The 71,617-nt window shown below is 42.3% G+C and overlaps 2 protein-coding genes across 4 annotated transcripts; both read right to left on the reverse strand.

Moving 5' to 3' along the window:
• Positions 1 to 3,674: 3,674 nt before the first annotated feature.
• Positions 3,675 to 35,166, reverse strand: ZNF777 (zinc finger protein 777). Of its 3 annotated transcripts, none has more exons than XM_007504543.3 (7): positions 34,585 to 35,165; positions 33,308 to 33,387; positions 29,456 to 30,307; positions 26,294 to 26,420; positions 14,966 to 15,079; positions 5,855 to 6,103; positions 3,675 to 5,322 (listed from the first exon to the last, which is right to left on the reverse strand). In XM_007504543.3, exons 3-7 carry the CDS (start codon positions 30,290 to 30,292, stop codon positions 4,151 to 4,153), a joined length of 2,499 nt encoding a protein of 832 aa, XP_007504605.1. In that variant the 5' UTR covers positions 30,293 to 30,307; positions 33,308 to 33,387; positions 34,585 to 35,165; the 3' UTR covers positions 3,675 to 4,150. The 3 variants fall into 3 exon arrangements, with proteins under 3 accessions (XP_007504605.1, XP_056655840.1, XP_007504604.1); XM_056799862.1 differs by lacking the exon at positions 34,585 to 35,165 and adding an exon at positions 34,186 to 34,358; XM_007504542.3 differs by lacking the exon at positions 33,308 to 33,387 and having other exon boundaries at positions 34,585 to 35,166.
• Positions 35,167 to 48,797: 13,631 nt separating this feature from the next.
• Positions 48,798 to 61,461, reverse strand: ZNF746 (zinc finger protein 746). Its single transcript, XM_007504544.3, has 7 exons — positions 61,006 to 61,461; positions 57,853 to 58,152; positions 57,597 to 57,723; positions 54,934 to 55,047; positions 52,223 to 52,408; positions 51,579 to 51,704; positions 48,798 to 50,184 (listed from the first exon to the last, which is right to left on the reverse strand). The coding sequence occupies exons 1-7, from the start codon at positions 61,027 to 61,029 to the stop codon at positions 49,124 to 49,126; spliced, it is 1,938 nt and encodes a 645-aa protein (XP_007504606.2). The 5' UTR covers positions 61,030 to 61,461; the 3' UTR covers positions 48,798 to 49,123.
• Between the last annotated feature and the right edge of the window lie 10,156 nt (positions 61,462 to 71,617).

A 71,617-nucleotide genomic window follows, 5' to 3' on the forward strand; every position in this document is an offset into this window, starting at 1 on the left:
CTTACCCCTCCGCCATTGCCCCATGTCTGATGCGAGGAGTGGCGCCGGCTGTGACTCCAGGAGGCCCTGGAGGTGGGGTACCGGGTTAAGGCCGGTGTCACGTCAGAGGCCAGACGCCTGCTGGGGTAGATGCCCAGGCTGAACTGGGCATGGGATTCTCTCATTGGAAGGACCCTAGAAAGTGCAGTGGTTAAGGCCAGGCCCTGACACAGGAATGTGGGACACCCTCAGGGAAGAGCGGCCCCTTTAGCAGACCCCTTGCCCCAATCCAAGAATCAAGGGCGATGCTGTTCCTCCAAGGTCTCCAGGTAGGTCTGAGGCTTTGCTTGAGGGAGGCCATCGGAGGTGAAGAGCCTGGCGGCCCACCCTGACCTGCTTGGACACAGGAGCATGAGAAGGAGCTCCCTCTCTAGGATCAAATGTAGGTTCCTCTCTTTGGCCTCCAAATTCTCGTTTGACGGCTCCCTCTCCCTTTTCCATCTTGGACGCTCTATTCTCCCCCAGCACTCTCCAATGCAGCGACCCTTGAAGTCAGATTTATATCCTGTAATATTAGTCTGACTTCTAAGCTATAACTCCAACTAGAGACCAGGCTGCCATTTGACCTGAACAGAAATAGGCTATCTCCCTGATCTCTTTGCCATGCCGAGGGACGATTTTTATTTCACATTATTATCCCGATAATAACTTAAGAGGTCATCACTATGGTTTATATAATTTTTTTTCACAATTGCCCTTTGAGATAGAAAAGTCCAAGTTTTATTCATCTTAAAAAACAAAAAACACAAAAAAACCACAAAAAACCTTACCTTACATCTTAGAATCTGTATTGTGTATTAGGTCCAAAGCATGAGAGGGAAGGGCTAGGCAGTGGGGGTTAAGTGACTTGCCCAGGGTCACAAAGCTAGATGAATTTCTTAAAAAAAAAAAAAAGGAAGGGGGGGGCAGCTGGGTGGTTCAGTGGATTGAGAGTCAGACCTCCAGATGGGAAGGTCCTGGGTTCAAATGTGGTCTCAGACACTTTCTAGTTGTATGACGGTGGGCAAGTCAACCCCCACTTCCTAGCCCTTAGTGCTCTTCTGCCTTGAAACCAATACTTTGTGTTGATTCTAAGGTAAATGTTTTTGTTGGTTTTTTAAATGAAGTCTTCCTTAGAGAAGTAGCTCAGAAATAACTTCCAAAACAGAAATGAGCTCATACTAATGTCACAATTAGATGATGTCCTCCTTGTGGGCACAGAATGAATAGGACGTTGCATGGGGTCAGGGCAGGGAGAAAAAGATAGAAAATGTGGGAAGTTTGAGGAATGGAATCTTTGGGTTGAAGAACATCAAAAGAGGAGACTGTCCAAGAGGATGAAGTGGGGGGGGGGGGAGACAAAATTAACTCCAATTTCACGATTGAACTGCCAGCACCAGCCTTGCAGGTGATGCTCATCTTTTATGAACACTTTGATTTCTAAATCTGGGTTTCCTAGGAAAAGACAGACTCTGGAAGCCCTCACTTATTTCTGGGTATCATGACCAGGTGGGGTTGTCATAGCAATGTTAGGTATCAGATTCAGGTGTTCTTAGGGTCCACTCAGTACTGGAGAGAAGGCTGTGTCTGGAGCCAGAAAACCTCAATTTAATCTTGATCTCAGATGCTGTGTGACCCTGGGCAAGTCATTTAAACTTTGGCTACGTGTTTCCTTGTCTGTAAAATGGGGCTAGTAATAGAACCTATCTCATTCAGTGTTGTGAGGATTAAATGAAATATTTGAAAAGCCTGTAACCCAACGTCTAGCATTTTGTCATTCATTTGTACACTACTGTGACCCCATTTGGAGTTTTCTTGGCCTCAATACTGAAATGTCATTTCCTTCTCCAGCTCATTTTATAGATGAGAAAACTGAGGCAAACAGAGTTAAGTGACTTGCCCAGGGTGACATAGTAAGGAAGTGTCTGAGGCCAAGTTTGAATGTAGGTCTTCTTGACTCCAGACCTGGTATTCTAACCATTGTGCGACCTCACTACTTATCTAGTAGATACTTAACAAATGCCTGTTCCTGTCTTCTTTCCTATAAAATGAGGGAGTTTTAATTTTTGTGAGCGTGTTAGACCACTTTGGCAGTCTAGAAAAACCTATAAAACTCTTCTTCAAATGATTTTTTAAAAAGTCCTTACCTTGTATCTTAGAATTGAGACTAAATACTGTTTCCAGCACAGAAGAGCAGTCAGGCTTAGGCAATGGGGGAGGGTTAAGTCACTTGTCCCGGATCATGACAGCTACAAAGGGTCCCCCTAATTGCTGTTGGTAAATAATTGTGGCAAGTTCCAAATTTTAGTCAGAGGTTAATGAAAATAAAGATGTATTCCCTCCCAATCCCACAACCCAGGTTCACAAAGGCTCTGAAATCTGTGCACAGACCTTGAGTTAACACCAAACTAGGGGATGATCTTCAAGTCGAGCTCTAACATTCTGAGATTCCGTGTCTCTATAGACTATCTACCCTTATCAGCGTGGACTCTGCCAGCAAAACTGGCATCAGTTAACTGGCTGCCAGCTCTATCTAGCTCTCACCTCGGCCTCCATCAACGGCCATGGACATGAGAGGGTTTTGAACAGCTTGACCTTCTAGCTTCTCCAAAATCTGTCCTACTCTGCCTTCATTCTGTTCATTTGTGCATAATTTCAAACTCATGAAGGGCAGGGGCTTATTCTGTACCTAATCAGCAAAGGACTGGGTATATATTTATCTGCTTGATGGAGTCAAGCTACCCAGTTGCCTCTTTAGCTCATCCCTTCATTCTCTTCTCTGTTTAAGTCATTTTGAATGGCCATCATGTCCTCCTTCACTTTTAACATCCTGCCACTCTCTTGATGCTCTATTGTGTCCTTTGGCAAGCCATCTCACGTCCTTGGGTCAGTGGTTGGACCCGACAGCTGAGGTGCTTTCCAGCTCTAACATTCTTTTCTTTGTCTTCTCCCTTACACCAGTCAGAGCATCCTCTCCTCTGCCCCTAAGAACTCCAGGTGGATCAGAGGGTATCCAGATTACCCTACCTGCTACATGCTGACAATCCTTTGTTTGCTCATCATTTCCTTCCATTTTCACCGAACCTGTTCAATGGTAAGTGGTGAGATAAGGCAAGAGAGCCTCGGTGCTCTCCTTCGTACATATTTACACTACTTTGTAATGGCGGGAACTTTGCTATCCCAGAGAGGGCTCCTTTGCAGACCCACCAAGGAGTCTTCAGATCTAAAGGAAGTGTATTCATTCCGTGACAATCTGTAGTCCACAGTGAAGCTTTCCCATATAACTCCAGTTGCCAGCAATGTTTCCCCTTCTTGAGAGCCCAAGGACTCCACACCTGGCACTCTGGCACTTCATTATCCTAGTTTAGTCCTTGAATGGACCGCTGTCTTGACCCTGTTTTCTGATCTTCTCCTTGGTTCTGTCTCCTGATGAAACTACAAACCTCTAGAAGGCAGTGAAGTCTTCAATCCCCGGCTGACTTCACCGGGCAAAGGGCCGAGCATGGTGGGTGTCCTGAAAAGGTCATCAGATCCAGCAGAAATAAACAAGATGGACTGGGCAGGCGGTTGCCCATACCACCACACTCCAGCCAGCCCCACGCCAACCCCCAAAACAAAATAAAGCAAAAACAAAAACAGCAAACAAGAAACACTCGTCTTTTAAAAATTACTCTATTATTATCAAATAGAACCACAGTATCCAAAAGGTAATTATAAAGTTCTATCCCCGACTAAATCAACCTGCACCACCCCCAGGAGAACCCCAGAGGCCGGCAGCCAAATCACTCCCCCCGTGCTGATTGGTTTCATCCATTTTATTGTCAAGGAAATTCACAACCCAAGGGGGTTCCCCAGGCCCTCATGTTCCCCTTGGGGCAAAGGATGAGGGAAGAGGGGCAGAGTGCAACCTGGTCTCACTACCCCCATTTTCCTGGGGGCACAGGGTGGGATAGGAGATTACAGAAAGGGGGGGGCTTCCCCTTGGCCCCCTGCCCCCAATCTCTGGGGTCCACTCTCCTCTGGGGGGGCAAGGAGGCTGGGCAGGTACGGATGAGGGGTCATTCCTAGTTCCCCCTGCCCCTGAGTGCCCCCCAGCGAGAAGCAGGGCCCAGGAACAGGGGGCAAGCCTGGCTCACTCTCCGGTGTGAGTTCTAAGATGGTACTTGAGCGACTGTTTGTAGCGGAAGCACTTAGCACAGTGGGTGCAGGGGTAGGGCCGCTCGCCGGTGTGTGCCCGCTGGTGCTCCAGCAGGTGGTGTTTCTGTGTGAAGCGCTTGCCACACTCGGTGCAATGGTAGGGCCGCTCGCCAGTGTGGATGCGCCTGTGCTCCAGCAGGTGGTGCTTGCGGATGAAGCTCTTGCCACACTCGGGGCAAGCGTGCGGCCTCTCCCTCGAGTGAACGCGGCAGTGGTTGGTGAGCTTGGACTTCTCGCTGAAGCTCTTCTCGCACTCGGGGCACTTGAAGGGCCGCTCGCCCGTGTGAGTCCTCTGATGGCGCAGCAGGTGCGAGGGGCGGCTGAAGCTCTTGCCACACAGGCTGCAGATGAAGGAGACCTCGTGCTTGCCGGCGTGCACGCGCTGGTGGATCACCAAGCTGATCTGCAGCCGGAAGCTCTTCTTGCACTCCGGGCAGGTGTACGGGCGCTCCCCGGTGTGTGTGATCTGATGCTTGGTCAGGCTGGACTTGTGGCTGAAACTGCTGTCACACTCGGAGCACTGGTAGGGCTTGGCCCCCGCCCCCGCTCCCGCCCCCAGGCCGGGAGACTTGGGCCGGGGCTTGAGCGAGTGCTTGGGGTTGTAGGCGGTCCCCCGGTCCGGGGAGGCGTAGCCACCACGCACGCGGTGGATGCGCTGGTGCAGAGTGAGCTGCTGCTTATGGCGGAAGCTGATATCGCAGTCGGTGCACTCGTAAGAGCCCTCCTTGATGTGGTTGCGCTGGTGGATGATGAGGTTGATCTTGAGGCGGAAGCTCTTGCCGCACTCCATGCACGTGAAGGGCCGCTCACCCCTCCGGTTCCGCTGCTGGTTGGCAGCCGCTGCTGCTGATGCCCGGGGCTCGCTCAGGGAGGGTGGCGCCAGGCGCTTGACAGAGGTGCGGCCTCCCAAGTGCAGGTGTGGGCGGCCCTCAGAGCCCTCGGAGGGCGTGGCCACGGGCAGAGGCGCCGGGAACAGGCCGCCATCGTATCTGTCGGACAGTGGCCGGAGGGCCTGCAGCTGCTGCGCCTCCTCCTCATCCTCGTCCTCCTCGTCCTCTTCCTCGTCCTCCTCGTCCTGCTCCTCTGTTTTGATCACGATTCCCTCGGCTGCAGGGGACAAAGCGCAAGAGAGGCCCCATTAGAGGCGAGGCAGCTCCAGCCCGCTTCAACTGGGCCCCCCAGTTCTCCGGCAGGCAGCATGTCGCCCTACATGCTGCTTCCTCTAGGGTTGAGCCCCATCTCTACATCATTGGCCAACGTAAGTACCCCACACACACACCTGGGCTCTGGCTGGACTCCCCACTTGGGAAATAGAGCAGGAAGAACATATAGATACCCCAAGGTTGAGCACCCCCACTTTACAGAGGAGCCAAAGGGAGATGGCCCGGGTCACAGGTACAGCCCCAGCGATGCTGGTCTAGATGGCAGGTCTGACTGCAGGAGAGCCAAAATGGAACCCCATTTTATTCCTTTTTGTTCAGTTTAATAAACACTTCAGCAGGACACCCTCAGTGGCTGCGAGGGCTGGTCTGGGATCCTCCAAGCCCTCACCTAAGGGAAGCCTGGATTTTCCCCATAGGAGGAGATCCGGGGACCCCCAGTCACACAAGGGACAGTCAGCCCTCACTTCCCATCTTACCTGTACAGTTTCTCTGCTGCACCAGCATCTGCTTCAATTCACTGAAATCCCTGGTGTCTTCGGGGGATTCCCTAAGCCTGGTCTCCTGCTGGGTGTCTGAATCAAGCTGTTCCCCACAGGCTTCCCCTAGCTCGGACTCTTGAAAGCCATGTTCTTCCACTTGTCCTGCCAGTGGCTCTGGTGTTTCCAGGCTTTCTGAGCCTTCATCATTTGTCTGTACTTCAATTTTTATCACAATTCCATCATGTGCTGGAAGAAAAGGAGAAAAAGGGAACTCAGGAAATATTCACACATCACTTTCACAGATCAGCCTGTCCTGTTTTGTTTTAAGGCTTACTTGTGCCCCTCTCCTATCACCATGTAAGACTCACATCTGTGGTATGGGCTGGATACTATGGACTCTCCTGTTGGGGGCTATGTTTGAGCCCTCATGGGAGTGGAGGATGGATCAGGTGACCTTTGGAGACCCTTGGGTCAAAGGGCCTTGACTGGACTATACTGTTCCTGCCTTCCCCACCATGCTGTGCTCAGGCCCTTATAGAGAAAGTCACTAATAGGAGATGTTTCTACCGCTTTCAGAACAGAACTCTCTGGGATAGGGTGTAAGGTGGGCCTGCCTTAGAGCAAAGTCACCCTGCAGGGAAAATGTGTAGTTTATTAACACCTCGACCATAGCTGCTTCCAGAAAGGCCAAAACAAACGGCTCTAGCAACAGAAGAAATTCATATGGAAGGCTATGGAGTCCAAAGGCACATAGAAATCAACTTTCAAGATATCTTAAAAATGGGGAGAGGGAGGCATTCCAAAAGAATGAAAAAGATTGTAGACTACTATTTAAAAATAAAAGGTGACCTAGAAGACATCAGCAAATATGTTTCATCACAAAAAAAAAACCCGAAATAATCATGCAATACATTCAAACTTTTAAAACTTACTCATTATGCCAATTTTTTTTTGTCTTTAAAAATATAATTTACTATGTGGGGTGTCTATGGAAGGGGAGGAGAATGGGTTACTGGGGGAAATTATAGTGATGTAAAAAAAACAAAAGGTAGCAATAAAAAAGTTATTTTTTAAAAAGTATCATGAAGAGGCATCTAGGTAGCTTAATGACTAGTGAGCTAGACCTGGAGATGGGAGGTCCTGGGTTCAAATACAGCCTCAGATACTTCCTAGCTATGACCTAGCTTGACCCTAGCCAAGTCACTTAACCTCAGCTGCTTAGCCCTTACCACTCTTCTGCCCTGGAACTCAATAGTTAATATTGATTCTAAGCCAGAAGGTAAGGGTTATTTAAAAAGTAACCTGTGCATGTATTGAAGGAATCCAACACATAAAGGAAAAAGGAAGCCTTTCACCTGTGGTACTTTTTATGTGTTTCCATCCCTCAAATGATTTGAGAGATCAAGTATAAAAGCATATTAAAATAACAAGAAAGCATTCTGGACATTGAGTAGACTTTTTGTGGGTGCCTCATGGAAAGATATGGATAAGAATCATTCAGGATGAGATTTTCCAAAGTGGATGAAGGACCCACATCATTAGTCATCCACTGAAACCTGAATTATTGTCATGAGTACCAGAATCTCATAAGCCAACCACTTTCTTTTCATCTAGGATCAGCCTTATGCCTAGGCAGAGTAGGTGGACATCTATACAATGTGACCTGAGGAGTATAAGGAAGGCCTCAATCTTCAAAGATATTTCCTGATCAAGATGCCACTATCAAGACTGACTCCTCAGGCTTAGTTAAACAAGCATGTATCAAGCACCTACTATGTGCAAATTGCTATACAAAGTGGAAGATAACAATGTAGGGAAAAAACCACATCTGAACCAAACCAGCCCTTCAAGGCTTCCTAGTTGGGTCGTCTCCATAAATGCAGATTCCTAATGTGAAAGGAAATTCTCGGTTCTCTTTGTCTATTCTGAGTTTACACCTGTAAAAAGAGAATCCTTTATTCTCTTTGCCTAGTTGGAGTTAACACTTTGGTTAACAATAACCCCTACTCAGTACCTCACTAGATTTTGAAGACAGAATTAAGTCTCCTTTGTCCACCTTCTGATTGAATCAATACAAGCTTGAACTAGATGGAGGAGCTGCAAAACAAGAATTCACACCCTGAGAAGCTCAATCAGCCAAGAAACTTGTGAACCCTTTTGACGATAATTCACACATCCAGAAGGTAAGAAGTGGATCCCACAGACACTGCCCCCCTGGGCAGTGCTAAGCAATTTGGAAGCTGTGATTGGCCCCTGTAAAGAGGGGAAGAGGCAAGAAGCCACTATAAAAGGCCCTGAATTTCAAAGAAGGAAGTCAGCTTAAGGAAGAAAGTCTGCCTCAGGAGTCACCTTCAATTCGAGTCATCATCTTGACCTGCCTCTTGTAGGGAACTTGGGTGAGTGAATAGCTGACTTTCCCTTCCTGTCTTCTGGAGAGAGTTTAAACCCGGTTGAAGGTCAACAAGTCCTAGCTGAGTCCAGCTCCAAAGCAATATTTAGTTGGATAGGCTAATGTCATCTCTACCCTTTTGTATTTCTCTACTTTCACTCTTTCCACCTCTTTTGTAGATAAAAGCTATTAAAGGTCATTTCAACTTTGAGTAATAAAACCTTGAATCAGTGACCACCATTAGTATTTGTAATTTTCATATATTTTAGTCAAACCATTAATTTTTAATTCCTACACTAAGATGATGAATTCTTCCAACTACTAACACTGCTGATGTCTTCCTCTTAGATTGAAGGGCTTTGAAGACCTTGGAAAGAGGAGTAGGTACAAATAATGGAGATGAAAGAGAACTGTATATAACAAAGACAAACAGAGTTGCTTTGCCAGAGGTTGAACCGGAAGAGCACACACAGATCATCCAATAGTGGTAAGGCCTGAGTGCTTCAAGGATCACAGAAGAATACTGTCTAGAAAGGAAGCGTTCATGAATCACAAAGGTACAAGTTCAGGGAATGCCTTTGTGGAGATGTATCCTATAGTGTACTCCAACCTCAGACCTTGGTTAGGGGACAAAGTACATTACAAAAACCAAGCCAAAACAAAACATTTCTGAGATTTCTGCTTCCCTGTGGAAGTTCTGGCCCTGACACAAATCTCAGGGGGTATTATAAGGGCTGGTCTCATTTATTTGTCAAATCCATGTCAGTAGAGGGAAAGGTGCTTTAGAGATCAAGTGCTCTGGCCAGGGGAATGAAAGAACTTAGGAACACACATTATTAAAGATGGAAAGGGCCTTTAAGATCAGCCACTCCAACTATTCCCTTTACAAATGAGGAAACTGAGTTGGAGAGGTTGAAGAGACTTGTCCCAGGATCCCAGTAGCCAATTAATGCCATTGCCAGGATCTAAACTGGCATCTCTAAACTAACAGCCTGAATTGTGCCATGCTGTCTACCCCATCTAGTTTTTTCCCAATAAATTTTTGTTGATCTCTTAATTTTTTACATCACCAAAATGCAGAATCCTTCCCCTTCTAAGATAACGATCCCATATAACAAATATTCTTAAAGGGAAAAAAATTAGTAAAACCAATCAATACATTGAAAAAATCTGGAAATATGAGCAATTTACCACGGCCTTACACCTCTGCAAATAAGTGAAACGGGAATGTCTTCTTGTAATTCTTCTTTGGGACCAGACTTATTCTTTATAATTTTGCAACACACTTTTTTGACTACTTTGTGGCTATTTCCATTGTAATCATCATTGTATCTCTTGATTTTTTAGTTGTTTTTCTGTTTTCTGTTTTCCCAGACATGGGATTATTCTGTCATCTCTTTATTCATCATATTAATTTCTTATTGCACAATAATAATCTGTTACACTCACATATCACAATTTTCTTATGGCTATTCCTCCAGTTGATGGAATATAATCCCATGTCTGGGATGCTCTTCCTCCTCCACTCCAACTACTGATCTCCTTGGCTTTCTTTAAGTCCCAACTAAAATCCAATCTTTTACCCTCTAAATTTTAATGCCTTCCCTCTCATTTATTTCCTGTTTATCCTGTATATAACTTGCTTGTTTACTTTTTGCTTATCTGTTTGCTTGTTATCTCCTTCACTCTTCTATGAACTCCTGGAGGGCAGAGACTGTCTTTTGACTTTTGGTATCCCCACTACTTAGCACAGTACTCATCACATTGCAGGAGGAACTTAATAAATGTTTATCAAGTAACTGCTGGATATCCAATCTGATTCTAGTTATTTACTACCACAAAAGGTGCTTCTATAAATATTTTGTGGTATATGGGGACTTCTAATCAATGGCCTCACTGGGGTATAAGCTTAGTAGTGGAATCTCTGAATTGAATCAAAGGGTATGGACATTTTAGTCACTTTACATAATTCCAAATTGCTTTTCAAAATGGTTGTACTGATTCAGAGCTCTATGAACAATGAACTAGTGTTCACATCTTCTTACCACCCCTCTAACATGGATTATTCCAATCTTGTCATCTTTACCAATTTTCATGACATGAGGTAAAACTTCATTTTGATTGACATTTTTCATTATTGGTGCATTCTTTCCTGTGGTTGTTAATAGTTAGCAATTCTTTTGAGAACTGTTCATATCTTTTTGACCTTTAACCATTTATCTATTGAGAAATGACTTTTAGTTTTACATCTGTTAGTTATCTTGGTTTGGAAATTCTGAAAGCATATAGCTAATTAGTAGCCTTGAATGTCTTCTAGGCTTGTCTAACTAAATATGTCCAAAAGTAAACTCATTATCTTTCTCCCCAAACCTATCTCTCTTCCTTACTTCCCTATTTCTGTCAAGGGTACCACCATCTAATCACTTGGATTTGCAATCTCTTTGTTATCCTACAGTCCTCATTTCCACATTCAATATATTCATCACAAAATCAATTGCCCAGTTTACTAACTCCTATCTTCACACAATGTCTCCCATACATCTACTTCTCTCCACCTTAGCTCAGGTTCTCATCAATTTTGACCTAAACTATTGAAATGACTTCCAAATTGTTTTCACTTCTAAAATCAGATATAAATTCCTGCATTTGGCTTCAAAGTCTTCATCACTTGGCTCAAACTTATTACATACTTGATTTAGGTTAAAGGTTCTCATTAGCTCTAATATTCTAAAATCTTATGATTCTGTGATGTGCGATGACAACATTGCTTCCTTTTTTTTAAGTTTTAAAATAAATTTTATTGATTCCTATTATTTTGGCTCATATTGATTCCCACATATACTTCCCTCTACTCTTATTTTTAAAAGAATTAGATTTTAAAAGGAAAAGGCAACACATCATTTGGTTCACTGAGAGATGCATTTTCTAAAATCTTCTCTAGGGCAAAACTTGTTCATTTTAATTACACAGTCTTCATTTTATTGTTCTTTCCATTTTCACTGTTTTAGTTACTAAGTATGTTGTTTTTCCTGGTTTTGCTTACCTCACTCTGCATCAGTTAATAAGTCTTCCCATGTTTCTGTGATTTGTGTGACTTTTATTAGTGAGGAATGTTCCCTTCAGTTCACATGCCACAACTTATTTAGCCATTCCCTGGGTTAATATGCATTCATTCTTTTCTAATTCATTATGACCACAAAAGTGGATGCAATGATACTTTGGCATATGTGTGACTTTTTTGTCTTTGACTTCTTTGGTGTATATGCCCAGTAATGGAAGCTTAGGGCATAAGGATATGGACAGTTTTTTGTTTTGTTTTGAATTGGTTCCAAGGCAAAAGAGTGGTAAGGGGTAGGCAATTGGGGTTAAATGACTTGCTCAGAGTCACACAACTAGGAAATGTCTAAGGCTAGATTTGACCTCAGGATCTCCTGTGTCTAGACTTGGCCCTCAATTCACTGAGCAACACAGCTGTCCCGATATGGACATTTTAGTTACTTCCAGGGAGGTAGAATTCCAAATTGCTTTCCAGAATAGTTAGACCAATTTGTACTTCCACCAGCAGCCTCTTCCAGTCTTCCCACAGCTTGTCCAACTTTAAAAAACTTCCATCTTTTGTCATCTGTCCTAATTTGCTGGGTGTAAAGCAAACCTTCACAGCACTTCTTTCCCTTGGCAACCTTCAGTTCTCATTGGTACACCTATCATCTTCACACCAGTGATACTCAGTTCCATATATCTAGCCCTCATATCTCCTCTGAGCTTCAGTCTCTCCTCTTGAGCTTCCTATAAAGCATTATTTTATTAATAATTATATTTTTATTCTGAATTTAAAGACTAAATAAAATTAGGATTTCTATATGCAACGTAGAACCAAGAAGGCTGTATGTGAATCTGATTTTCTTAAATACAGCTTGTATTTCTTTTAAGTGTATGATAATTTGAACACACAACTTTGTTAGCTCACTTCCTTTTCTTCTGACTTTTTTGTTCTTTTGTGCATTTAAAAAAATACTTCAATGATCATTTTTTAATTTTTCCTTTGTTGTTGGTTGTCTCTCGAACCAAGGATGACGATTGTCTTTGTGCGTTTTTCCTTTAATATTTTGGAAATCTATCACTAGGCTCCCACTTTGCCACTTCCCAATCCTTACTCCTACCAATGGGGAAAAAGGAAAAAAACCACAACTTAGAACAAACATGCATTGTCAAGTAAAACAAATTCCCACATTGGCCATGTCTTATTCTGCACTCTGAGTCCATCACTTCTCAGTAGGTAAGTACAGTCTTCATCATTAGACCTCTAGAACTGTGGTTAGTCACTGAGGGAAGTCTTTCAGAGTTGTTTTTCTTACAATGCTATTATATAAACTGTTCTCCTGGTTCTGCTAACTTCTTTGCACCAGTTCATATAAGTCCTTCTAGATTTCTCTGGTTGCCATTTCACACTATTAACTCATATTGTGTTTATAGCCTGCTGAAATCACCAGTTAACTTTTTAGCAAACAAATATACATAGTCAAGCAAAGCAATTTACCTCAATGGCTGTATATAAAATTATTGTCTCATTGTGAACCCCAAATCCATCACCTCTCTATAACAGATAGCATATTTCATCATTGATCCTCTGGAATCCTGAATGGTCATTGTATTGATTATCATTCTTACAGCTTTCAAAGGTTTGTTTTTACAGTATTGTTATTGTATAAATTGTTCTCTTGGCTAATCTAGAGGCATAAATTTTCTTCTTCTGACTAAATGTATAAGAAAGGCTTTGATATGTTATCTCATTGTCACTTTCTTTGATGAAATTACCTCTTGTTTTTTATTTGTTCTTTGATTCACCTGTTTAGGGTTAAATTATTTCATTTCCAGCTAGTTTTTAGTCTTGTTGAATATAAATTTTACTTGCATTTTGGCTAGTAAAGGACATTTAATTTTTTTGCATTTGTGAGATTTTATGCCTAATACACAGTCAGTTTTTGTAAAGGTGCTATATATACATTGAACTGAAAATTATTGATATTCCTTTTTTGTTCCATTCAGTAATTTCCAGGGATCTATCATATCTAACTTATAAAATTCTATTTGGTGGGGGGCAGCTAGGTGGCTCAGTGGATTTAGAGTCAGGCCTATAGGCAGGAGGTCCAGGGTTCAAATCTGGCCTCAGATACTATGTGACCCTGGGCAAGTCACTGAAACTCAATTGCCTAGTCTAAGAGCTTTCTTTCAAATGTGATTTGGGGAAAAGAGGGCAAAAATCTTCTTTTGAGAAATTTTTGCTTATTTTTGACTACTTATCTATTAGGGAATAGCTCTTGTTCTTATATATTTGTATTAATTCCTTACACATTTTGGATATCAGATCTCTGTCAGAGATATTTGATGCAGAGTTTTTCTCAAACTGACATTTTTACTTTTTGTTCTAGCTTCAATAATTTTGCTGTACAAAAGTGTTTCAATTTTATGTGTACAAAATTGTCCATTTAGTTTTAGTTCACTATCCTCTTTTTTTTTTAAATAAAAAAACCTTACCTTCCATCTTAAAATCAATACTGTGTATTGGTTCCAAGGCAATGGGGGTCTAGTGACTTGCCCAGGGTCACACAACTAGGAAGTGTCTGAGGCCAGATTTGAACCTGGGAAATCCCATCTCTGGGCCTGGCTCACAATCCACTGAGCCACCCAGCTGCCCCCTCACCATCCTCTTTTGATGGAGAAAAACGAAGGCCCAGATATAGACATGAATATACCTGATGATGGGTAGTTAGCATTCACAGGCTTTAAAGTTCTCCAGGATGAGCCAAATCACTTGAACCCTACTGCTTTTCAGAGCAAAGTAAGGTGGTACATAAGAACCATAGCAGCAAAGAACAAGACCCAAATCAGAGCCATTTAGAAATTCATCAAAATTCTTACTTTAAAAAACAATTTATATCATTTCACTTGGCAATCCACTACTGGGCAATACTCTCAAGGGAAGCAAAGATAAAAGGAAAGGGCCCAGGTGTCAAGTGAATATGTTAATATTCATAGCAGCACATTTGGAAATAGAGTGGGCACCCACTGCTTGGGGAATGGCTAAACACATTTATATGTGAATATAATTTAATATTATTACATATCAATGATGAATATGAAAAATTCAGAGAAACAAGATTATATTTGGATGAACTAATAGAGCAAGAGCCCAAAGCACAATACAAACAATAACATAATATGGTAAATAGTAAAAAGAAATAAAAACAACATTTAAAAAACAACAAAATTCAGAATAAATGGAAGTGCCCAGTGTTGAATCCAGAGGTGTGATGACTATGAATGCTAAATGAAGCAGATGAGGACAATCACAGTTCCCATTAATTGGTTGGTTTTACTTTATTCTTTGTTTCAAGGGAGGGTTATATGTGTGCATGTACATATGCGAGAAGAGGGAAAAGTACATAGGGAAATGAATTGTGGTATAAAAAATATTAAAACACTAATAAAATTTGTTCAGTTATTTCAACATTTGGTAAACATGAAAAGGGTTAGAAATCCTCAAGCAGGTCTCATATTCACCTTCAGATATATTTTATTTACAATTTGTTGCATTAGGTTCTCTAACATATAATCTTTTTCTAATTTATCTTAGGAGAGATAAAACCCAATAAAGGAAAATTGTAGTTACTTAGAGTTCTAGGAAAAAATACTCTGTATTAATCCTACCAGCCACTTACCAGCACTAGGGTCAGTTGGTGTTTCACCTTCCTCAGAATCTTCCTGTTCCTGCATGGTTGGCCTCTCTCCTCTTTCCATCTGTGACATAAGGTCTGGTTTGGAAATTGCATAGTCTGGCCAGGAAAAAAAAGAAACAAGAAAGATCATGGGACAGTGTTAAGCCAGGTTCTATTAAGATGCTGAATGTGCTTATGTGTTATACTAGCAGTTAGCCTTTGACAAGGTGTATACTCAGCATATAGTAGTGTTCTAGACATATTTTCTTCTGTATGTTGTGTATGTAATCTGTTCTACTGATTGACCTATTTCTTAGCTAATACCAAATTGTTTTGAATAATTACTGCTTTATAGTATAGTTTGAGATATGAGACTCCTAGGTCCCCATTGTTTCCATTTTAATTTTTTTCTTGAAATCACTGAACATTTTTTTCTCAAATTTGTTTTTTAAAATAATTCTGTAAATTGATCCTTTGGTAGTTTGATTGGTATGGCCTGGAATAAGCAATTTACGTAATATTGTCAATTTTATTATATTGGTTCCTGCTCCTCATGAGCAGATTATTATTTTTCCATTTTTTTAGGTGAAGAGTTGTTTATAGTTGTGTTTGTTTTTGTATGTACATAGTTCTTATGTATGTCCTAGAAGCTAGATTCCCAAGTATTTTATATATTTTATAGTAATTTTAAATGGAATTTCACTTTCTATTGCCTCTTATTGCCTGTAAGATTTATGAATAGTAGAAAAGCTCATGACCAAACAAGAAACATAGTATCATGCAAATAAAATGGATTTTTGATTACACAAAATTTAAAAGTTTTTGTACAACCTAATCTAATAAAAGTAAGATTAAAAGGGAAACAAGAGAAGAAAATATTTGTATAAGTTTCTCTAATAAAGGTCTCTAAAATAAGGAACTAATTCAAATTTATAAGCAAAAACACCATGGCCTAATTGATAAGTGGTCTAAGAATATGAAGAGATGGTTCTCAGAGGAAAGCTATCTATAGTTATATATAGGAAGAAAAAAAATCTTCCTAATTAAAGAGATCACAATTGAATAGATTTTGAGATTCCACCTCATGTCCACAGAAAAATGTTGGAGTGACTATAGTAAAACAGGCACTGCTGGTGGACCTGTGAATAGATAGACCATTCTGTAAAACAATTTGGAATAATAATATACAGAAAGTTACTAAACAGAATTTGGCCTTTAACCCAGCTAGGCCTATACCCTAAACAGATTTTTAAAAAAAGGAAGGTTATGTACAAAAATAATTATAGCAGCTCTTTTTGTGGAGGCAAAAAACTTGAAAACTAAGAGGATGTCCATCAGTGGAATATGGATGAATGAATTGTAGTATATTAATGTGATGCTGCAAAAAAATGAGAAAATAAATGATTACAAAAAGGCATGGGAAGGTTTATATGAAATGATGTAGAATGGAGTAAATAAAACCAAAAGAAAAACTTATGCAAGACATTATGTAAAAAATGATAAAATTCAAGATAAACTGATGAGAATGAAATGAATAGAACTAGGAGAACAATTTATACAATAACATCAACACTAAAAACAAACAGAGGAATTAAGATTTTTCTCTTTGACCTTGGTGGGCAAAACTAGGTATAAAGTTTTTTGATTCCTTGATTGACTGTAGCAGATTTAGGGTTGCTTTAAGGAAAAATATTTGAGCTAATCAAAAGCAGACTGAATTATGTCAGGAGGTGATGGATTCCTTGTCCTTAAAGTTTGTCTTCAAGCAAAGACAGGATAACCACTTGTCAGGGATCCTGTAGAGCAAATGTGTCAAACAGATAGCTCCCTGGCAGCCACAGGCCCTGATATTTCCCAGTGTCCCTGAACCAGAATAAAATGTAATTGGTAAATGTCTTAACAAAAATAAATCAACATACAATAGTACATAAATAGTGTTGTTTCTGTTTGACATACTACTCTAAAGGAAATTCTTTTTGTTGTTCATCCATTTTCCAAGAGGACCAATGACAACATGGGTTTAAATGAGGAAGAATTGCACAAAGTTGTCAGCCTCTGTAAACCTTAAAATTTCTTAGACTTATAAATGTTGGAAATTTCACCATTGGGAAATTTCATACTTGAAAAATTTCCTATTGATAATGGGAACTCTATTGGAATGTGAACCCCATTGGCATGGGAGGTTCCTCCTCCTCCCTTCTTAAGATTACTTTAGGACAGAAACCTTTTGCTGAACAATGGAAAGGGCTTTGACCTATGCTTAAGCATAGAACAGGAATTTCTTTGAGTCATGATTGATTTTAGAATTGATACAATGGAGATACTTGGAATGACAGAACCAGGTCTTGGAAATTGCAATCTCCACCCTACTCAGTCCTAACAGGATTTAGGAAGGGCTGCAGCATAGATCAAAATTTAATTATTCCAATCTCTACCCTACTCAGGGTAACAGGATTTAGGAAGGGCTGTAGCAAAGGATCAAGATTTAATTATTGAGAATATGACCTTCAACAGACATGTGCAAAGCCACAGACCTCTGGGTGGTCCTGGGTTAAGCTAGAGCCACCATTGGCACAGGGAAGACATGGACAGTGATTGGTAGATGTGAGAACTGAGGGGAGGGAACTGGGATGGTGTCCTTAAAGATAGCAGGGTCTGAGGACTGGGGGTGGTTGGTTGGAGAGGTTTTGGCTCTGAGAGGTTGTGCTGGCTCTGAAGGAGGCTGCTCTGAAGGAAGCTGGAGGTGGAGGCCCCTGAGACTGTTTCTCCATTTTGGTCACGTGAGTGATAGGGACTGATCTCCTTTCTTTGCCTCAGCTATCTAAGGGCTTGGGCCTTTTGGCCCAGCCTAAACAGAGGGGGTATTTAAGCCCTATTCCCTTCTCTCCCCTCTCTCTCTCTCTCTCTCTCTCTCTCTCTCTCTCTCTCTCTCTCTCTCTCTCTCTCTCTCTCTCTCTCTCTCTCTCTCTCATACCTTTCTTCCTCCTGTTTGTAATTAAAAACTCCATAAAAGGTTGACTGCTGACTTGAGTTGTCATTTAGGAATTACATAGCTGAATTCCTTGGCGACCTTAAATTAATATATATCAGTCTTTTAAAGTGATTTCCTTGTCACACCTCAATGTCTCTTTCAGAGTTAGTAAATCCAGGGGCAAGACACAAGTTAGGACAGCTGGCCAATGACTCTCAATGCAGTAAATGATGTTGGCATCTTCAATATCTAATCAAACTCTAAGCTTTGCACAGCCCCTATGGTCTTTGGAACAAATTATTCTCATTGGTCTATTTAGTTGGAGAAAGTCTTAATATTCTTGGGGTAGAGACCTCCCCTCACTCACCAATGACTTTGAGGCCTCTTTAACCTCAATCTGGTTTAGCTCATCTGCTAAGCCTTATATTGTGTTGAACTAAGTGATCTCTGAGGTCCTTTGCAATTCTGAATTAACAAGTGGCAATGAGGATCAAAAGGGGGAGGCCCAGGAACCAAGAAGAGTATCAGTGCTAGCTGATGTGACACATATAATCAACTAGCATTTATTTTATTTTTTTTAAACCCTTACCTTCTGTCTTAGAATCAATAATCAATACTGTGGACTGGTTCTAAGGCAGAAGAGTGGTAAGGGCTAGGCAATGGGGGTTAAGTGACTTGCCCAGGGTCACACAGCTAGGAAGTATCTGAGGCCAGATTTGAACCTCTTGTCTCTAGGCCTGGTTTTCAATCCACTGAGCTGTCCCTTCAACTAACATTTATTAAATGCCTACTATGTGCCGGGCACCATGCTAAGCATTGCCGACACGAAATAAGAGAAGAACATGGTCTCTGCCTTCAGGGAGTGCCCAGTCTAACGGGAGAGGCAGCATATGAATAACTGTGTACACACAATCTATTGACAGGACTGACAGGTTAGTTTAGAGGGAAGACCTTCAGATTAGGAACACTGGGAAAGGTTTCCTCCTGAAGAAGACAGGACTTTAGCTGAGAAGTGATGGAAACCAAAGAGGCCAAGAAGTGGAGATAAGGAATAAGAGCACTGTATGCTTCTCACTGGACCTGTAGGATGAGGGAGGAGCATTAGATAATGCCCATCTAGGAGACTGGAAGAGAGATGGTATCTTTGACAGAAAGGGAGAAGTTCAAAAGAAAGGTGCATTTTAGATGGGGAGGAGGTAGGGAAGATAATGAGTTCTGGGCATATTAAGTTGGGAATTTAAAAAAAAAAGGGGGGAGGGAGCAAAGCCAAGATGGCAGAGTAGTAGTAAGAAAAGCACACCACCTCATCATCTTCAAACAGATATAGAAAATGGATTAGACTCAATCCTGCTGGAGAAATTCAAGAAAAAATCACAGTGAGTCATTTTTCCAGGCCAGGTTGGCATAGGGGGCAAAGAGAGAGTGAAACACCAGTAGACACTATGAATGGTGTCTGGTCAGAGGCACATCACAGTTCAGGAGCATTCCAGTACAAGATGTTGCTGAGTACTCAGGCAACAAGAGGTCCCAGATCCAGATCATGGAATGGGAACAGGTGCTAACTGACAGCTCTGTTGTTCACTACTCAGCTCTGCATCATAGATGGTGGACTGACTGAATGGAGGATTGTACCATAAAATGGCAAACTCCGTGATCTGTGCAGCAAACAAGGAGCAAGTTCAGAAGCAAGCAGAAGGCATATAAATGACCCCAGGAATGGAACAAGGCCTCAGGCCCAGCTTCTAGTCCAATCTGAAGCCTGCATAAGAATAATGAAGACAGGCGAAGAGTGACTAAATCCAGCAGAACAAGAAATCTCTTGCTCAGGCCACATTAAGGTCAGGAACTTGCAGGACTCAGACCAGGGTTGAGGGGCAGTTATTAGATCCTTATTAAGATCAGATCACTTTTGGAACACTAACAGCTTGCAGATCCCTAGCTTGTGCCGTCCCTGAGAGCTTACACCAAGAAAGCAAAGAAGGATCTGCTAGAGGATGGCCCTAACATCAAGCCTAAAGTCAGGAAGTTGACAAACGAAATAAAAAAAGAAGCCTACCATAAAAAGCTATTATGGTGACAGGGATATTCAAGATGATAAAGACCCCAGAAGAAGAGAATTACCCCAAAATATCTACAAGCAAAGCCTCGAAGTAAAACACAGCTTGGGCACAAATTTAACTAAAATTCTTGGAAAAAGTGAAGAAAGAGTTAAAAATTATTTTATCAGTGAAATAACATGGGGGGGGGGGGTGGACATGAAATTGGAAATTAAATTAAATCAATGCAAGAAAAAATTAGAAAGGGAATTTAAAACTCAGAACAATAAATATAACCTTGCCCAAACAACAGACATTGAAATTTTGAATAGATCAATTTGAAGCCAGTCATGAGACAACAGAAAAATATTTTTAAAAGTCAAAAGACTGAAAAAATTGAAGAAAATTGTTATTTAAAATTAAAAACAACTGGCCTAGAAAACCAATTGGGGAGGTTGGGGAGGGGGGGAAAGAATAATCATTTGACTAGGACAGATAGATGACTCAGTAGATTTCGAACCAGGCCTAGAAACAAGAGATCCTAGGATCAAATCTGGCCTCAGATACTTCCTAGTTGTATGACCCTGGGCAAGTCACTTAATTCCCATTACCTAGCCCTTACCACTCTTCTACTTGGAACCAATATACACTATTGATTCTAAAATGGAAGGTATGGGTTTAAAAAAAAGACTGTAAAAACCCATAATAATAATTTAACTACACAAAAGTTATTACCAAAAAGTGTCTATATGGCTTACTTTAAAAAAATTAAAAGAAAACTGCTCAGATCTCTTAAAATCAGAGAGAAAATTAGAAATAGAAAGTCTGCCAGTTGTATTATGGGGGAAAAAAAACCCATAATGAAAAGTTTTAGAAATATTATTGCCAAAAATTCAGAGCTTCTAGATCAAAGAAAAAAAATGCTACAGATAGCTAGAAAGAAGGGATTCATGTTCCAAAGTCAAGGACACACACAATTTGTGGCCTCTACTATGCAGGAACAAAGGGCTTGCATATTCCAGAAGACAAAGGATCTATATATATAGCCTTACTGTCAAGAATAACTTACCTAGCAAAACTGAATATAATTCTCTGATGGAGGCAAGGGAGGGTAGAAATGGACCTTTAACGAAATAGAAAACTTTCAAGCATTCCTGATTGAAAGACCAGAGCTAAATAGAAACTCTGGAGTTCAAATACAGAAGTTAAGAGAAAGATAAAAAGTTAAACATAAGTTAAGAGAAAGATAAAAAGTTAAATATAAACAAGGATAAACTATTTACATTTTAATATAAAGAATGATGTATATGTCCCCTCTGAACCCAATCGTCTTCAAGAGTCACAGAGGGAATTTAATTAGAGGGAAGACCTGGGAGTGGCTGTTATGTCTTGTGATGATTTTACAGCTGGGTACAGAAATATATTTAACTCGAAAGGGGAGAAAAGAGAATTAAGGGAGTTAAAGAGAATATAGATTGAATTAGTACTTAGGAAAACAAACTCTATAAAGAAGTACAAAATATTTATAGCTCTTTTTGAGGTAGCAAAGAATGGGACTCTTAGGGTATACCTATCAATTGAGGAATGGCTAAAGAAATTATGGTGTAAAAATGATGAAAGGGATGATTTCAGAGAAACCTGTAAGATTTATGAGAACTGATGAATGAAATTAAATGAATGGCTTACGTGACAACAGTACTGTAAAGACAAGAAACTCTGAAAGACTAACATACTCCATTCAGTGTACTAAGCAACCAAGATTCCAGATAAAACATGCTATCCACCTCCCGGATGGCAAGGACTTAAGAGTGCAGAAGGAGACAAGTATATATTTTTAATTATTTATCTATAAGTGGGTAAATAGATATGCAAATATATATAAACATGGATATTTTCTTTTGGATATGGCCAATTTGGAAAAATATTTTGCTTGATTATACATATTTGCAATGGGGGCTTTGTTCTTTTGTTCTTAATGGAATAAGGGAGAGAAGGAAGAGAAGAAAGATTTTTATTGATTGAAAAATTTTTTTTTAATTTCTTAAAAAAGAGATGTCCCCCAGACATCCAATTTGAAAGGTCCAACAAGGTAGCTGGTTGAAGCTGAAGCTCAGAAAAACTATTAGAGCTAGATATACAAATCTGTGAATTATAATATCTGGAGGGAGATCATAAACCCCTGGGAGCTGATGAGGACACTCAAAGAGTGCAGAGGAAAAAAAAGAGGGATGTGAATCTTGAAATTTCTCAGACTTGTGAATGTTAAAAATTTCCACATTGGGGAATTCTCCATTGGAACAATTCCCTACTGGGAACATTCCCCATTTTGACAATGAGAACTCTACTTGGATCAGAAATGGGAGGACCTCTACTCCACCTGTACTTAGGACTGCTTTAGGGGAGAAAACTCCTTGCTAAACAATGAAAGTACTTAAACCCATACTTATAATGAGGCAAAAAGTTCTTTAAGCCATGCCTATTTTTAGAATTAATACAATGGGGTACTAAGTACCTATTAAAGGTCAGGCAACTTGTAAACTTGCCAGGAGCAAAGAGGTGAAAACTTATTCAGAAGTTTTTTCTGGTACAAACTTACTAAAGGGATTAGTGGACCCAGCAGTGTTTTTAGAATGGGCTGTCCTTTGGAAAATGTCTACTGTGATTGGTAGATGGAAGAACTTAGGGGAGGTGACATAGGAGAAAAACACCTATATAAGAAAAAGCAGACTCTCTTGAAAGCAATCCTTTTGGAGGATCACTTGAGGAGAGGCCAGGAGAAGGGAAGCTCTTGGAGGACAATCTCTAAGGAGGTCTCGCTGGAGCTCCTCTGAGGGGACTCTGTCCCTCTGGAGGCTCTTGAGAGAGGCCCTTTGAAACAGTCTCTGGCTGGAAGGCTCTTTGAGGAGGACTCTGGCTGGAACTCTCTCTGAGGAGACTCTGTCACTAGAATCCTTGCTTAGACAGACCTTGTGGTGAGTGATAAAAGACTGACTGACTGATCTCTCTCTCTTAAGACTCAGGTCTAGGCCATGTTGGCTTAAGGCCCTTCATACTTATTTCCTTTTTCTCTCTTTCTCTCTTTTCTTTAATTCCTCATTGTATTATTAATTAAATTCTCTATAAAACCCAGTTGACATGGGTAGATTTATAATTGGGAATATTTCCCTGGCGACCACCTTATATTTGATTTAAAACCAAGACACTGTGGTGAAAACATATTTCCTGCGGTCACAAATTTACTTACCCACTCTTATATCTACTATAATTTAAGTCTTCCACTATTTTACTCACTACAGTTTTTAACCTCAACCATTTTAACTCTTTTAATCACCACATTTTATGACCATAACTATTTTAATTATAACAGGGACCAGGAGAGAATACTGGGCAACACTCAAGAGTAAGGGGGCATTATATGAATGATGAGACAGCAAAAAAAAAAAACAACAAAAAACAGATAAGTAGAAGGGAAACTAGGAGAAAAATAAGTAGAAGGGAAACTAGGAGAAAGTATAGCCATGAAAACCCAAAGAAGAGAGCATCCAGAAAGGAAGGGTGTTCCATAATGCCAAATGCAATAGAGGAGTTGAGAAAGATAAATACAAAAAAGATCAATGGATTATCATTTTTTAGTAAGAGCAGCCAAGGATCTTTCACCTGTATATAAGTATTTTAGAGATAACTTTTTCCACTTTGACAGCCATTAAAGTCAAGTATTGAAATAAATTGAATTTGAACCAGAACTCTGAATCATTGTATCAGAGTGTTAAGCCACAATTTTAAAAATTAACAGAACATTATTCAGTTGCTCTCACTAAAAGTGATGCCTTAATGGAAAATAAAAGTTTTTTGTACCATTAATGAATAAAATATCATTTCCAATATAAAAAAGAAAAGAATATCAGATTTACCAACTAGGAGAATATTGGTAACTTTGGAGAGATCACTGTTAATTGAGTGATGAAACTTAAAAACTATATTGCCTGGGCAGGTAGATGACTCAATGGATAGAAAGCCAGGCCTAGAGATGGGAGGTCCTGGGTCCAAATATGACCTCAGGCACTTCCTAGTTTTGTGACCCTAGGCAGACCAATTAGCCCCAATTGCCTAGCCCTTTCTGTTCTTCTGCCTTGGAGCCAATACTAAAATTGGCTCTAAAAAACCACCATATTGAAAATGGCTGAGAAGTGAGTGAGAGAAGGGGAAGCAACAAGAGAAGTTTGGATGAGAAAAATAGGACAATAAATAGCATTAGTAGAGTCTAATGAAAGTTTTGGGTTTGTTTGTTTGTTTTAAGGATGGGAGAGACACGGGCATGTTTAAAAGCCATAGAGAAAGAACCAGTAGCTAGGGAGAGGCTAAAGATAAGAAAAAGGAGCAATGATTGAGGTTTCAGTCTGCTGGAGAAAAAGAGAGGGGGATAGGATGGCCGGCAAAATGTAGGGGGGTTGACTTTGGCAGGAAAGAAGGGTCACTTCATCAGACAGAGAGAAAAGTGTGGAGGAGGTGAAGGGAGTAATGTTAATAGGCTTTGAGATGAAGAAAAAAGGAAAAGGAGTTCAAAGAAAATGATCTTAATTTACTCAGTAAAGTTAAGAGGAAGTTGGGCATGGTGGCATATACCTGTAATTCTTGCTGCTAGGGAGGCTCTCACAAGTTCCCCTTCTCCCAGCTTCTTAGCTGGAGACCTCCCTCCTACTTTATTAGTTAATTTGCTTATGCATTTATTTATTTGCTTGTTTGTTTTGAGGCCAGGTTTCCCTAACTTACCCAGGCTGGAAGTTTAGCAGCCTCTCATGGGTCTAATATGAGGGCTTCAACCCACAGGGAGGAGAGTAATTTTGTAATAGCTTCTGTGGAGAGGAAGATGAGGAATCAATTAGGCAGGAATAAAAAGACTGGTTTACTTTCATGGGGGCCCAGTTGAAGTTAGTTAACATCAATTCGTAGTATATCCAGTTATAGCTGAAGAGCTGATTCATGGTGGGAATTTTTACCCTAGGAGTTTCCATACTAATAAAATCACAGGTCTGCACCAAAACTAAAAAACCAGCCTCAGATTCAGAGTAGTGAAGGGCCATGCTCAAGGTCATTTGGCATGTTGGTGGCAAAGGCAGAACTAGATTTCTCCATACCCCATACAAAGCACTAGTGCCACCATCGCATAGCCCCAGAGCTCACAAGCCACTGTGCCCTGTCTCTGTTTGACTCATCTTGTACCATTGTGGTTTTTCTCCTCCCTTGGGCTTTATTTTCATTATTTATACTGCTCCCCCTCTTGCTTCTGGCCTCCTCATACGCAACCTTCAAGACCATGAATTCAGGAATAAAGCCTAAACCTGTCGTATCTCCCCCTCCTCCATGTCAGGGATGCCTACTATGTGCTGGGAATACAAAGAAAAACAACAGGCCCTGCCCTTAAGGAGCAGGAGGAGCAATCTAAAATGGAAGAAAAGCATGCAAACAAACAAACACATAAACATGAGATCCAAAGTAAATGGGATGAAGCCTCAGAAAGAAGGCCCCAGAAGGGGGGAAACTGTGAAAGGACTAAGAAAAGCCTCTTTTGAAGAAAGGGGATCTGAGCTTGAAGAAAGAACATTCCACACATAAGGGATAGCAAGGGAGTCCAGAAACTGTCCTGAAGACAAGGAACTGCAAAGAAGGCCAGCATCACCAGAAGAGCAGGAAGGCCATAAAGTGGGAGGAGAGCAGCTTGTGAAGGGTTTTAAAAGCCAAACAGATGTTTTAAAATTTGATCCTGAAGCCACTGCACTGACTAAGTAGGGGAGAGATGTGGTCAGAGCTTCATTTTAGAAACATCGGTTTGGCAGCTGAATGGGGATAAACTTGAATGGGGAAAGTCTTAAGGTTGGAAGGCCAACTGTGGTAATAGTCTAGGCATGAGGACACAAGATCTGCTCCAGGGGAAGGGGGAGCCAGAGGGAAGAGGAGTTATACAAGGGAGGAGGAGTAGATACAAAGGACAAACAGATTGGATATGGGAGGGGAGCTAGTGAAAATCCTCTCAAGGTACATGGAAGAGGAAGAATTTGGGGAAAAGATAATGGGTTGCTTTTGGCTATTTAGAGTTTGAGATGTCCAAGAGGCAGTCGGTGAAGGCTGGATGAAAATCACCTGCATAGAGATAATCATCTCTATACCATGGGAACCATATAACCATAGGAACTGGGGAGAAGAGAAGAGGATCAAGTACAGACTCTTAGGGATAGGTTCCATTAGTAGATGTAAACTGGAGCTTAGGTAAGATAATGCATATAAAGTATTTTATATAGCTAGTATTATTAAAGATGTATTCCTTACCCATGGAGACAAGAGATTCATAGTTGCCCCTCATCACATTCTTGTAAAGTTCCTTTTGCCACTCAGACAGGTTCCCCCACTCCTGTTCTGAGAAATGGACTGCAACATCATCAAATGTGACTGGTACCTGAAATCACAAAACATACCTTCAGCACAGTCCAAATATGGAGCTTATAAGTAAATTCTTATTGGAAAACTCTAGCATAAAGAATACAGTCCAGATCTGTTATGCAAGCCAAGGAAAAGCCCAATTTACAAGTGGAAGAGAGAATAGGGGCTGGCCAAAATGGCAGTATATCTTAATATCAACTTAATTCTGAAATTTTATCTGAGAATGGGAATAAAGGGAAAAAAATTAAACATCACATCTTTATCGCTAGTGCACTAATGAAACCTCACTTTTCAAGGGTAAATCTGAAGAACTAGAACATGACTTATCCTATTTCCAAGAGAAATCCTAAAAATTAGCAAGTGGGTTGATTTTAATTTCACTCACTTCATGCTGACATTACTCTCCACAACACTGTAAGAATGAAAAACATTTAAATCAGAAAGATAAAGAATTCAAGATACTATTTTCCATGCCAAAGGTTAGGGACAGGTTGAAAGATACAAACCAGAAAACAACTTTATTACAAGAAAGGAAAAGGCTTTACCACAGGTTCACCTTTTTTGATTTGGATGTATGATTTCACTGGTAAAAAGAACTGGAATTCTTGGTGAGCAAACTCCTTCTACCAAAACAGATCATCAAATGTTTTGCCACTTATAGTGTTAAATGTTTCTGCAGAATCTCTGAAGATGATCTCTTGCCTCTGCTCTTGGAGAACTTAGCAACATTCAGGTAGGGCTCTAATTTGTAGAAAACTGAGCCAAATTTTGCCTTCTTCACTTCAGCTCACATTTATAAATTAATAGAACTTTAACCCATTGTTCTTATTGTCTCTACTTTTTAAAACAACACAAAGCAGGTCTAACCATTAAGAGGTTTCAAGCTTCCCTTCTCCATGCTAAACATTCCAATGTGGTTTAATATATATTATTTCACATATTATTATTATATTATATATGGTTATCCTATATAATCTGGCCATCTCCTAGTTAGTCAGTGTCCCTTTTATAACTGGAATTTCAAAACAAAGTCCAGGCCTGCAGATGAGCTCTGGCATGTGCAGAAGAAACTCAGCACATGCCCATCAGTGACCCTTAATGATCATTAAAAGGCTGTGGGGTTTTGTAGAATGAGGGCTAGCTAGCCTTAGGATTGGAAAGACTTTGTTCAATTTCTGTCCTGAAGGAATATGGCCCCTGAAACCACAGGCAAAATTCTCTGTGCCCCAGACAGTTTTCTAATACAATCAATTACAGATGAGTTACTGATCTAATAGCTATAGAGGAATTTCCACATTGGGAGAGCACTAGCTTTTTTTAAAGTATCTTAGAATCAATACTAAATACTGGTTCTAAGGCAGAAGAATGGTAAGGGCTAGGTAATGGGGGGAGGTAACTTGCCCAGGGTCACCCAGCCAGGAGGTGTCTGAGGTCAGATTTTAGAACATTAGCTTTAAAAACAAACAGCAACTGCTTAACTTCCTTGTCTTCATATTAATTTAGTGGTCAACTAAAGCCTTTAATTTCATCAACTGTTGCCTAGCCAGGAATTCCCCACCCTGGTCTTATACATCTGATTTTTAAAAAACAAAAAAACAAACCCTAAGTTTAGGACTTTACATTTATTCCAGATAAAATTTATTTTGTTAATTTTGGTTTGTGGAGATGCTTGGGAACCTTGACAGTCATCTGTCATACCAGTTAGTCCTCCAAGTTTTATAGTGGTAGTCTCTCGGTGACCGAGAATGACTGTCTTTGTGCAGTTTCATCTATGGTGTACCCTCATGTAGCTTTGAAGTCCAAAGGCTGTGGCGCAGAGTTTGTGGCACATGGGGCATGGAATGCAAGTTTTATATCATGTGGAAATTAGAGGCTTAGGTAAGATAATGCATATAAAGTATTTTATATAGCTAGTATTATTAAAGATGTATTCCTTACCCATGTCTTCATGCAAATAACTAATAAAAAACAACACTGAGGGCCAGCTAGGTGGCTCAATGGATTGAAAGCCAAGCTTGGAGCCAGCAGGTCCTAGATTTAAATGTGGCCTCACACTTTCTAGCTTTGTGACCCTGGGCAAGTCACTTAACTCCAATTGCCTAGTCCTTACTGTTCATCTGTCTTGAAATAGATATTTAGTATTCTAAAATGATTGTAAGAGCACAGGTAAGGGTTTTTAATTTTTTTAAAGGTAAATTAATTTTTTAAAAACAAGTAAACAAAAATAACGCTGAATAAGTGTCCTCAAAGCTATCCTATCAGGCTAATAGGGGCATAAACCAACACATTTTGAGAATACTGGTTCAACCAACTATGAATCTTATTATCATCCAGTCCCCTCCCCCTCCATTTCACCATCTTATTAACAAGAAAATTATGTAAGATTTCATCAAGTATTTTGTGGGAACTAAAATATATTGTATCTTAGTTTCTCTTTAATCTGTTAACCTAGTTTGCATGCCCTAAAAGGAAATGAACCAGTTGGCATGATTTAGTGACCCAGTGCTGACTTCTGGCCATCATCTAATTCTTTTCCCCTTACTTTGCCAGTACCAAATCATTTTGATGATTGCAGCTTTATTGTAGATAAAGATCTGGAACTGACAGATCCCTTTGCTTCCCACTTTTTTTTCATTATTTCCTTTATTTTTTTGTTCTGCCAGGTGCATTATTCTTTTTAATATATCTACAAAGTAACAATAACCCTTTTGTAGGCTAGCATAGCAGTGAAAAAGTGGCAATATTGTCATTTTTATTACATTGGCTACACCTACCCATAAGCAATTAATATTGCCCCAGATATTTAGGTCTTTCTTTTTTTTTCCTCTAAAGAGCATTTTGTAGTTGTATTCATCGAGTTCTCACGCACATTTAGGTAAGTAGAATCCTATATATCCCACAGATATGTCCTATATATCCTATAGTTATTCTGAATGTTTCTTTTACTTAGACTTCCCCTTGACCCATCCCTTTCCCTTGTATCAAACTCAGCTAAAAGAAATTTTTAGTTCACTTCATTTGTTGTCATCCTGCTATCAAGAACAGATTTACCTTGGGAACTTCTCCATTGCTACCAGGGGGGAGTCGAAGAATCCAGAAATTCCTATTTTTCAGCAAATTCTCCATATTCTCTAACCTTCTCTGCAATAAGCCATACTCCTGGAGCAAGGTCCCCAGCACAACCCATTTGCTCTCTAGGTGGTTTGCAAATTCCACAGCTGTCTTTTCACAGTCAGCCAGCTTTTTCTCAGCCGTCCCAGTCCGCCCCTCCAGGGTGAGTAACCTCATGGCCTGAGCCTCCACTTTCCTCTCTACTGCTTGGATGGCAGCCCATATTGCCAAGCGGGATATTTCAGCAGTTTGTAGTGGAGTTTCCTTCTGAGAGGCAGCAGAAGTCTGAAAGTGTGTTTCCTTTTGGGAAACTGGGCTTTGCAATAGGGTCTCCATTTCAGTTTCAGGGCCAGTAGGGGAAAGGAGCAGGGATTCTTTCTCAGGAATTTCAGGAGAATGGAGTGGGATTTCTTGATAATGAACAGATTGGGACCTAAATAAGATTTCTTGTTCAGAAACAGCTTGGGGTGGACACTGAGTTTCAGGTTGGAGAACAGGAGGATGTTGAAAAGTGATCTCTTGCTCAGGAGCAAGGGTTGGGAGTGAAATTTCCCTTTGTGAAACAGGCTGGAGTCGGACAGGAGTCACTTTCTCAGGAATGATTCGGGGTAGGGCTTCTTTCTGGGGAATGGCAGGGAACAGTGATGGAGTTTCTTTAGGGGAAAGAGTAGAGTACTGGGATGGAGTTTCTCGGAGGGGTCCAGCAGGTGAGTGAGGCAGAGTTTCTCGCTGGGGAACACTAGAGAATGCCAGAGGTGATGGTCGACGAGTCTCCATGTCTAGTTCTTGAACCTGTTTGTAAGGAAATAAATGAAAAGACAAGATTGAGACTTCTTTTCCCCACATGATAATTGAGGTCCAAAGATTAATAATCACATTACAAAGGTTCAGGTTTGGTACACACAAGGACAAGTTCTATAGACAGAAAAAAATCGTGGGGCTATTTTCATCATGAATGTGCTCTTAAGGAAGTTGTAACTAACTGCTTATATTGCTGGTGGGCTTAAAATAAGTGATAAAGGCTTTAGTTATTAATTATAATAGTAATATCTTGAATTTGTATAGAGTATCATATTTCCTCAAAGTACTTTCACTTTAAAAAAAATAACCTTTACCTTCTGTCTTAGAATCCATACTAAATATTGGTTCTAAGGAAGAAAAGCCATAAGAGCTAGGCAACTAGAGACTTGTCCAGGGTCACATAGCGAGGAGGTACCTGAAGCCAAATATGAACCCAGGTTGCTTTCACATTTATGTTCTCACTGTATCCTTACAATAACCCTATTACATAGGTAAAGCAAGGATTGCAATCTATATTTTAATGATGAGGAAACTGTAGACCAAGAACACATGACAAATCAGTATTAGGGCCAGGACTAGAAACTCAATCTCCTGACTTCCATACAGGACTATTTTCCACTACACCCCAGATACATAGTAAAGTAATTATGGGGCTTTCCTCCATAATTTTCTTGTTAGGATATGAATTAGATTGTGATTTCCTTAGTGTAGGGAACTCCTAGTGGGAACTTCCTAATCAGTGCAGGTTGGCACCTTTTCTGGGCCTGACAGACTCAGAGCACTGAAAAGTTAGGCCAGGGTCACAGAGCCAGTATGCAGCAGAGGCAAGATACGTGTCTTTCTGGATCTAAGGCCAGCCATAATACCTCTCAACATCTCCTAGAAATGGCACAAAATCTTTTTTCTTTCAAATTTCTCAAAATAACATGTCTAACTTTCTCAGTAAATGTTTTTCATTAATGTGTTGCCATAATGGATTTTGGATTTTAGAGATGCTATGTTTATTTAGTACCATTCATAAAGAGAATTCAGATTTATACAGTATGTTCACGCTCCTGAGAAAAAAAAAACTGAGGTAGGTACCATGAAGATTACTACCTTTATTTTAGAGCTGAGGCAGCTGAAGCTTAGAAGTATTAAAGGTCTAGTCCAGAACCATAGGACTAATCAGTTCCAGAGCCTGGGTTCAGACCTTTGTCTCAGGTCTACCATACTTTCTACTATATGTCACTCTGCTTCTGATATAATCACAGGATTAATTGGGGGTTTTCAGCCATTCAGCCCAGCCTCCTGTTTTTAGGCAGGACAGTCACTAACATAGGCTCAAGATACCCATAGTTCCAAGAAAGAGGGGATATTCCCAACTAAATCCAACAGGATTCTTTCAACTAGTGGGTGATCTGAGCCTCTCACTGTGGCACCCAGTGATGTAAGTATCCTTGTGAAGGTTAGGGACACAAGGTCTAGGGCTGGAATGGAAAATCAAATAGACCCATTTTGCTACTTGTTTCTAGCTCAGTTAAAAGATCTAGAATAACAAGCTAAAATCAAGCTTTCAGGATACTGTGTGAACTTACAGTCATATTCAAATTGTTCTGAATAACAGCATGACTTTATCTAAATAGAAAGAAGTCTAGAATCTTTAAGGAAAGAAAATTCATAATCAATTGGGTTACTAATTTTTCAGCTATCTAGTCAATATTTTATTTAGACCAGACCAGATCTTCCTTTTTAAAATCTCTCTTGCTACAATTTAAAAATTTTTTTAAAACCCTTGCCTTCTCTCTTAGAATTGATATTAAGTGTTGATTATAAGGCAGAAGAGCAGAAAGGGCTAGGCATTTGAGGTTAAGCTATAAAGTCTCTGAGGCCAGATTGGAACCCAGGTCGAATGCTTATTCATTATCCTAACTAGCTGTCCTTCTTATCGCAGTTTTTATCAACTTCTTATTTTGTCTTGTATAGACAGAGAATAACCATCTATGATGCTCTATCAGTAAAAATGACTTTATGATTACTGAAATCTTGATTTTAAGGTAAATGATCACAATTCCTTTAGACATTCATTAGAAATTCCTTTGGATCTTTTCCAAGTCATCCACATCTATTCATTCATGGACTCCTTCATTCCCTCTTTCAAATAAAAGTGAGTTGAGGTAGTTTAACTCAGGATGTGGTAGAAAGTTTAGGATTCAAATTCTTGGGGAAACTTTTGTAATACAACTAGGAATCAGAAGACATCTATTCAAGGTTCTAATGTTCCAAAAATCTCTTAAGTGTTCATTAAACCTCAAGTCCTTAGCACTGTAGTAGGCTCTGTGGGGGCTACAAAAGAGACCCTGCCCAAAGAAATTTACATTCTAGTACAAAAGAAGACAAAAGTATGGTGTTATAGAAAAAGCATTAGTACTGGTATCCAGGAAGTGACCCTGAAAATTGAACAAATCACTTTGCCTCACTGAACTTCAGTTTCCTCATGTTAAGAAAAAAAGAGTTGGATTAGATCACTTTCCCCATCTCTTTCAACTCTAAATCATAGGAGTCTTGGCCTCCTAAGTCCCTGACTAATGGGACATGTCACTTTTATGCAGGTGAGGGCCATGGCCATTTTACAGAGGAGGAAATAAGACATAAGAACATGTGATTGATTCTCAATAAGCCCATAGTCTTTCACTTTAGCCAGTCTAGAGAAATGGAAAATATCCAGAGGCCAAATCAGTCTATCTGAAAAATCAGAAGTTTAGTACAGCTCCTATCTCTTTAAAGTGTGGTTACAATCTAGTAAATAAAGCCTGAAAAGCAGGAACTTCCTGCCTTAAGGGCTGGTCTGAAGTATAAGGAAAATACTATTTTTTTTCTGTTCTCCATCTCTAGGCAGATCTTTTCTACTTTTATAGTTTTAGAGAACTTTATGTGAATCCAGAGGAAAAAGATGAAAGTTTCTTTAACAACAAAAACAAAAACAAAATGTTCTTGCTATCATTTCCTCACCAGTCCTAGTAGCCTGTGATCTAATCTGACCCGGACTAGATGACTTCAGAGGTCCCTTCCAACTCTGTTATCCTGTGGTTCTGTGAGGTAAAAAAAAAGGAAAAAAAGGAAATAAAAGTAATTTTTAAAAGGTTAAAAAAAAAAGCTGGAGAGTGACCCATTAATCCATTTAATTCCTAGAATGCTCAAATTCACAAATATTAATTCTAAAACTGTAATTTGGAGGGGGAGGCTGTGGTCCTGTTCAACCTTTTAAAGCCTGGCTTAAAAGCTTATTTTACAATTTCTCTTTCATTGACTTTTCTCATCTCTGTGGCTTGAGTTCTGCAGAACTGTGGTCATATCAAAAGAAGAAAAACATATTTGTCTATTTTGTTTTATCCTCTATGTATGTATAGGGGGAATGAACAAGGGATCATTCTCTTGAGGTCAGATGCTGGTAGGAGGATCTAAGGAAGTTGTAGGTTATTTCTCTGTCACCAGGAAGTTACTGTCTCCCGGATACCTGCCCAGAGAAAGGGCGTGCAGGATGGACATTAACTCTTGGGCAGGAGCCTGCCCTCTTGCCTCCTCAGTCAGGGACCCTGAAGTCTGGCATGGGAGCAGATGGGGGGATAGGGGGCGCCGTGCCGGTGCGGCTGTCCCTGGCCTCTATGAGCCTGGGTCGGGTCTCTCATGAGTGGGGATGGGGAAGGGAAGGTCCGGGCCTTCCCTGAATGGGGGGAGGGGGGAGCCCTTCCCGCTTTCTCTCAGCCTGGCTGACGCCTGTCCCCACAGGAACCCGCACTGCAGGAGACTCCCTCTGCCCTCCCCAAGCCCTGGGAGGCAGGGATTTCTCCAGAAGTAGGCAGAGAGCCACGGATGACTGGCTGCATGACCTTGGAGCAGGTTGTTCCCTCTCCGTCCCTAGACGAGAGTGTGTGTGTGTGCCTCGATAGCCAGTCAGAAAAATGGGGACAAGCGGGAACGACGGCAGAGTCGTCGAGCTGGAGCCGCCCGCCCCAGGAGTCAGAACGAACCCGCTCCCCAGGGGCCCCGGCCCGGCGTGACAAGCCGCCGTGTCCCGGCTCCTGCCGGCGACTGAGGGGCGGGGGGGGGGGGGGGGGGGGGAAAGAGGGTGGAATGTCCGCAGCCCAGAGAGGCCGCGACATTCCCAGCTCGAGTCCCCTGGGGGTGGAGGGGATGAGATGCAGCCCGCGCCCCTACCCCCGATCGCTGCGCCCCCCCCCCCCTCCCGCCCCGCTCCTCAGCTGGGCCCGCGCAGGGGCATCTCTCACCGGAGCAGGCGACGCCTCGGCCATGGCCCTCGGTCTCGCTCCCAGGCCCCGGGGAGGCTGCGGTGCGGAGGGCTCTGGGGCGGCCGGCCCTTTCCCTCCGCCTCTGCTCCCTCCCGCCCCGCTCCGTGCACGGGACCCGAGGGGGCTCGGACCCCCAAGCCGCCGGGCCGCGCCGCGCTCTCTAGGCGCTGGGGCCGGGCCGCGCCGTCAGCGCGGAGGGCGCGGAGCCAGCAGAGCCCCGGAGCCAGGCGGCGGCTGGGCAGGGGCCGGAGGGGGAGCCAAGCGGAGCCCCCGGGGCGCCGGCCCGGAGCTGAACCGCCTCCGCCTCCGCAGCCGCTGCGGCCCGAGCCCCACGCTCAGCCCAGCCCCAGCTCAGCTGGCTCGGGCTCCGGCTCCGGCTCCGGCTCGGGCTCGGGTTCCGCGCGACGCTCTCGCCCCAGCACCCGTTCAGCAGGGGAGCTGCACCGCAGCTGCCATGTTGATACAAACTGCATCCTGGGAGGCATGTCCCTCTCCGGCCGCTTAAAGAGAAACGCGCCCAGGCTGCGCAGAGCTCGCACCAACCCGGACAGCTCCATCTACAGCTGGTAGGAGCGAACAGTGCAGGCAGCCGCGGGCACGCGCCGCGCGAACACGCCCCACCAGCGAGAGAGACGACGAGATTAGCAGTGGGCCAGCGGCTCCCCTGCCCAACGCCCACCGCCCTATGTAGGTCAAGGTTAACCCGCAGCTCTCCGGCCTCCCACACCTGCGGGAACCCTCCCCTACCTGGCGTCCTCTCCTCGAAACGACCCAAGAAGAAGCCCTGTGGTGCTTGCTCCTGGACTCCCGAGGGCCACTCAGACTCTGGGCACTTCTTCTGGGTCTGAGGCTGACAGGAAGCTGAGAGACTCCAGGCTGGGAAAAAGCCCTTTGCCCACCTGGGTCAGTCCGCTCCTGAGGAGGCGTCTCTTCATTCCCTTCTCCGGAATTCCCGAAAAGTGGTCAGCCAGCCTCCACCTCCATAGAGAACTCACTATCATCTTGAGGCAGGAGTTCATAACCATTGTATGTGTCTGGGTCACGACCTGGGACTCCTCAGAAGGTATCATAAAATAAAATCCATAAGACCACAAAGGAGGGCAATTATTCTGAAAGAGTTTTTGTATTTGTAGTATTATGCGACTGCATACATATGTATAGACATCCACGTGTAGCAATATTTGTCTATTAATCTATTTAGGTATTTAGAGCTACGTATATATTGGATTTGGATAAATAGGTAGAGAAGTGTGTATATACATCTAATACACACGCACACATATATACCTCAAGTGAAGAACTTCTAGCTTATGGGAAATCCATGTCAAGCAAGTGCTTTACAAACCTTAAAGCCATATAAATGTTTGCCTCGGTTCCTAAAGAAGCTTTCCGGGCTCTTGGCTAAGGGCTGGAAAGTGTTCTCCCCTTAAAAGATCCTGAAACCCCGACCTTTTTGCAGCCTGCACCAGGGCTCTTGATTCTTCCTTCAGGCCCCAAAGAGAATGAGTTTAAGGAATTCTTCTTCCTTCAAATGGCCTTATAAATACTCAACTGGTCTACAAGCCAATTCAGTCAGAGTTTACTCTGAGCAAGGCCCCGTGCCCATGCCTGAGGATACAAAGACTAAAGAAAGCTGACCTTCCCCTCAAGGAGCTTCTATTCTTGTAGCCTCCCATCTTTTTCTTGGGGGCTTCAGTGGCAGTCGAGTATCCCAAGTTCCACCAGGGGCTCTCCTCTGGCGCTGTCACCCTGAAGAGACGTCTTCTCTGGACGAATTCTTCTCAGAGACCTTCTTAATGGGATGCCCTGAATAGGACACAGTATTCCCCATGTGGGGTGACTGTGAGTGAGACGGGGGCTGCCATGTTCTTCAGTCACTCAATCAAAAAGCTTTATGAAATGCTTACTGTGGACTGTGCTAGGGATAGCGAAAGGGATAGGTGCCTGGACCTGTAATTCCCTTCAGTATGAACTCCTGCCAATGCCCATCACGCTTGACCTGCCATGTAGAGGCATACTGAGTTAACTGGAGCACTGACAGATTAGTTTGGTTGTCCAGGGCCACACTGGGTCAAGCAAGCTTTGAGTTGGGTCTGACCTCCGACACTTCCTAGCTGTGTGACCCTGGGCAAGTCACTTAGACCCCAATTGCCCAGCCCTTGCCGTTCTTCTGCTTTGGACTTCTAAGACAGAAGGTAAGGACTTTTAAAGAAAAGAAACAAGGTACTTTTGTGAAAGAGGCACCAGTAACTGAAGGAACCAGAAAAAGGTTTTTTTGTAGGGGAAGTATTTGAGCTGAGCTTTGAAGCAAAATAGAACTTCTGTATGATGTTCTAATTTGGACACTGTCTTGCGCTTAATGTAGTATAAGATCTAGTGAGCTCTTTTCTCACTCATCACACTTTTGACTCATTATGCCTGCATTCTACTAAAAGCCCAGATCTTTTTCTAATGGGGATAATGATAGCACCTACCTCTCAGGGTTGTTGAGAGGATCAAATGAAATAACTGGAAAGTGCTTATCAAGTGCTATATAAATGCCTGCTATCATTGTCATCAATTCAAACTAGAGGAGGAAAGAAGATGGAGAAAGTAGTTAACATTCTAGTTCATTTTTTGTTGTTTCATGGATGCCTCTTATTTTTACATTACATTTATTTCTGAATACTGTGTAGCTCTCCCTCCCTCCACCCATAGAGACTACCTTTGAAACAGAGATTGAAAAAAGAAAACATCAAAAAGAATCCAGAAGCTCTTCTACCTTGGAACTGAAACAGTATCAGTTCTTTGGGAAAGGGTTTTTTGTTTTTTGTTTGTTTTTTGGTTTGTTTGTTTGTTTTGTTTTTTGTTTGTTTGTTTTTAAAGGCTCAGTGGACCCAAAGCTAGGCTTGGAGAAAAGAGATCCTGGGATCAAGTCTGACCTCAGACACTTCTGAGCTGAGTGGCCCGGGCAAGTCACCTAACCTCTATTGCTTAGCCCTTATGGCTCTTCTGCCTTAGAACTGATACTTGCATTGATGTTGAGACACAAAGTAAAGATTAAAAAAAAAAATCAGCATCCACTGTTTGATAAAATATATAACATTATACAACATAGTTCCCCACCTTTGTGATGAAGCTTTTTAGTCTCAGTTTCTTCCTCTGTAAAACAAAAGGCTGGATAGATGACCTCTAGGGTTCTTGTTATTTTGAAGAGCATATGCTCAAATGAATGAGTATAGCAAAGGCCTTTCCCTGTCGTTGTCCACTAGGCCTAGAAAGCACTCCTACCTTAACTTAGTACCTCATGGAATCCCTAGTTTCCTCATCTCCCCAGATGCCAATCCCCCCTCCTCCCATTCACAGTGTATTAATTTTGTATGTACTTATCTCTGTGTTCTTGTCCTTGCCCCCCAACACACATAGAGTAAGCTCCTTGAAGGCAGAGGCTTTCTTTTTTGAGTTCTCAGCACCTAACATAGTGCCAGGCTTATTGATCAATTGTTTATTCCTATTCTCCCAATGGTAAAGTATCTCCTCCCATCCCCCCAACCACTACCCCTGTCTTACATAGCTCTTTAAACCTTTCTTTTGTTAAAAAAAAAAAAAAAACATACTTTCTGTCCTAAAATTGGTACTAAGTATTGCTTCCAAGAAGGAAAAATGTAAGGGCTAGACAATGGGGGTTTAGTGACTTGCCCAGGGTCACATAGCTAGGAAGTATCTAAAGCCAAATTTGAACCTAGCTTCTTCCATCTCTAGGCCTGAGGCTCTATCCACTTAGCCACCCAGCTGCCCCACTTTAAACCCTTGTTAGGTATATATATATATATATATATATATATATATATATATATATATATATATATATATATATATATATATATAATTTAGACATTAATTCAACATTTCCAAAATAATTCTTCTCTCCATTCCTCTACCCACCTTTTTTACTATTTCCCTCTGCCCTTCCCAAAGACCTCCTAAAACTCATACTTCCTATTCCTCTTTTTAATGTGATTTTTAAGCATATTAATTAGACAAAACTGTAGTATTGTATGAGAGACCGTAAAGCTACTTTATATAATTTGTTCTTTCCTTTTCAGAATATGGTAAGTTCATCATGTTAAGTCTCAAAGCTGCCCTGCTGGTCTGTGATTACTTTTGGACTTTTCTGTCTGTCTATCTCTCAACAAACGGGGTCAAGTGCTCAGGCTCATACTAGTAACTAGTAAGTTTCTTTGGCCAAATTTGAACTCAAGGAGATGAGTCTTCCTGACTCCAGACCCAGGACTCTATTCACTGTGTACCTGGCTGCCCTCTTCTCTTCTTCTTCTTCTTTTTTCCTTTTTTTGTGGGAGAAGGATTCTATTGCCCCTTCCCCTTGTTCCCACCTCTTCCTTCCTACATTAAAAGTAGGAGTTGCTTGTCTCACAGTAGGTTATTATTAGGGAACAGGGGATCCTTATACTGACTGTACAGTCACACAAAACAAGCTCCTCATTTGGCTGTATCTGAAAATGTATGAAGAATTCTGAATCTCGAATCCATCACCTCCATCCGGAAACAGGTAGCATGCTTTTCATTGCTCCTCTGAAATCACAATTTGTCATGGAACTAAGTCTTTCAAAGATCTATGTTCTTGCAACAGTCTGTTTATAGATACAGTCTGTATCTGTTAATATGAATCTTCCTAGATTTCCTTTGAAAGCCTCTCATGACCATTTCATTTTTTTCTTTATTTTTTACATTTTTAGATCTCTAGTAAATTTTTATTTTTGAAATTTTTCCATGATTCCATGATTCATGTTTTTTATCTTCCCTCATCCCTCCCCCTCCTGGAGTTGACAAGCAATTCCATTGGGTTATACATATATATGTAAAATCATGGTTATACACATATGTATAACCCATTTCTATATTATTCATTTTTCTAAAAGAGTAATCCTTTAAAACCAAAACCCCAAAGTATATACCCTTATAAACAAGTGATAAATCCTATGTTTTTCTTCTGGATTTCTACTCCCACAGTTCTTTCTCTGGAGGTAGATAGTATTCTTTCTCCTAAGTCCCACAAAATTGTCCTGAATCATTGCATTACTAATAGTAGCAAAGTCAGTTACCTTTAATCATCCCCCAATGTTTCAGTTTCTGTGTATAATGATCTCCTGGTTCTGGTTGTTTCACTCTGCATCAGATCATATAGGTCTTTCCAATTTATGACCATTTCTCATGGCACTCTTGTGTTCCTTTACATTCATATGCCATAGTTTGTTCTCTCCAGAACGGATGGGAATTCACCTTGTTTCCAGACCCTTGCTGCTCCAAAAGGATGTGCTATAACTGTTTTTCTAAATATGAACCCTTACTCCAACAAGAATTTCTTGGCAGCCCATGACTCACATTTCTGTGGCATTTCCCTCCCATTTAGGGAAATGGGTAATGCAGATCTGATTATCCTTGTTTCACAGCTGAGGAAACTGAGGTTCTTATTTTCGACCAGGTTCCCAGAGCTAGTAAATATCAAAGCTGGTTTGGGTCGATGTCTTTGGGTTCCAATTCCACTATTCTTTACTCTGGGGCATTTTGCCCCACAACACAGAATGATTGTTCTCAGACTGTGTAGAAAGCCCAGCTTTATTCTTGGAATAGATAAAAGGCTTCAGAAGCTAGGATTTCTGCTTTCAATGACTATGTGGTCTTGTGAAACATACCTCCTATGCCTGAAGGAGATTCTTAGTGTTCTGAAGCTCACTGATCTGTCTAGAATACCTTCTCCCCTTCCTGTCTCCTTCCCAAGCTCAGCTCCTCCAATTCCTATTCAGCCCAACACACTCTATTTGTTACCCTCCAATTTCACTTTCATGGTATACCCCATATTACAGTTACTTATTTGGGTGTCTTAGTCTTCCTACTGACCAGTAAGCCCATTGAGAATAGGGTTTGCATATTTTAATTCTGTGAATCTCCCAAAGCATAGAAAGAATGGGCAGGGTTTTTGCATATCATAAGGATTCAGCAAATGCTTGTCAAGTAGAATGTTTTGGAAAGAGGGCATTGGGCAGTGCCCTAGTTCTTGCACACAGATAAGATGTTTTTAGGAACTCCTCATCTGGAGCCAGAGAAATATAAAAGGAAAAGCCCCTAATCACTCACTCACATCTTGGTGTGAAATATTTGAACATTTCCACTCCCCTCACACATACCTAGGTGAGGGAATGGTGTCTTTAACATGGAGATGAGGAGGGAGGACAATTTGGGATACAAGGGACATGCTAAAGTCTTTCTACAGGGTAGGCTTAGTTGACTTGTCACCTCAGGGGCAGAGAGAGAATTATAATGGCAGAAGGGTCCCTGACAGCTCAGAAAAGAGAGGGAATGACAATGACTGAGGGCACTAAAAACAAATTGCTGGTGATTACCTCAGCGTGTACACCAGTGACTTCTGGGGGGCAAAATCTATTTTAAATTTAAAATATATGTGTGTGCAAACACCCACATCACTATTAGATTGGAAATCTATCTGTATGAAATATGTACATCTGTGCTTTTCTCCCTGCTCTTAGCACAGGGTCTGGCACTTAATAAGCTCTTAGTAAATGTTCTTTGTTAATGACTTTCCTATATATGCATATACAGACTGTCTCTAAGTCCTTCAGGCAAATCTTGTATCTTCCACTTGCTCCCAAGAAGCTCCCTGCCTCTCCAGGCAGCAGACCTCACTGGGAGGCCCTCTGGCAATGAACTTTTCTCTCCTTATACATGTCATCTCAGGACTACCCAGGAAGAAAATTTCAATAACTTAAAAAAACAAGATGTCATCAGATTCTCACCTTTGGAAATGGAAATGGAAAAATGATTTGAAGAATTTCCCCAAAGTCAACACAAGAGGAGCCCTGATTTGGAGCAGATGACCTCTAAGGTACCTTTCAGCACTAAAACTGTGATTCCTTGTCCCACAGAGAAAGAGTTGGAAGAAAATTTGTCTGCTTGGAAATACAGACTAAGGAATGTGTGCTCCCCTCTTTGGTCCAGTCATAGTCACCTTCCTCTCCTTGTCTCTTTGCTCTGATGAAATTGGTTAGTCAGTCAGTCAGCAACAGAAAAGGTCATACTGGGCATACTATAGGCATATAATTAATGGGCCTCTGGAGACGTGCCTGCGTCTCATCAGAAGTTGGGGATCGGTCTGCTAGTCCACAATGGCCCACTTGGCCAAATGTAAGAGTGCATGAAGGCACTGGTTAGTTTTCAAAAGTCAGCTGCTCTGCCACAAGCTTTTTTAAAAACTCAATTTAATTTTTGTCAAATTAAAAAAATCTACTGTCTCCCACCTACCTCCCCTATTTGTCTATTATTCAGTCATTTCATCAACATCCAATTCTATATGACTCCATTTGGGGCTTTCTTGGCAAAGATACTACATGGGTTTGCCATATCCCTCTCCAATTTATTTTACAGATAAGGAAACTGAAGTAAACAGGATTAAGTGACTTGTCCAGCATTATACAGCTAGTGTCTAAATCAGAATTTGAACTCAGGTCTTCCTGACTTCAGGCCCAGCAATCTATCCACTGTATTACCTAGCTGTCCCAATGGTATCAGTAGTGCAAATTTTTTCATCCTCCACATTTTATGACTGAGGAAACCAGGGCCTGGAAAGGTCAAGTTATTTGCTCAAAGCTACAGCCTTAATTAAGTGACAGAGATGGGATGTGAGTCCTGGTTTTCTGATTCCAGTCTTTCCATTCCATGGGGAAAGAGGTCAGGGATTCATACCCACAGTAACTGGCAAACTCTTAATTAACACTTCCCTTCCTTCCTTCCTTCCTTCCTTCCTTCCTTCCTTCCTTCCTTCCTTCCTTCCTTCCTTCCTTCCTTCCTTCCTTCCTTCCTTCCTTCCTTCCTTCCTTCCTTCCTTCCTTCCTTCCTTCCTTCCTTCCTTTCTCAGCAAAGACCAAGTAGTCAGGGTTAAGTGACTTATTTGCCCAGTATCACATAGCTAGGAAGTGACTGAGGTTAGATTTGAACCCAGGTTCTCCTGACTCCAGGCCTGATACCCTATACACTGTGCCACCTACCTGACTCCACATACCCTTTTTAATGGCACTATAAAATTCTAGTTTTCCTCTTAATCCTCTTTCTCCTCCTTCTTTGCCTCTAATTAATAGAAGTTTGTTTTTTTAAGGCATCCCAAAACAAGGCCTTCACAAAGGCACTCTATAGCTAGATTATTAAGACAATGTTTGCACCTTTGTCTCAGGCACAAATGAATGATTACTCATTGATCATCAATAAAACCTACTCTCATTTCTCTCTTATCTCACTAAGTTTGTGTCTATGACAGTGAGCCAAAAAGAATTTGAATTAAATGATCCAAAGCAAAATTCTCCAAAGAGATTCAAAGAAAAAAAAAAGTTACTGTCCAAATAGTCTATCTGAGACTGCTCTCCTTATGGCTTTGTGTGTATATCTCTGGACTCAAATCAGCTGCGCTGCCTCATCTGTCACTCCCCAACCTCTCTTTGCCCTGCTTTCCCCCCCCCAACTAGCCTGTACCCTCTTCCCGGGTCAGCAAAGCAGTCATCATTCTTATTGCCCAGCTGCTTCATCGCCAGGGCCAGGCAAACAGACTCTTCCTGGCAGTCCATAATACCTTTCATCCACCTGCTCCTTGGAGAAAGGACCTCCCTATGCATGCTGTCTAAGTCCCGAGCACCCACCTTTGGCACTTAGTATAGAGTTCTGCATAAGAGGGAGGTGCTCAGGAAACACTGCTAGAATTCACAGTCTCCACCACTGCTTAAAGCCTTTGGGGGGCTGGCCTCTGCTCTTCTGAATCAACCCCAAACCTCTGATCCTATCCTAGCTATCATTGGGTTTCTCCAGATTCAACCTATACCCTCCCTTCCAGCCAGATGAGCATTTTTGTTCCCATTTTCCCCAGGGTCCAAATCTTCATTCAACTCCATGGAAGGATATTCCGTTGACTATCTTCTAAACAATTGTGGAGCAGACTTTTTTTTAAAAGAGGACATCAGGGGGGCAGCTGGGTAGCTCAGTGGATTGAGATCCAGTCCTAGAGACAGGAGGTCCTAGGTTCAAATCTGGCCTCAGCCACTTCCCAGCTGTGTGACCCTGGGCAAGTCACTTGACCCCTATTGCCTAGCCCTTACCACTCTTCTGCCTTGGAGCCAATACACATTAAAAAAAAAAAAAAGAGGGCATCAGGCAGCAAAAACCAGAGGCCTGTCTCTTAAAGGAGAGCCTTCCCCACTTAACACCAGTAAATTCAAACCTAGCATCCACCTCTTTCTTTCCATACCTTCTGATTTAAAAAAAAATTTTTTAACCCTTATATTCTGTCTTAGTAACAACTCTAAGGCAGAAGGGCTTGCAAGGGCTAGATAAATGAGGTTAAGTGACTTGCCCAGGGTTGCACAGCCAGGAAGTATCTGAGGCCACCTCTGATTTAAAAAAAATTTTTTTTAAATATATCTAAATATGCATGATATATAAAATATTTCATGTTCTAAATAAATTAATGTCCATATAAAATTAAGGCCATACAAAGGGTCCTAAAAGTTTAAGCATTAAGCTTAAAACTGCATTCTGACTTTTGGGATACCCTATAGATGAATGTGTGTAAAGATACACATGAACATATTTTATCAATAGATGTACATATACATGCACACATCTATTTATATGTATATTATATGCATGTATTATAGATTACATGCAGATTACATATAAATAGAAAGGCAGCATGGTATTGTAGATAAGAAAGCTGGCCTCAAAGCCAAGGTGATGGGTTCAAATCCTACCTCCTGGGCAAGTCCCTTGACTTTTCAGTGTTCTGGGAAACTCTCTGTAAGAAACTCTTACCTTGCAGAGAGGTTGCTGATCTGCATTGGCAAAGAGAATTTCCTCATTTGGGAGTTCCTTTGACAGTTGACATCACAGGTCCAGTTCTTGGCCTGTATATGTATCTGTCAGTCAGCCTCTTAAGAGACACAGAATTATGAACTCCTTGAAAGCAAACTGTCTTATTTTTCTATTTGTATCTCCGGTACACAGTGCTTTACACATAGCAAGTGCTTATTACTTTTTCATATTCATTCATTCATATAGATAGGCCTAATCTTGAAAGCCCTGCCAATGAAGGGCAAACTTTGAAAGCTCCTACCAACCAAGAAAGGCTTTGATTATGGACCCATGGGCAGATTCTGTCATCCAAGAATTGGCCTGGGTTTGGAGAGGCTCTTTACCAGCTTGACCACAGCTGGTGGTCAACCATTTTTTGGCCATAACTTATTCTGAGCTTAACAAAAACCAAAGAGGAGGGATATTTCCAAATACACTGTAGAATAGAAAAAGATATTGTTCACGAAACTTCAATTCTCTATTATGTGTTCAGTTGCATCCAACTCTTCGTGACCCCATTTGGGGTTTTCTTGGCAAAAACACTGGAGTAGTTTGCCATTTCCTTCTCCAGCTCATTTAATGAATGAAGCAAACAGGATTAAGGGACTTGCCCAAGGTCACAAACTAGTAACCTCTATTTGAGGCCAGGCCTGAACTCAGAAAGAAGAGTCTTTTCTGATTCCAGACTTGGCACTATTACTATTATTATTTCTGCTTTTCTTTTTAAGTATATAGTAGCATGTTCAACCTGTAGCTTTCAGAGCTGTCCTTGCTTCTTTTTGGTCTTCTCTTCTCTACATGAAAAAAAAATGCTTTGATGATTTCCCCCCTTCTTTTGCCAATTCCTACCCACCCTTGACCTCCCGTCTCCTCAGAAGAAAAAGAAAAGAAAAACAAAACCCTTTTAACAAACATGCAATCAAGCAAACTGCCTTGGCTTCCACAGCAATCCTTTACTCTGCTCCAGCACAAAAAGGAGGCTGTCAGCCAACTACTTGGTACAGCACTCATGCTGATTAAATCATGGCTTCTTCAAGTAAATGTCTATGTGCACAGTTCTGTGTGTGTGTATAAAACCTATTTGTGGCTTTATGTGAGGCTGACTTTTCTATGACAGTCAGAACCAGCATCTTAACTGGAAAGACCTCCATGAACTAATGCAGAGTGAAATGAGCAGAACCAGGAGAACATTGTGCACAGTAGCAGCAATACTGTGGAATGATTAAATGTGCGAAGACTTTGCTACTAAAAGCAATGCAAAGACCCAGGACAATCCCAAGGGACTTACAAGAAAGAATGCTATCTACATTGAGAGAAAGAATTGTAGGAGTAGAAATCCAGAAGAAAAACATATTGATTCATCACTTGGTCATATGGGTATATTATTTGGGGTTTTGGTTCTAAAAGATTACTCTATTACAAAAAAAGAATTATGTTAATAGGTTGTGAGTGATAATACATGTATATAACCCAGTAGAATTGCTAGTCAGCTCCAGGAAGAGGGGAGGGAAGGGAAGAGGGGTGGGAGACAAGAATCATATAACCATATTAAAATATTTTTAAAAGAACCAGCATCCTAGGGACAGGTGGGAACAAAGAAACTGAAGGTGAATGCCAAAGTCATGCTGCTTATTAATGGAGGAGAAAGGATTAGAACCCAGGGCTCCTGACTTTCAATCCATGCTACTATATGGTTTACATTAAACCAAGCAGGGAATGTCTTGCTTTCCCTACACAGAAAGTGAACGCACTCCCTCTTTGGTTAGAATAGTATATGCCCTGTGGGTGTCCCTCAGAATTAACACTCCTCCTTCTAGAAGACAGGGAGAGAGAAAGGGTGACTGGAACTATTATAGCTGAAGATCAGACCTATGTCCAAAGGAGAGATGTGAAGGCTCAAATAAAAACTAGAAAAAATTCAGGAAAGAAAAGAGCTTCCCCCAAAATGCTTGATTTTTAAAATGGTGAAGAAGCAGGATGGGGAGGTAAAAAACCCACTTTTCCTTTTTTTCTCTTAAGTTTTCCAATGTCTAGACATGTCAAACACGACTATTTTATGAGCAGATCGATTTAAACCCAATGTATTTTCACATCCCCATATTAACAAGAAAAAAGCATTTGATTTAGTAGTCACAAACTGTTTTCAAGGCTCTCTTCTAAGAAGGTATCTAAGTCCTCTGCACAAGTAATGGAAAATTATTCTAGGATCCTTGAAGGGTGTATTATTGGGAGAGCATGTTGCTTAACCATCTCTGCTGATTAATCTAAGGAAGGCCTAAAGCATGCTAAAGGTCTAGGCTAACAGCTTGTGAAGGTCTCCAGTTACTCCTGTTCACAGATGACATTATATTGATTGCATCAGGCCCATAAGTACTCACAAGTTTAGCCTAAATATCCACTTGGGAAAAAAACTAGTGGATGAAGAATATCTGATCTGTAAACTAGAATATGCCCTTGGATGGAAAACCCATAGAGCTGGACTCTAGAAATAAATGATGAGATGGGCATAGCCTTTCTGAGGTTGTGAGTGGGGACTGTTGGTTGTTTTTTTTTTTTCAATATCAATACAATGATGCTATTTGGCTAAGCATCATGGAATACCATTGTCTCTGAAGAACAGGATATCTCTCTCTCTCTCTCTCTCTGTGCAATGAAAATTAACAAAGAATTATGCACCATCCAAGAAATAGATAGTTAAATGGAAGAGCACTGATTATACAGGAAGAGTAAGGGGTAACAAATGGATACCTTGGGCCCCTAAGATTGATATAATTTCAAGATATGCACAGGCCTAGGTAAACTGCCTATGAAGGATGTTTAAGACAAGGGCAGAATTAGGAGCTGTGGTCTTCTTCACCATTAGAAGGAATACCCACATCAATGGGTAGCACCATCAAAAGACTGAAGTAAATTAGCAGAAGACTTTTAAGGTATGTAAAGAGTACTAAAAAAATTCTCAAATCTTGATTTTTCTAAAATTTTCAGTTTCTCTGCCATAAATGAAAAATTAGCAATTTTTTTTCCTTTTTAAAAATGTGAGATAGTAGAGTTAGAGTCATTGTTTGCCAGGCATGGAAGGTAGGCAATCAGTTCCCAGGGGTATGTTCAGAAACATCAGGTCTACCAGAATATAATGTGGTCAAAATGAAATTAATTCAATTGGGACTTAGGTTTTGATTTTTATTACAATAGGTGCTCTCTGCCTTTTCCCCCTTAAAAAACCGTATCTTATATGTATAGAGGAATACAAAATATATAGGAGATATAGGCTTTTTTCTTCCCTCTGTCAATTTTCTTTCCCCAAAACTTGCCCAGTTCCTTCCTTAAAGGGGCAATCTTAAGATTTTCCCATTGGCCTGGGCTGGTTGACCAGTAGTATTTCAAAGGCCATTAGCTAAACCAAAACCAGGTAATTGGGTGGGATAATATATTAGGAATCTTGAGAACAGAGTTCTAAACCACACTTGCCTCCTAACTAGCTGTGAGACTTGGGGTAAGTCCTATCCTTTCTGGGAGAAGATCCTTGCTTAAGGAATAGTAATGGCTAAACCAACCTTACAGATTTACTAGGAGGGATAATAAAGCACTCTACAAATGCAAGGGAAAGTCAATCTGATTGGATGGAAGAAGCATTAAGCCTGGGGTGGGAGGAATGTCAGGAAACCTGGATTTTACTGGCTCCCACCAACTAGCCTAACCATGTAGTTTTCTCTTTTATAAACTGAAGAGCCTGGATTAGATGCTCTCTAATGTAAATGTGAATCTGACGGGCACTTCACAGGTGGTGGAGGGGACCTTCTCCCATCTGGCAAAGACAGGTGGCCTTCCCTCTTAAAACCAGCACAAGGTGGCAAAGCACCCAACTGCCTTCTTCCCCAGTTTCCCACCATCACAGCAACAGATCGAGATGCTGAAAAACCTGAGAACTCATTGCTAGGATCAAAGCTAGCATCTTGACATCTAGATCTTCAAGCCTGCAGCAATGACAACTAAATAATGGAGACTTTTCTGATATTGGGAAAACCAGCTCTGTTCAGGGCTGTGTCTGGTCCTTTCTGCCCTTCCCCCTGGCCCTATCCAATCTTTTAAAAACATTCACTTTCACCTTTGGTAGAGAGATCTAGATGAGACTCCAATTTAAAAGTTAATGTGCTTTTCTCCACCTTGTCAAACTGCAGGATGTCAGAGCTGGAAGGGACCTCTGAGGACAACCCCATTTTGGTGACAAGGAAACAAAGACTCAGAGAAAGTGACTTGCCCAAGGCTGCAAAAAGGTAAGTCATTGCTGCTGTTATTTTCCTGGATTTTTATTTAGGGATAAAAAATTAAAGTTTCATATTAAATTATTAAAAATTCTACAGTGCGAATGCACAATCTAAGAATTCTATTTTGTTTGCAAGTGGAATTTTTATTGACAGCTTCTCTCCTCATCATGATCAATTTTAGGTGACTACTATTTGTCATCTCACATTTGCTATTTTCTTTTCATATCTGCCATTCTTGCTGTCTCCATCCTCCTAATATCCTGATATCTGGAAATTTTTATTTTTTCGATTTGTGAACCCGGCAGCATCGGGGGTAGGGAGCTGCCCAGCTCCAGTCCGGCCAAGCCTCACAGACTGTTGCCATCTGTAGGTCCTAGGGCATTCAGACCGTAAGTCCAGTCACTCGCCAGTTCCGTTGGGGTCAATGGTCCTTTGGAGCCAAGACTCTTAAAAGGATCTGGGAGGCTGCTGGTGGCTGGCGGGAGGGGTGGTCCGAGGGCCGCCCCCTTGGGCCCCGCTGTGTGGTTACGCTGGTGTTTGCGCAGGTGGTCCTTACGGATAAAACTTTTGCCACAGGCTGAGCACGTGAAGGGCCGCACTCCCGTGTGGGTGCGATAGTGGTCGATGAGCTTGGAGCGCTCGGTGAAACGCTTCTCGCACTGGGTGCAGGGGAACGGCCGCTCACCTGTGTGGAGCATCCGGTGTCGGATGAGGTGGGCCGGCCGGGTGAAGCACCGTCCACATTCCCCACAGCGCAGGGCATTCCCGTCCCGGGCCGTCGAGTCCTGGCCCGACCTGGCGCAGCCCCGCTGGTGGGTGCTTTGGTGAATGGTCAGGCTGATCTGCAGCTGGAAGCTCTTCCCGCACGTGCTGCAGGTGAAGGGACGGCCCCCAGGGGGCGCTGGTGGATGCTTCTTAAGCCCCAGCTTGTGGCCAAAACCCTTTGTCCTGCCCGGGTACTTGCAGGATTCGCCATAGGGTCTCGGGCTCTGGCTGGGATTCAGGGAGCCTCCGCCATGCTCCGGGGTGGAATACGTCAGCCCCTCGGGACCAGTCCTTGGGGGGAGGGCCATAGGAGGCTTGTACCTCAAGTTCCATCCCCACCGGACCCCCCCAAACAGCCAGTCTCCAGGCAGGGTTTCCTCCTGAGCCATGAGAGGGTTGAGCTCACCGAGATCTCTGTCTGGCCGGGAAGGTTCCCTCAGCCCCAGCAGGGCTTCCTGGGAAGGAAACGGGTTACCCTGATTCTCCCAGGCTGCATCTGGGACAGTATTGGGGAAGAGCCTAGACACTTGGCCTGGTTCAAACAGGGCCCCGTGGGCCTCCAGGTGGGCGGGATGGACCGGAGCTGCGGCTGCAGCCACTTCTTCCTCTTGGACCTCCGTTTTGATCACGATTTTCACATCCGCTGAGAAAGAGAGAGGGAGAGAGAGAGAGGAGGGAGAGAGAGAGAGGAGGGAGAGGGGGGGGGGGGGGGGGGAGAGACACACCAGATGTCACTGACTTCATTCACTGAGCTTGGACAGATGAGCATGAGGGATGCAGGGCGTTTAGATCTCAGGAAACGGGCCCTTCCAGGGACTGCTTTCACTCTGCAGCCCCTCATTTCTCAACATTAGCTAAGCACCTACGCATGCAGCCACCACAGACAGGGGCAGGCAGATTTTTAAAGCCCACCTTGTGCGTGAAGGCAAAAACAAAACTTTCCCAAAGGAAGAAGATAGATGTTTCCAGCTGTTTCACCAAGCTGATGTCCACACCAGGACAAATAATTAGCTCAGTTACTCATCTGTATTCCATTGGTGTGTCAGTAACAATCCAAATGGTTTGTTTCAACACAGAGGATTAGGAGTGACCACAAGTAAATGAAAAGTGTTTTGAGTTTCTGTAAATGCATTTTAATTTCATTTTCATGTGAGGCAGCCTGGTAAACAGAGTAACCTCTAAGTCAGGGAGATTTGGGTTCACATACTGTCTCTGACAACTAACAGCAGGAGGACCCCAGGCAAGTCGCCAAATCTCCAGGTTCCTCAGAAAACTCTCCAGGACTACAAGTTGCACTGTTAAGAGGGAATTTCCTTACTGGAAGTTCCCTGTGTCCATGAGATCACAGATCTAATTCCCCTCCCTAGAAAATATTTCACATGAGAAATTCTTAAAATACTCATACATTTCAGCAAGACACTGGGATTATTAGCTAGCTGCCACAGAGGGCAGAGTGCTGGGTCTGGAGTCAGGAAGACCTGAATTTAAATCTTGCCTCAGACACTTCCTAGCTGTGTGACCTTGTACAAGTCACTTGGTCTCTGTTTACTTCAATTTCCTCCTCTATAAAATGGGGGTGATAATAATAACACCCACCTTCCAGGGCTGCTGTAAGGATCAAATGAGATAAAATTTGTAAAGTGCTTAGCATAGTGCCTGGCACATAGAAAGTCTTAGCTAATGCTTGCAAGCATCTTTTAGTCAACACTTATGCATATACTGATGTCTATAACCAAAGCAGAGTTAGTTTCTTCCTTCCTTCCTTCCTTCCTTCCTTCCTTCCTTCCTTCCTTCCTTCCTTCCTTCCTTCCTTCCTTCCTTCCTTCCTTCCTTCCTTCCTTCCTTCCTTCCTTCCTTCCTTCCTTCCTTCCCTCCTTCATTCCTCCCTCCCTCTGTCCCTCCCTCCCTCCTTCCTTCCTTCCTTCCTTCCTTCCAAAATTGAAGCTCCTATTTGCTGATATTTTAAAAGACACTTTCAGGATTACAAATGTATTTTATAGGTACAACATTCCTGTCTTTCCAGCTCCACCCCCATACCTTCAGAAGAGGCCACTGTACTGAGTTTCAAGGTTCCATCTGAGCATGCTGATGAAGGATGGTGGGGTGGGAGCTCTGCCTGCCACGAATTGGTTGGGATGGCAGTGGAAAAGCTGGGGTGCATACCTGCAGACAGGAGAGACCCATGTGCTGGTTAGAGATGGTGGAGGAAGGGAAAGGTGAGAAGATGAACCACCGGGAAAGAAAAATAGACCAGATCCTGCACCTGATACCTCAGGCTGGAGGGGTTCTGAAGAACCACAATGGTTCTCTACTACCACCCCCAACAACATTTCTCTGGTTCCCATTTCCAAGGCACCCGGGAACTTTTGGATTGTCCCATCTTCATCTATGGACTCCCTTGGGAATAAAGAGGGAACGCTGGTCCAAGGGACACAAGCAAAACAAAATGTCATATGAAAAGCCAGGATTAGAAGCTAGTAATCATTAAATCAAGGGAGCCAGAAGCTTCTGGAAGTTGCTTGGTCTGGCCTTCAGGTAGCTAAAGGTCTAAACCATTAAGGCCAGGTAGCTATTTATTTATCAGAGCCACCATCCCCCACCATATGTGTCCCAGCACCTTCCTCTGAAACTAGCTCCTAGCTCCTTGGCTTCTCCTCTGCCCCCCTCTCTTGGCTACTCACCAGGACTAACATCAGTAGAGAGTTCTGCTGCCCCAGAGTTCAGCTGACTTAGAGCCCAAGATTCTTCCCCTGTGTCTGGCTGACTGGCCACCCATGCCTCTACCCCTGAAGCCTGTTGCCCCTGGAGTCCCAGCTCTCCTTCTTGCTTGATCTGAAGTAAAAGGTCAGGAGCAGGAACAGGAGACCCTGCATGAAAGATAAAGACAGCAGATTTATTCATTTATCCTCCTTGGGATGGAAACACATAGAGAAGAGGGGAAGAAGGACCTGCTGGGGAAAAAGGCAGAGAGGTAGGAGTTGGGGAGGCCCCTCCCCTCTGGGAAAACTGGGGCCAATTTCACATGATGTTCTAATAAGAAAGGAGGCAAGACACTTCAGTTCACCTCAGTTTCTTCATCTGTCAAATGGGGATAATAATTTGTACCCTCACCTACCTCACAGAATTATTATAAAAGCCGTACAATGAGATAACAGATGTAAAAAGACTCTGAAAAGGACAGACTTAAGGGACTATTATGATGTAAGAACCTAGACTATTACACATGCTCCCCAAGGCTCTGAATTCTAATTGTGACTGCGTTGTTGCCTTGCTTGGCAACTTTACAACAGTTCATTGAATCTTTAATGCATATTTACCAAGGTCCTCAACAGTAGTGAGCATACTTAATAGTGGAATATAGAGCCCAGGAAGCTTACTGCCTAGTTAGGAAGACAAGATCATGCCATGTCAAACAAGGTGAACAACTTGTTTCATTCTTGTCTTTGTAGCTCCAGGTCTAACAGCACTCAGAAGACCCTTGATAACTGTTCACTGAATTGAACTGGACATAGGATGTTTAAGGGCTGGCCTGTGTGGTACAGATTTCGAGTGCCACAGGAGCTATGGAATAGACAGATTTCGAGTGCCACAGGAGCTATGGAATAGACAGAAAGGCTTTATGAAGGAAGAACTCGAGCTTCTTAAAGAATGGTGAAAATGATGCTAAGTGGATGGGAGAAAGGAAAACATTCAGGACGGTGATTTGCCCAAGAGTCATTTTCCAAAAGGGAAAGAAAGACACTTCAGCAGCTCTAGAAACCAGTTTTCATCTCCCTAGAGAGCAGTCAGCTTATCCTCAACTTAATCTTCTTGGAAGAGAGGCCACATGATATAGGAGAAAAATGATTTGTGGCATCCAGCAATCCCAGCACTGACACTTAGCTGTATGACCCAGGAAATTCACTTCCACATTCTAGGTCCTGATTTTATCATCTGTAAAGTGAGAGGGTTAGACTAGATGAGGTACATTTGAGTTCTAGATCTATGATCCTAAAGCCTGAGAGAAATGTGGCGGTACACACTGCAGTCTCTTTTTTCAGTTAGACTTGGAAGTTCACATTTGTTCAAGGTTTTTTCTGAAGGCACTAACTGGATGTTGAGATTTGTTACATTTAAAGAGATATTGAGGCACACTTTGAATTCAATTGATTGTTCAGTCCCACCCTCTTAAAACAACATGGCAGCCAGTTGAGTTTTCAAATGGGAGTGCTTTCAATGTGTGTGTGTGTGTGTGTGTGTGTGTGTGTGTGTGTGTGTGTGTGTGTGTGTGTGTGTGTGTTTCAATGGTATTTATTTGGCCCATGAGAAAATTGTGAAAGATGCAAAATTTTTCTTGGGTGTCCTCTACCACCGCTGCTCATCTATGCCCTCATGATCTTGTTCTCCCTCCCAATTCCATTCCCAAAGGCTTTAATGTCTCATTGTAGAGAGTAACCCACCTAAGATGTTAGTTTATGGTGAGATGAATCTTGCAGTATTTAGAAAGGATGTTCTACAAGACTAAAAAGCAGCAAGATGTCTCAGTGGTTTGAGAGCTAGGCCTGGAGATGGGAGGTCCTGGATTCAAATCTTGCCTCAGACACTTTCTAGCTATGTGACCCTGGGCAAGTTACTTTACCCCCACTGCCTGGCCCTTACCACTCTTCTGCCTTGGAACCAATACTTAATATTGATTCTAAGATAGAAGGTAAGGGTTTTAAAAGACAAAGTTTTTAAGCTCAAAGGAATGGTTCAAAGGAATGGAATGTCAAGCACCATGAAAAAAGACAATGAGGGAAATAATGGGTCCTATGTTGACATTAGTGAGCTAAATACCAAAGAAATTGCAAAATTCACAGAAGGCTCCTTTTCTGCTAAGGAGGAATCCTTAGCTTCTCTAATCTCCCTATAGAACAAAGATGATGACTTTGGGTCCTTGAAGGCCAGGTCAGCCATTAGGTATAAGTTCTTCCAAGTCCTTCCCAGGTGGCAAGACTTTGAGCATGGGCCCCACAATGGATTCAGCATCCATCATCTAAAGCCTAGGTTAGCTAAGTTGGGTCACAAGGCTGTGACCACAGAGTGAGGAAGTCCTTAGCCACAGGAACTCAAAAAGACCATCTTACTAAGGCACAGCAGTGTCAGTGAGAAGAGAACACACATCAAAAAAGAAAATTAGATACTTTAAGAATTGAAATATGTTTCCATATTAAGACTTGGGTGCCCTTGTTCTAATCTCTCCACATTTCCAAGCTCTTCTCATAAAGACTCAACCAAAACTTCCTCCTATAATTGAGTTCCAAGTTCAACATTTCCTTCAGAAAGCAGTCTTCCTCCTACTATCTCCTTTAATTTTCCCATTTCCTTCTGACCACTGAAACATTTCCTCTGCTTTCTCCCCCAAATTCCTCACCCGGGTTTGGGTCTGTATGGATGTCTGGATTCTTGGGGCCTGCACGTCGCCAGCCACATGGTTCCTTCCCTTGTTCAATTCGAGAGAGAACTTCAGGTTTGGAAATGGCATAGTCTGTGAGTAGAGAAAGAGGTTAGCTAATGTTGTCTCCCACTCAGAGACCAGCAATTGGGCAACTGGTGCAAAATCAAGAAAGAATCCTAGAGATAACATTTTCTTGGTCTCTTCAGAAAGCAATGCATACCAGCAGTTCCTGCTTAGATACTGTGTATTAAATGATTGCAAGGTGAAATCATAACAGGAAATATACTGTTGCCTTCGGACATTTATTTAGTGACTGATGAAAACTATGAAATAAGGAGGGGAAGGTGGAGGGAAAGAATACAGCTCCTATCAAGTCACATGGAATGAGCAGGGTAGAATAATGCTAATTGGTAACAAATAGATTGCTAATAACTTGGCCCATGGGGTCAAGGGGAGGAAAACTGTGGAGTATGTAAGATATTTTCCTCAAGGAAAGTCAGCCCACCCTTCCACATAACCCTGAGCATAACACTGAAAAGATCATGTATCATTACATAATAGATAACACCTTTTCAAAGCTAAAAAAACTCTTCAAATTTGTGGCATATATGGAAAGCTGAGCTATTCCTATCCAACCAGTAGTTTGGGTCAGAAGCAAAAAATTCATGGGCTAATAATAAGTTCACAAGAAGCAGAAACAGAGAGATTAGAACAAATCACTACTGTTTACACATGAGAAAACTCAGCTGCCATCATGCTACTAAGTACTAGGGTAACCTTCGAATTGGGGGGCAACCTATATTGTCTGATATGTGGAACCTGGTCATAAACCTAAGTACCCATTCCCAGAACACAGGTCAATGACTTGTGTGGTCTTCTAGCTTCTTTTGAGCAAGAATATGGATGTATTTGGTCCACAGACTTGCCAGCAAGGTCAAAATTATGGCTAGCAATTCTCAGGCAAATAATATGTGTGAGCAAAGGACATTTCAGGACCAGGGCCAGCAGAGAAACCAATTCCACTAGCCAAATCAAATCTATAGTAAAAATATTTTAGACCAAAACAAGAACCCTCCAAGGAGATGAGGCCCCCTTCTGGGTCCTAAAGAATAGAGACTACATGGATTGGTGGCGGTGGGAAGGGGAAGGTATTCCAGAGCTGGCACGTTCCCAAGTCTTGCTTCCTACTTTGTTTTCTTTCATTTCATAGTGTTCTGCAAGCCAAGTAGTTTGTTACAAAATTAGTTCAATAATTCAGTGTTACAATTCACTTTACAAAAGGTACTTTATGTCAATAAATCTTACATTATAACAGGCCTAAAACATTCAGAAGATCTCTAACCTCATTTAAAGCAATAATAGAAAAAAAACCTGAAAATTAAAAATAATAAAGCAATAATAAATTCCTTAGTCCATTCAGGGCCTTCACCTGGTGCCAATTTTCCTTTCTAGTATCAACCCTTACTACCCACTAATCCAATTCTGATTTAAGTTGGTTGCCTTACTCTCCCCCAATCTATGATACACTACATCATTTTGCCCAGGGTCTGGCATGTTTTGTTTCAATGTAAATGACAGAACCCTTCTATAAATCCTGTTCATCCTTCAAGGTCTAGATCAAGATCAAACTCCTCTGTGTAGTCTCCCTTGACCACTTGGAAATCCTACAGCTTTGTCTATACTGTTCATTTGGAAATCTAACCATAAGTTTTGTTTTTTAACTCTTCACATGCTTATGATATTAGTTATGTAACCATAAACAAATTCTCTTAACTCTCTGGCCCTCAATTTGCTTATCTATGAGAGGATAAGACTAGATGATTCCTAAGGTCTCTCTTTCTAACACTGTAACATTCTGTGTCCTTGATGCCTAGGTTCTAGGTTCAACCCTGCCCTTACTGGTTTTTTCCTCTATTCTTCAAATATTATAGAATATTGAGACCTCAGAAGTCATCAAATAAAACCACTACCAAGCATTCCTCCCATCTCACCCCCAATATGCTATCTCTAACAAATGGCCACATAGCTTTTACTTGAAGACCTAAATGAAAAATTGCTTCTTTCTGAGGCAGTCCATTACACTTTGGGCAGCTTTAATTGTGAGGAATCATTCCACCAAATAGACTTTTGTATAAGCTACCTGAGGATAAAGTCTTATTCAACTTTGTATGTCACACCACAGGGTACAGAATCTTCACACTAGATCAAGGTTCCCTGACTGTAGAGTTGGACCTAGTGAAAAGGCCAGATGTTAGGGCAAGTGGCAATAGTGAGTCAGGCTTTGCCTTTCAAACCAATTATTTCACCTGCCCTAATTCACTACCCCCTCGCCCCTAATGGGACAGAACATTCTGCTCCCAGGCTTTCTGCTAAGGGAAGACGTGCTAGGCTAGTCATGGGGAGGGCCAGGAACTTTTATTGTTAGCTAACCATCCCAACCATCTCAGCTGAGAGCATTGTTCAGCTAGGGCCATAACTATACCCACCCACCAGAAAAGAGAGAGAAGGCTCCTGACCCAGTGATCAACTTCTTTGGCTATCTATGTGTCCATGATAGAATTTCAGTAGAAGGGAAGTAGGACCCAGGACTTTTGAGATCATAAATAACTTCTACCAGGAAAAGAAGTCTGGCACCTTACCCAGGGAGACCAGCGTTTCGTAGTTGCCCCTCATTACATGCTTGTAAAGATCTTTTTGCCATTCGTCCAGCTTCCCCCACTCCTGCTCCGAGAAGTACACAGCCACGTCATCAAATGTCAGGGGCACCTAGAACCACAATGGTCATTTGCTTTCACATATATGTATACAGAAGCCTGGGTGCCTCATCTGTTCCCTCTGTTCCAGGAGGCCGGCCTGCCTATCCACCCATCTCCTCTCTAGGTCCAGTATGATTACCTTGGGGACCTCCCCTTTACTGCTTGGGGGGAGCCGCAGGATCCAGAAATTTCTGTTTTTCAGAAGATTCTCCATGTTTTCCAGCCTCCTCTCCAGCAGCCTGTACTCCTGGAGCAGAGTACCCAGCACAGCCCATTTGCTCTCCAGCTGGTTCCCAAACTCCACCGCCATTTTCTCATAGTCACACAGCTTCTTTTCAGCAGTGCCTGTACGTCCCTCCAGGGTCAATAAGCGGGCAGCTTGGGATTCAATCTTTCTCTCCATGGCCTGAATTGTTGCTGCCATTGTCCACGGAGAAATCTCCCGGAAATGATAGAAAAGACCAGTTTCACTTCTTCTGTCTACAATATTCCCCAGCTGGATGCCCCAGAATTATTACTGTCAAAGGCATAGGGGAAGCCAAGCTGGGGGGTAGATTAGAAAATGGGGCTGCAGGATATAGTACTATAAACTGAGGTTTGGGGGAGGAGTGAATGACAGATTTGCCACAGACTCTCACAGTGCCCTACACATAGCAAGTATTCAATAAACGTTTGTTGAAATGATGACGATATAGCCAAAGAACAGCCTATTCATTCAACTAGTATGGCACACACTGAACTTTCTAGGCATTTGTAGCTCTAGTGGTATCATCCACTGAGAAGCTGGTTAAGGAGCCTGAGACCATAGACCCAGAGAACGTTAGATGCCACAAAGCAGATTCTGATGAGGTGCTAAATAAATGATGTCAATGATAAATACTATGGAAATTCAGGGGAGTATAAGATCAGACTTCAAAGGATTTCACCAAGTAAGTTCTCTGTCACTAGAGGTATTCAGTCAGAGGCATTAAAATCACCTGTCGAGGAATTATATCAAAGGGATTCTTGCATTGGATTAAATGACCCTTAGGGCCCCCTCCAATTCTGAGATTCTCAAGAGACAGGATCTGGACTAGTCCTTACAGAATGGGTTAGATTTAGATAGGCTGAGAGAACCTCCTTAATGAAAGGATTTCTGGACCAGGGAAGTCCCCAGGACAAAGCAGACAAAATCATGGACATCTTGACATTTTGCTGACATCAGGCATTTACCTTTATTTCAGCACAAATTCTCTACCCAGGCTCTCTGGCTACCTTGTGTGTTCTATAATAGAAGGATTGTGAGAAGGGACAAGAGAGAATTGAAGGGGAGAGGGAAATGGAGAGAGAAGATTCTTCTTCCCCTCTCTTTTTCTGGGAGAGAGGTAGCCAAGTCTTGTCCCCTGACAGAGGGAATATGTCTCCTCAGAGACTAGTTCTGGGAGATGGAGGACACCCACTACTGTCACTTCCCTTCAAAAACCTGAGGTCACCCCACTATCAGAGAGATGTTGTTCCTTGGGTTAGGCAGTTTGGGACCCTGATCTCATCTCTGAGCTTTCTAAATAGCCACCTTCCTCTACCCCTCCCCATGCCTTCTCCCCTAGTCTGCTCTCACTTATCCTCATGATATTCCAAGGACCCAGTTAAGATCCACCTTATCTATGAAGTCTTCTATTAAGTTGTTCTAATACTGTATTTTTACTAAAATCCTTCCCTAACATTTTACTTTGAGGTAGAGGTGACCCTGGATTTCTGAAGGCTTTGCCAGCAGGGCACAAGTGCTCTGGCAAAGCTTTGAGTGACAGACTGGCATGTATGTGTCATCTGAGGACCACTAACTAGCTACAACTACTCTCCAAACTCACCCAGAAGAAGCAGAAAGAGGTTCCAAGAATGAAACCACTGACCTCTGAAGTACTGAATAAGAATAATTATATAACACCTGACATGTATCTGTTTATGTGAGATCCTTGGGATTTAGGAATTTAGGGATTTAGGAAGCACTATTATTCTCAGTCTTCTCTATTCTTTACACTATACCCATTTCACAGATGAGGAGGCTGTGACATACCCAAGTTCACACATTAAGAAGCAAAACCAGACTAGAACCCATGACTACATCTAGTGTTCTTTCTACTACACTGGAATTATCTCAGGGAGAAAACAGTAGATGGGGGGGGGGGGGGAGAGCTTGAATTTGAACCACAGACTTCTTAGGCTACAATCAAATATTTTACTCCTGAGTATACTCCCCCCCAAGCCTTTCTCTGACTCATCCAGATTAGTGATCTCTATGAACACATAGCATTTGTCTATGCCACTCAGTACTTATTCATACTACTGCCTGGTGACATCCTTTGTATTGTCATATTGCTATTTAATCGTTTTCTGGGCCCATGTCACGTCTCCCTGCTACCCCCACAAGCTCCTTGGATAGCGTCACTTTATCTCCCCAAGCCTAGGTTGGGCTCCGTAAAAGCTGGCTGCATTGAATTTTACTGGTGTTTGTGAGTTATCTGTACAATAAAGTTTGATTTTCCACACTAAAATGGAACTTGTGGCTGTGGGGGCCAGGAAACAGAGAGAAAGGAGGAAGTGGGAATGGAAGGAAGGGAGGGGAGGGAGAGAAGATAATAGGGATGAAGACAAGCAGGGAAGTACAGAGGAGAGTGAAGAGGGCCAGAGAGAGAAGGGGAGAAGACTGAGGAAAGGATGGATGAAAAAGGGATGCGGAGGCGAAAGAGAAAGGAGAGGGAAACGAAACGCAGAAATGTGGGGAGGGAAAGTGAGGAGAGAAGAGAAGGGAGAAAGGAGATTGGGGGGGGGAGATGGGAGGGGAAAGAGGGAAACATGGGGGAGGGGCGGGGAAGGGGTGTGTGGAGGGAGGTCGGGAGAATGAGCAACACTGCCTCCCGGGCTCCGGGCAGCCGTCCTGCTCCATGTCCCTCGGTCACTCGCGCAATCTCCGCTCTTTTACTACAACACAAAGCTGGGGGAGCTCCCAACCCGCTAGGCTCCCGGGAAAGCCCAGGTCACGCGGCTCCACTCTCTCTCCACTCAACCCCCCCGCCCCGCAACCCAGCGGGGCCCCTACCCCAAAGCTCACACATCGCCCACCCCCACCCCCACCCCCACCCCCACCCCACCCCGCGCCAACACCAGCGACACGCACACAGCGTCCTGGGCCCAGGCCAGTGCCGGGGGAGGGGGGTCGGGGGCGGGAGAGGGGCCCTGGGGCCGCCCCGGGGCCCCGAGTGCCTCCCTCCCGACCTCCCTCCCAGGATGGGCCCACCCGGGGGGGATCTCTCACCGGAGCAGGCGCCGCCTCGGCCATTGCCCTTGGTCTCGTTCCCAGGCCCGGGGAGGCTGCAGCGCGCGCGGACGGGCGGGCGGGCAGCGGGGAGGGCTCTGGAGCTGGCTGGCCCTTCCCCTCCTCCTTCTCCTCCTCCTCTTCTCCCTCCCCCTCCTCCCTCTCCCTCCTGCGCAGGCCAGGCCCCTTCTTCTACCCCCCGCGCTAGCTGCGGCTGCAGCTTCGGGCCTAGGAGCAGAGGACCCACGCTCCTCCTCCTCCTCCCTCTGCTCTGCAGCTATGTCTCTCCAAACAGCAGCCCAAGAGCCCGGCACCCCACACCCGAGAGGCTTCCTGGAGGCAGCAACGCGGCCCGCACAGCGCCACCTGTACCGGAAGGGACGAACAGCAGCGGCCCCACCGATGGACCGCCCAGCCCTGCCCGGCCCAGCCCGGCCCGGCCCGGCCAGGCCCCGCCCCACGTCCGACTCGCCGCAGCCGCTGTCGGCCGGCTGCGAGGGCCGCATGCAAAGCAGCTTGGCTGGCGTCCCTTCCCCTCGGCCTGGCCCGCCAAGTTAGGGTTGGCTCCGGAGCAGTCTCCAGCCGTGCTACCTTTGCCCAGGCCGTGCTTGCAACCGCCAGCCGGTGGCCTTCTGAGCAACGCTCATACAACTATCCTTGTCCTTACTTTAAGATCGGGCGGTGTTTCATTTTTCCATCATTTTATTCCGTGCCTACGCCACAGTGGTGAGGAGGAGCAAGGCAAAGTTTAGGTATGCCTCCTCTCCTCCTGGCTCTCCCTGCAGGGGGGGAAACTGAGACCTTTGACTTTGTCAATAAATATAGATTTCTGTTAACTCGATGTCACTCCAGCATCAACGGAGATGATACACAACATGACACGGTAGTATAATTAGGTAAAAAGCATTAGAGAGCTGAAAACAGCCCGTGTGTTCTCAGGGTAAAGAAAATCACCCAGACTTGGAGGTGAGAATAGGAGCTGCTGTTTCTAATTAGAAAGAGAATCCCTTCGAGATTCTGATCAAAGCCTCCAGAAGGCATTTCTTAAGTGCCTGCTATGTGCTAAGTATTGTGCTAGTCGTTAGGGATACAAAAACAAAAATAAAATGCAACTTAACATTGTTATTGTTTTTATTTCATCTCCTCCTACAAGCCCCTCAGTGAGCAAATTTTAGAAAATAAAAAAGTAAAGCCCTCAATACATAGTTGCATAATCCTGCAAAACAAATTCTTGCATTGACCATGTTAGAAGATATATGACTTTTGTTGACCCCAGAAGTTGCTCACTAAAAACCAACTGAATGGACAGCAGCTCAGAATATGGGGGAAAAAAGTCCAAGTCCAAGTCATTAACTAGCTGTGTCAACTCTGAGCTTTGGTTTCCTTCATCTGTAAAGGGGTCTTTGGAGTTTTGGTGGAAGATTTTAGAGTAGATGATCTCTGAAGAGCCCTTCCATTTCTAAAACCACATATCCACAATTCCTAGACTTTCTTGCCCACCAGTGGCTGTCTCTACCTATATATGAACTTCATTTGGAACATAAAGTTTCCCTATTCTTGGGCTAAACTGCCCTACTCCTCAAACTTCAAAATGAGTAACTAACTCTTCCCCAGACAAAAAGGAATTCTGGGGAGGGACTTGGACTGGAAATATAATAAATAACTCATCAGTAGACCAGAATAAGAAAATCAGCCAAGACTGGGAGAGTTCACAATGGGAGCAGTTCCATGGTGAATAATCATTTCTGCTATGGGAGCTATAAAGATCTGTTTTTCTTCTCAGATCTTCCTCTGGGAGATAGGGGACCAGATCCTTCAACCAGCTTCCCAGTTGTGAAAACTAGGATACTTGACCCATCCTGAGGCTGTCAGGAAAAACTTGAGATTCATGCCCAAGCATTCTTTCCATTTCTTGTTCTCTTCTCACCCAGCAAGCTGGGCTGGGACTTGTCATAGGACTCATCAGTCAACATGGATTCATTTTTTATTTGTTTATAAAAATAGATTCTCTCCTGCAACTGTCACTCTAAAAGCTCTTCTGCTATTTCAGAAGGACCTCTCCTTGCATGTTGATTTCTATCAGAATCTGCCCTAGCTTTCTGATTGCCCAAATGCACATTTCCCAAGTCCTATGTATTTTTTGTTTGCCTGTTATATCTTCTGACCTTATTCTAATCCAAGGAACAGAGATTCTCTTAGAAAGAGTTTGTGTTTCTTGAGATCTCGAGATCTCAGATATACCATGATGTCTCTTGTTAATCAATCCCTCTGCATCTCCCAAGATTGACCAAGACAAGTAGAATGTGTACAGAACTATGATGCCCCTAAGTCAAATCAACAAGCATTTATTAAGTAATTTTTACTGGGGCAGCTAGGTGGCATGGTAGGTAGGTTGCCTGGCTTGGAGTTGGGAGGACGTGGGTTCAAATTCGACCTTAGATATTTCCTAGCTGTGTAACTCTGAACAAATCACTTAATCCTGATTGCCTAGCCCTGGTCACTGTGCTGTCTTAGAATTGATACTAGAACAGAAGGTGAGGGTTTTGAGGGGGAAAGGGAATTATCATGTACCAGGAACAGTGCTAAGTGCTGAAAGTAAAAAGATAAAAAGAATTTTTGCCCTTAAGGAGCTCCCAATTTAATAGGGAAGACAACATGCAAACAATTTGTTCAAATAAGATGCATACAAATTGCAATCACAGAAGGAAACCCCTTATCAAATGTTCTTGTTCTCCCCAACACAGAGAGGATAAAGTCCAAAGAAGATTTTAGCCCTGCACTTATGGCCTTGCACAAGATAATCCCAAGCTACTGATTTAGATTCAGCAGCCTCTATTCCCTGATAGCTAATAAGGGGAAATGTTTGGGGGAAATCCTCAGACCACCTTGTTCCAGAGAAATCAGGTGACCAGAAGCAATTACTGAGTTTTGCAGGCTATTGAGGAGTCTCCCAGCCCTTGATACAGCTAAAGCTGGTGCTAAAAAAGTATCTATACTCTGAGTGATTGACTATCTTCTGCTCTTGAAGGCCTTATGGACCCTTTCTGTCAATGGTATTCTCTACTTTGTACCCTCAGCCTAGATGGAATACTGAAGGGCCAACGTGAGAAAAGCATTCTTCTCTCCCATGTTTCTAGCCATCTATTTGTCCATATTTCTACTCAAACTCCAAGAAGAAAAGAGAATAGACCCAGAAATGGAAACGGAGGAGAATTGGAAATAAAACCGAAATGGATTTTTTTCATTTGCTAGGTAATTATTTTAATTGATTTGATACAACATTGTTTGACATTAAATGCTTACAAAGCAAACAGTGTGGTAGACAAAATTATAAAAGTAACAGTGTTTTCATCTGCCTGGCCAGATAGAAAGCAACCTAAAAACTACTTTCAATCTGCAATTAAAGAGATTAAGGGAGAACACTAACCAGAATTTTGATCTCCTAGTCAAGCTCCAAATCTCCAAATCTCCCAAGCAGATAGAAGGGCCAGAAGAGTCTAGGGGGTTAGTAAAGAATAGCAGAATAGGGGAGTTTTAATGTTATGGCTGCATGCTAACTTAAAGGCAGCTCAATTGTCAGGATAAAGAAAATCACTCAGTCTTGTAGGTAACAAGAAGCAGCTTTTATTTCAATTTGGAATGGGTATCCTCTGGAGGTTTTAATCAAAGCATCCAGAAGACATTCCTGGGATTGGCATCAAGAATTTATATGTTTGTGTCAGGGAGGTGTCTTCTTGGAACTCACGTCTTTTCTAATCATCATGATTTGGGCCAAGTTCAAAATATCAAATAGTTCTGAATCATATGTAGCCCAACCTCATTGCTAAGAAAAAGTTGAGTCTGAAATATGGTAGTGGTGGGAGAAGCAAAAAGTAAGAGCCAAGACCAATAATCTTTATTTCCTCCCTTAAAAGAGGAGCATCCACTGTGATCATAACTATACACAGGGAAGCAATAGTAATGTTGCATTACATTTATACACTATAATTTAGCCCTTCTCCAATCAATGGACATCTTTATTTCAGTTCTATGTGGTTAAAAAAAGTGCTGTTGTAAGTATCTTGGTGTATATGGGACCTTTCTTTTTGTCCTTGACATCTTTGGGGTATGAACCTAGCAATGTAATCTCTGGATCAGAGGATAAGGACCTTTTTATCACTACTGTGAAGCACCTGAGGAAACATGGCATTAGTACATTCAATTGTGCCTGGGAGGCAGGAGGATCTGGGTTCAAATTCCACTTCTGACCTATATACGGACTTTGTCACCCTGAGCAAGTCTCAATATCCTAGGCAATCCTCTAAGACTAGAAGTTCTAAAGAAAGAGGTGATCTACATTGGCAGAGGAAGTTCCTTACTGGGATCACTCTAAACTAAAGAAATCATAGGTCCATCTAAAAGTCTCTACATTCTCTGAGGGCAGGGACCATCCCTCCCCAAGATCTCCCTTTATACTTTTAATCAGTTCTACCCAAATGGTCATTTAAGGAGCATAGAGAAGGGCAGTGAGGTGGCTCAGAGATTAGGGCACCAGACCTAGAATTCTGGAGAAGCCAGATTCAGATCTATAGTCTGATGAAAATTAAATGATGTTTCCCAGAGGTTTTTTATACATTTAAACATTTTATAGCTCTCAGAATCTTAAGGTCAAAGCTGGAGCTGGGATCCAAAGAACTTTGGGGCTCAGCCTTGATGCTTTTAGCTCTCTCAACAGAGTTTTCTGGATATCAGTCCAGAAGTCTTTGTCAACAAGCATTTATTAAGTACCCACTATGTACCAGCACCGTGCTAAGCTTGGGAGATACAAAGGAAGACAAAAACAACACCTGCCTTCAAAGAGCTCACATCAGTTTTCTCAAGGAGCTCCTTTGGCTTTGAAAGCTGTACAGGAGAGCACTTTATGCCAGTCATCAGAACAACAGTAAAAGACCAGTAATACACTGAGCCAAATTCTAAGCAAATCCACGAAAAACCTTGAAAATCCACATCTAATCAAAAGATAAATTCTCTTTACAATGTTTATTTTTCTTAAAACCTTTTAAGTATCAATTCTAAGACAGAAATGTGATAAAGGCTAGACAATTGGGGTTAAGTGACTTGCTCAGGGTCACACTGCTAGAAAGCATCCGAGGACAGATTTGACTCCAAGGTCCTTTTGGCTCTAGAACTGGAGCTCTAGCCTTTGTGCCTCAAACAAACCTTTTAGATAATCAATGTCCCTTGTTTATCTGATATGGGCAGATCCAATTTACAGAAATTAGGTTAATACCCAAAATGTACTCAAGAATATGCCCATGCCATGGAGGAAAATCCAACCATAATCATAATTAATAAAAGCAGCAAGCTTATGACTCAGTCCCTAATTCATATTTCCCAGGGTTTTGGAAGTTTTATTAGCCAGAGCCATCAATCCATTCTTTGAGGCAGTGACTAAATGCAGTATCATCTTCTGGCTTTCCAGATTGTTTTCAGTCACAGCAAACAAAGCAGACCCAGAATCCTGTGATTCTGAACCCAAGCTGTTAAGGAAAAGTCCTGTGGGTAGCCACCACTCCCAGCTCCTTCATGTGCCTCCAGGAGAGCCCCACTCCTCCTAGGTTCCTTTTCCACTCTACCCAGGCCCTTCATGTGCCCTCTGGCACCTCCATTCTAGTGTTCATATCAACAGCAGCTAACTTCAGTTAGCATTTTAAAGTTTGTAAAGTGCTTTATGTAAATCATTTCATTTCATCCTTAGAATAGCCCTGAGATGTAGGTGTTATTTTATAAATGAGAAAACTGAGGCTGAGATTAAGTGCTAAATCCAGGGTCACAAGGTTAGTAAAGGGTCTAAGGCAAGATTTGAATGCCTTGACTCCAAAGGCCTTTATATCCCTTACATATTGTCTTAACCCCAGAAATTACTTTTTTTTTGTAGGGGCAGCCAGGTGGTTCTGTGAATTGAGAGCCATGCCAAGAGATGGGAAGTCCTGGGTTCAGATATGACCTCAGGCACTTCCTAGCTGCTCCCCCAGAAATTACTTTGTAAGTATTTTGTATATACAGATTTTTTCCCTCCTGCCTTGATGATAAGGACTTTCATTTTTGTCTTTGTATTCCCAAGGTCTAACAGTGCCTAATACATAGTAGCCACTTACTATATACTTGCTGAATTGAATTAAAAATCCAGAAATAACTATTCCTGGGGAGCAAGTCTCACCCAGTCTTGGCTTGACCTAATCCACTCAGTCAACAAATCTTTCCTGGGCACTCACCATGTGCCCAGGCTTAGCTAGGCACTGTGGGGCATACAAATGAAGGAGAAAACAAGCATCACATTTTAACTCAGGGAAACAGCTATAAAATTCAGAGAGCAAATGAGGACCAAATTGCATGGTGACACCAAACTATGAATCCAAAAAGAGCTGAGAGGAAGGAGAGGTCAGTGTAGAATAGAGTAGGGGAAGAAGGCTTCATGGAGGAGGTGATATGAGCAAGATTTGGGTGGAGAAGACTATCTAAACTGGGGGAACGAAAGGAGTAAAGGCACAAATGGTGGGGGAATCTGTGGTATAACACATGATGGGGAGAGTCTGCCTGGAACAGAGAGTGTGGAAGAGGGAACAACCAAGCATGTTTCTAACTTTATAATATGTCTCCTATATGCCATTCCCTTCTTCTGTGAGTGCAACCACCTTGAAACAAGCCCTCATCATTCCACCCTAGACTAAATTAGCCTTCTGATTGGTTTTTCAATGCCAGTCCTTCCTCATCAGCTGACACATCAATCTTCCTAAAGTTAAGGTCCTTATCGATCTCTTATTTCAAACTTTTCAGTGACTCCCCATTGCCTCCAAGATGAAAGACCCTGTTTGGCCTTTCCTAATTTACTCCTTTCTACTTTTCCAATCTTAAATCCTCCTGCCTTCCATGTACTCCATGATCTAATAGCACTGGTCTCCTTACTTATTGCTTGTATATGATGCCCCATCTCCCATGTCCTTCTGTGTTAACTGGTTGTCTTCTATACCTGGAACTCCATCCCCTCTCATTTCCATCTCCTGGTGTCCCAGCTAAAATCTTAGGTAGGTGACTCAGTGCATTGAGAACCAAACCTAGAGATAAAAGGTCCTGAGTTCAAATATGACTTCAGACACTTCCTAGTTGTGTGACCCTGGGAAAGTCACTTAACCTGCATTGCCTACCCCTTACCACACTTCTGCCTTGGAACTAATACACAGTATTAATTATAAGATAGAAGGTATGGGTTTAAAAATAATTCATTAATTAAAAAATAAATCCTACCTTCTTCGAGAAGTCTTTCTAGATTTCCCTAATGCTAATGCTTTCTCTCTATTGATTAACTCAAGAATATATATGTATATATATATGTAAAATCTTATTTGTATATTGTATATTGTTTGCATGTTGTTTCCTCCAATTAGACTGTGAACTCCTCCTTAAGTGCAGGGATGATTTTTTACTTTTTTTTTTTGTACCTCTAGCACTTGCCATATAGCTCATTACACTTTTCTCATTGCAGCCCAGGATAACATTGGTGCTGGTGTTGAGGCATCTGATGGTATAGAGGAAAGAGTGCTGGGTCAGTAGTCAGGAAGTCTTTGAATTCAAATATGGCCTCAAACTTACATTTACAAGTTGTATGACCCTGAGCAAGTCACTTAATCCTGTTTACTTTTGTTTCCTCATCTATAAAATGGGGATAATAATAGCACCTATTTCCCAGGGTTGTTGAGAGAATCAAATGAGATAATGTCTGTAAAAAGCCATTATCACAGTACCTGTCACCATATATGCTATTTAAATGCTTATTTTCCTCCCCCCCCCATTGGATCTCTTTCCTGTGTGTAAATTTAATATAAATTGTACTCACTTATTCAGTTTGAAAACTGATCTTTGATACTAGCCCTGCCTTTGACTGGCAGCACACATGTGTCTAGCCTGGCATTCTGACAAAAGTCCGGGAGCAACAATATGTCCAGATGTCGGGATTCAAGCCTGGGGACTTGGACTGAAGCAAGTCCAATCAGAGACTCCGAGTAGGAAGAGGAAAACTGGCTTAATAAGCCACTGAGTGTGTAATTAGAATTTTGTACCCCCAGGACTTCATTTCCCAGAATGCCACTTTTGTCCTTATGTTTTGGAGATAAAAAAATTTTTTTTCACTCTTACACACACGTTAAAACCTAATTTGCACACATGTTCATGATTTGTATGTGTTCCGGGTTCCTGATTGTGGCAGTGGATCCTGATTTGAAGAACACAAGTCTTCAATCAAGTAACAGAAGGCTGAAGAGTGATGTGCTGACCAGAGAGCAAGGAAGAGGTTCTACAAGCAACATGTATGGACATGGAAGGACTTTTGGAACTTTGAAATCTTGGAACTTTTGATCGTGGAGATATGTAAGAATGTGTCGTACATGTGAACATCACATAGATATGCATGCACATCCTACATAGCAAAGTAAGATATTAATGGATTGGGTAAGTATGTAACATGCATAGGCATAGCAAAGAGACACACTGATGAGATTTCTGTGGGAAATTCAAACAGCTAAAGATGTTTCTTTTCTGCTTGAGTTTGCACAGAAATCTACAAGGATGTACATATGTAAAATTGTATAGATACACATGTAAGTACTAATATCTAACATGCTAACTTTATTAAAGGAAGTCATTAATATTCTAACTACTAACATTAGTGATAGCCTAGTGTATTTGTTTAAGGCATAAGAAAGTGGAGATATAGAAGTTAGATTTCATTATGATTGTTGGTTAGCATTTGTTAGTGATAGGAAATTTTCTTAGTGATTATATAGACAGTGGGACATAAGATAATAGCATTTTTGAATGTTACTGAAATTATTGCATTGATTTGACAATTGTTATTTAATTTTTTATAATGTAAAAAAATTTTTGTCATGTAAATCCCTTACCTAAACCATTTTCCTATCCCACTCTTAGCTTAGCATTTAGATAGATAGAATAGCTAAGATGAGTTAGGATTTTATTGTTTTGGGGAGAGTAAGGGCATATTTATAATAGAACAAAGTTAAGTTAGATAGATGACAGTATTATTAAGGTAAATATCATTGAAAAAATGCAAGTTGCATTTTTTCCTAATAAAAGGGGGAATGTGGAAGAGGCATGAAGAGAGAAAGATTTTAAAGGACAAGACAAGATGCAAGAGACTAAGCTAGGGACCTATCTTGTCAATCAAGATGAAGATTCTAAAACAGAATGTTCCCAGGAGGAGTGGCAGGGGGACTGGGAGTGTCACTCTCTCTCTGGCAGTTGAGGCTGGCTGAAGACCCTGATTGTGCTGGCTTGTTTTGGGGGGGGCTTTCTGATCAAGAGGAGACCCCTGCTCTCTCTGAGATTTTGACTGACCAAGAGTTGGGGTTTTTTCTGGCCACAGAGAGAGGAGAAGAAGGAGAAACTTGGCTTTTGAGTTGGTTGTCTCTTTCTGAGAGTTTAAGATGGCCAGGAGAAACTGAGAGACCTTGATGGTGTTGTAAAAGAAGAAAGAAGATCTTAGCTGTTGTCTTCCATTTATCTAAGTGTTCCTCTTCTCACCTTTGTTACTGGACTATTTCCATGACCCTCTCAAATTCCCCTTATAGATTAGGGAAACCCTCATCCCACTTTCCTCAGTTTCCCATCCTGTTATCCCAATAAACCCCTACTTGAAAAAGGAAAAGAAAAGAAGATCTTTATAGATCACTTAGGGGGGAGGGAAGAAGCCAAAGGCTTCAAGAAGAATTGGGAGGTGAAGTGGGGCGGGGAGCAGAGGGTTGGAGCAGGGAGGAGTGAAAGGGAGGAGGAGGTTAGAAAGATATGCTGATCCATCAGCCATCAGTGGAGACCAATAGGAAAACCTCAGAGCATTCCCCCTCTGGCAGCATTTCCCTGTGGCAGTATCTCTCAGTCTTTCTCTATCTCTGTAGTACTTCTATCTCCACCATTGTAACTAGGCAATCCTTAGGTGTGTCCCCATATCAGCAGCTGCTCTTTAGTAGTGGTAGTGATAGTCTCTCGGTGACGGAGAATGACAATTGTCTTTGTGCATTATCATCTATTGATGTACCCTCATGTGGCTTTGAAGTCCAAAGACTGAGGCGCAGAGTTTGTGGCACATGGGGCCTGGGACGCCATTTGTTATGGGAGGTGTGGTTGTGGCCTGGTGTCGGCGTTCACGCGCAGTGGCAAGACGTCAACATTGTTCATCTTCAAAGGTGGCGGCGGCATGGTTAATGTGGGTACGCCAGCTGCTTGTAACAGAGGCAGCAAGTTCTAGTTGCTTTGGTGTAATGCCAGCCCACTTCAGGTTTGACTTTAGCTGATCCTTGAATCTTTTCTTTGGTCGGCCTTGTTTCCTGAGTCCAGCTGACAGTTCACCATAGAATACCTGTCTTGGTATTCGCTGTGGGTCCATGCGGATGACGTGTCCAGACCATCGTAGCTGGGTTTTGAGGACCAGGACTTCGATGCTGGTGGAGTTGGCTCTGTCGAGGACTTCCTGGTTGGTGATACAGTCCTGCCATCAGATCCTCATGATTGACTGGAGAGAGCGTTGGTGGAATTGCTCCAGCTGTTTCATGTGCTTCTGGTA

This window comes from Monodelphis domestica, chromosome 5, assembly GCF_027887165.1.
Source record: "Monodelphis domestica isolate mMonDom1 chromosome 5, mMonDom1.pri, whole genome shotgun sequence".
Lineage (NCBI taxonomy): Eukaryota > Metazoa > Chordata > Mammalia > Didelphimorphia > Didelphidae > Monodelphis > Monodelphis domestica.

Coding starts and splice junctions, on each gene's coding strand:
- ZNF777 (XM_007504542.3), bottom strand. CDS start 34,608: ATGGCCGAGGCGTCGCCTGCTCCG. Junction 30,308..34,584: donor CCGAGGCGTCGCCTGCTCCG/GTGAGAGATGCC, acceptor CCTTACAAACAG/GTTCAAGAACTAGACATGGA. Junction 5,323..5,854: donor GCAGCAGAGAAACTGTACAG/GTAAGATGGGAA, acceptor TGTCCCCTGCAG/CCGAGGGAATCGTGATCAAA.
- ZNF746 (XM_007504544.3), bottom strand. CDS start 61,029: ATGGCCGAGGCGGCGCCTGCTCCG. Junction 58,153..61,005: donor CCGAGGCGGCGCCTGCTCCG/GTGAGAGATCCC, acceptor CATTTCCGGGAG/ATTTCTCCGTGGACAATGGC. Junction 57,724..57,852: donor GTAAAGGGGAGGTCCCCAAG/GTAATCATACTG, acceptor TTGTGGTTCTAG/GTGCCCCTGACATTTGATGA.